Genomic DNA, 72,089 nt, shown 5'->3' with positions numbered 1-72,089 from the left:
TAGCATTTATATACTGGGACAGGCAGTGGTTTTGGGATCTGGGGGTCATATTCGGTGAACTTATGAAGACATTTTAGGTAAATGCTACCATAAGGGAAGTTACAATAGGCTGATTTTGTATACAAACTATACCTTAATTATAACTTATTTATATTGGTGTTAAAGGTGACGATTATGGTAAATAAAAACCAATTTTGTAAACAACTTATTATACTTACATTGTTGAGTATTACAGTTTTTAGTTATATGACGCAGTAACTAGATTTGATTGATTGGTTTTATCAAAATCTTGAACATTTTAAGAAAAAACTGCAATTTTGTTGCGATGTTAACTTGACATCAGGTACAGTAGCTGCGTATTCTAAAATGAAATTAACATAAATTTCATTGCAAGTTCGATGTCAAAGGAATGTCATTTTTCTTTTCTGTGGATTGTTGATTATTGAAATACATGATAGTCGGAGTATGGTTCTTACTAATTCGCTTTCTTCTCTACACCTATATACTACGTATATACATTTGTATGTATACAAACAAGAATGTTTGCATGTATCTGTAGTTACATGAAAGGAAATACCTTTAATATCTGACCAATTTTCAGGGGGCATATTTTTCATTGACTAACCAAGACCTTTAAAATTATATGTTACAAGACTATAAGTGTTATTTGAAAATTATTAGTTACCCCTCACCCCCTGTCCCCTGAGGGTAAACATTTAAAACTATAATTACTAGTGTAACCCTTTGTAGCTAGTAAGGGTACCGCAAACAGATTTCACATAACTAAAATAATAAACAAGTTAAGGGGAGGTGCAACTTACTTTTCAGCATTATACGTTTGGGGCTGCCATTTCTTGTAGAGTGGTCCGATTACAATTCTGTAAGTGTATTTTTTATTGAATAACCAAAACTTTTAATATGATGTGTTAAAAAACTATTAGTGCCATTTGAACATTTCGAGATTCCCCACCTCCTGTCACCTGAGGGTCAAAAATTTGAAAGCTATCATTATTATAACCCTTTGTACCTAGTCAGATTGCCGCAAAGATTTTATATATCTAAAATAACAATAAAGTCAAGAGGGGGTGCAACTTACTTTTCAATCACCCTGTATATTATGACTACAACATTTTTAGTACAATCTGACGAAATTATTAATCTGTTTGAATGTAAGATAAATTATTTTACTCTTTGTACTCCATTTTAAATACGTGTTTCATTCGTTACTTTAAATTTCCTTCCATACAACTTCAATATGACGTCATGTTTTGTGCTAACTGGAACCATTCACTTTCTACGGATGTTTTTGAATGCGTGGAAAATTTCAAACAGTCAAGTGGAAACGCAACTCAAGCTCCGAGTCATTGAAAAGCTTGCAATGGCTTTTGCTCCGTCCATTTCCCCCGACTCACACAATTCCGATGAGTGGTGTACACTACAGGCTTTTAGCCTCCCCGAGAGCCTTTTAACCTCTTGAACGAAATACGCAGAATACTACAGTTCGCTTTTACAAGATCAGATGCTTAAATATCACTTTCATTTGAAAATACAAAATGTTACAGTTTTACGATTCATCTCACCAAGAATTTCCTTAGGAAACTTAAAATTTTAAATCTAACGAAACTAGTTTCTACACATACAATATAGAATTTCATCATGGTGCACATCCTTCCATAGGATTTGGCTGAGCGTCACCAAAAACTATCAGTCTGCAGGATATTTCGAGGATGAATGACTTGAAATTTTTAGCGAAGTCTATTACGGGATACGTGACGTAGCATACTCCTGCCTTGCTTTTACACGTAGACAAGACCGTAGCCAGGAAAAATTTGGGGGGGGGTCCAGACAACTGATATTTTTACGTAGTGGACAGGGAGTAAGGCCCCATTTTGTTCCTTAAAAAGTTCTTGGCCCGTTTCTTTGTTGAAAACGATCTTTCATCAGTATATGTTAGTAATACTGAATTATTCAAATAATAATAATGGTTTACTAAAATAGTAATTTTAAAAGATTAAAGATTTGGGGGGTCCGGACCACCTGTACCCTCTCGCTGACTACGTTCCTGCATGTAGATGGTTCTAATTTTCAGACAGCTGCCAGATCTAATGCAATATTTGAGACAGGTATTTTCCATAGACCCCGACCAGGTTTTCCCCGAACGTGCCCACACAAAGCTAGGGTCCCGCCCCTCCTGTTGCACCACTCTATCTCGTATGTGCCAGCCTAATCACTCTTTAATCGATCGGGCCAAGTTAATTACATAATCGTCCCTCCCTTCCACACCTCCGGCGCTGATTAATCTACTCAACACCGCCTCCTCTAATCCAACAGTGAAAGTTGTACTTCAACGCCCTCGGAATGTTCATGCGGTAGTCCAATTCGCAGTTTTACGATTAGGAAACAGGATTTTTTTCCGGACATTTGCTATCGTTGTCAGGCCCGTTTTACGGAATAGGCACGGTAGGCACGTGCCTAGGGCGTTAGAAAATTGGCATTTTTTGGGGGAGCGCAAAAAATGGAAAAACAAATTGCCGTGGTTATATCTGGATGCACAATCATATTTCTGAATGGACTATTTCTAGGTTGTCTTGAGCTGATAAGTGAATTTGATCTATTTATCGCGAAACACATAGCAACACATGGAAACAAAGGCAAAGGTAGTGTATCATGCCTTTCGTCTGATATTTGCAGTGAATTTATTGAGATTATGAGCAAAGAAGTACTGAAACAAATCTTAAATGAAATCAAGCAAGCTCGCTATCTCTCTATAATCATAGACTCCACACCTGACGTGTCGCACACAGACCAATTGGCTGTAGTACTTCGTTATGTTTCATTGCCCAATGCTTGCGCCTACGAACGCCTGATAAAACTCTTACCAAGTGTATGCCACGAATCTGGAAGTTTGGAATAAGCAACCCTCAGTTTACTTCCGAAACTTGAGCTGGATGTCGATAACTGTCGTGGACAAAGTTACGCAATGCATCAAACTCATGTCGGGCATATACTCAGGCCTTCAAGCAAACGTGATCTTGCTGACTATGTACCATGTGCAGCTCATTCACTAAACCTTGCTGGTGTTTTTGGTACCGAGAAGGCGTGTCCAGATAACACACAATATTTTTTACATTCGTACAAGGGCTGTATGCTTTTTTCTCGGCATCCAGGTGGAACATCCTAAAAAGGCATATTGAAAAGAGTAACGAAGGAAAATCAAAGAAAGATCTGAGAAAGCTAATGGTAAAACCCCCTGAGTGACCCCCTAATGGTCTGCTAGGGCAGACGCCCTTCAAGCTTTGAAAATAAGTCGACATGAATTAAAAGATGCTCTTCATGAGCTAAATAAAGACGATATTCAGACACTAGAAACACAATGCACGGCCACTGGGTTTCTAAAAACAAGCTCGAGACAGTTGATAAAACAAGTAACAAGTTTGACTCTTAAAAATCAAGATTTAGACCTATTAGTTCTACAAAGGAACGTGAAACACTATCCTCGTTTTTGAGTGAAAAGAGAGATTTATTTGATGATGTCGAGTCCAAAGCATTAAAACTTGCAGAAAAAGAAGACGCTGTATTCGACAAACTTAGAAAAAGAAAGTTATTGTCCGATGAAAATAAGGACAGAAGCATGGAAGAAACATCTCGAGAAAGATTTCGCACCGGGGTGTTTATTGCCATTGTTGACAACATAGCTTCACAGCTCAAAAGAAGGGAGGCCTATAAAAATCTCGGCACAATATTTAAGATCTAACAAAATCTAGAAGAGAAAAAGTCTAAAGAGGTGGCTTGTGAAGCTAAAACTGTTAGGAGAAGTATACAAGAACGATATTGATGGACAAGACTTTGCCCAGCAATGTAACCATTTCAAACAATACATGGTTTTGGAGAACCTGTCTAAGATCAAAGATATGTACGCCTATATAAAATCAAACAGATTAGAGAACACTTAATCCAAAGAAAATGTGATTAAACGAATGCTATAAATAATGTAAATACTTAAAATGTAAAGAAGGGAGGGTGGGTGGTTCGTGATGCCGTGAGGTATGTTACAGTATTTCCACCGGAGGCCAGTAGATACCTCACGGCTACCGTTGCCAGTCCGTGACACGGCAGGTCTATAGGTGGTAGATAATGGGAAGGCACTCGAAAAGAATCAGGATAATTTGTAAAGGAGAGTTAAGGGACATTAAGTCTAAAGTCCCACCCAAACCAAAACTGGCATTTCAGACTAAATCTAAATTTACGGGTTATAGGCGTTATGGTAGGGCTGGTGGGGGTTGGCGTAGTCAGCTTGCAGGGGTATAAAAAGGGGCGTAACTCTTCGTTGTGCCTAGGGCGCTGGCACTGTGTAAAACGGGCCTGATCGTTGTGATACCAAATATCAGTAACACTACGTTTCGAGATCTGCAATCTCGTATAGTATCTTATAATTTAAAAGATAATTGTACGTGAAATAAAAAAAATACTGTGTTCGAGCATACTACCAATAAAATTCCAGTTTAGACTTTTAATAAGCTAGTTTATACTCTTGAGCTAAATAAAAATAATGTATATGTAGGCTAAATTATTACATCAAAATATACGTTTTCATAAATTATTATTAAAAATAAATTAATGGTGAATTGTATAGTTTTCTAAGTTGAGATATTGTGTATTTTATAGACCTATGTGTGTGATTAAAATATTATTAAGTAGCTATTCACTTAGTTTTATTTGAAATCTGCTTCTGTAATAGTTTACACTTCAAAAATGTGGGGTTTGACAATACAAACACGATTTCCGAAACTTTAGCGATCTATAGGCTAACCTAAGGTATCAGTTTGCACCCTTTTGTTTAAAATACATTCCTGAGTTTAAAAGTTGATCGAGTTAATTTACTATTCTGTGCAGTATTCCGGTACACAGCGACATCCACGATTTTTAAATTTCGAGGATGGATTCATTCCAAGACTGTCTCCGGTAGAGTACAATACAATACATCATAGCTATCGTTTGTATTGCATGAATCAAGTGCAATACATTACAACTGATTAAAGCTCTACAGTTAAATTGATGAAGATAGAGTCGCCTTCTCCCCATTGTTAAACATTATAACGTGTTCTTCGTTCGGAGACAGACGCCATCGTTTCTCCCAAACATTACAAATATAAATAATCTGTTTTTACATTGCGTTTTGTAGATACGTTTCGGCAAAGTATATTGCCTACTCTGATGCCACTACATCATAATGAGTGATGCGTCTGACAGGTCTACTCAGTAAACTACTCGAGTACTCAACGCACGTCGCCTCAGCACCGTAGAAGGCAGTGCCAGTGGCATACCGGCCACTGAACTGCGAGACGTCATCTTCATTCTTCTATCTTCAGCAATTTACGTATTGTACATTGGATACTCTAATGCTACAGCATCATAGTGAATGATGCGTCTTTTAAGCCTACTTAGTAAACTACTCGAGTAGGCTACTCAACGCACGTCGCCTCAGCACCGTAGAAGGCAGTGCCAGTGGCATACCGGCCACTGAACTGCGAGACGTCATCTTCATTCTTCTATCTTCAGCAATTTACGTATTGTACATTGGATACTCTAATGCTACAGCATCATAGTGAATGATGCGTCTTACAAGCCTACTTAGTAAACTACTCGAGTAGGCTACTCAACGCACGTCGCCTCAGCACCGTAGAAGGCAGTGCTAGTGGCAGACCGGCCACTGAACTGTGAAACGTCATCTTCATTCTTCTACCTTCAGCAATATACGTACTGTTTGTTGGCTACTCTGATACCACCGTACCATAGTGAGTGATATGTCTGACAGGCCTACTCAGTAAAGTACTCGGGTACTCAACGCACGTTGCCTCAGCACCGTAGAAGGCAGTGCCAATGGCAGACCGGCCACTGAACTGTGAGACGTCATCTTCATTCTTCTATCTTCAGCAATATACGTACTGTACATGTTGGCTACTCTAATGCTACAGCATCATAGTGAGTGATGCGTCTGACAGGCCTACTCAGTAAAGTACTCGGGTACTCAACGCACGTTGCCTCAGCACCGTAGAAGGCAGTGCCAATGGCAGACCGGCCACTGAACTGTGAAACGTCATCTTCATTCTTCTATCTTCAGCAATATACGTACTGTTTGTTGGCTACTCTGATACCACCGTACCATAGTGAGTGATATGTCTGACAGGCCTACTCAGTAAAGTACTCGGGTACTCAACGCACGTCGCCTCAGCACCGTAGGAGGCAGTGCTAGTAGCAGACCGGCCACTGAACTGTGAAACGTCATCTTCATTCTTCTATCTTCAGCAATATATGTGCTGTATGTTGGCTACTCTGATACCACCGTACTATAGTGAGTGATGCGTCTGACAGGCCTACTCAGTAAAGTACTCGGGTACTCAACGCACGTTGCCTCAGCACCGTAGAAGGCAGTGCCAATGGCAGACCGGCCACTGAACTGTGAAACGTCATCTTCATTCTTCTATCTTCAGCAATATACGTACTGTATGTTGGCTACTCTGACGCCACTACATCATAGTGAGTGATACGTCTGACAGGTCTACTCAGTAAACTACTCAGGTACTCAACGCACGTTGCCTCAGCACCGTAGAAGGCAGTGCCAGTGGCAGACGGCCACTGAACTTTGAAATGTCATCTTCATTCTTCTATCTTCAGCAATATACGTACTGTATGTTGGCTACTCTGACGCCACTACATCATAGTGAGTGATACGTCTGACAGTTCTACTCAGTAAACTACTCGGGTACTCAACGCACGTTGCCTCAGCTCCGTAGAAGGCAGTGCCAGTGGCAGACGGCCACTGAACTTTGAAATGTCATCTTTATTCTTCTATCTTCAGCAATATACGTACTGTATGTTGGCTACTCTGACGCCACTACATCATAGTGAGTGATACGTCTGACAGTTCTACTCAGTAAACTACTCGGGTACTCAACGCACGTTGCCTCAGCTCCGTAGAAGGCAGTGCCAGTGGCAGACGGCCACTGAACTTTGAAATGTCATCTTTATTCTTCTATCTTCAGCAATATACGTACTGTATGTTGGCTACTCTGACGCCACTACATCATAGTGAGTGATACGTCTGACAGTTCTACTCAGTAAACTACTCGGGTACTCAACGCACGTTGCCTCAGCGCCGTAGAAGGCAGTGCCAGTGGCAGACGGCCACTGAACTTTGAAATGTCATCTTTATTCTTCTATCTTCAGCAATATACGTACTGTATGTTGGCTACTCTGACGCCACTACATCATAGTGAGTGATACGTCTGACAGTTCTACTCAGTAAACTACTCGGGTACTCAACGCACGTTGCCTCAGCGCCGTAGAAGGCAGTGCCAGTGGCAGACGGCCACTGAACTTTGAAATGTCATCTTCATTCTTCTATCTTCAGCAATATACGTACTGTATGTTGGCTACTCTGACGCCACTACATCATAGTGAGTGATACGTCTGACAGTTCTACTCAGTAAACTACTCGGGTACTCAACCCACGTTGCCTCAGCACCGTAGAAGGCAGTGCCAGTGGCAGACGGCCACTGAACTTTGAAATGTCATCTTCATTCTTCTATCTTCAGCAATATACGTACTGTATGTTGGCTACTCTGACGCCACTACATCATAGTGAGTGATACGTCTGACAGTTCTACTCAGTAAACTACTCGGGTACTCAACCCACGTTGCCTCAGCACCGTAGAAGGCAGTGCCAGTGGCAGACCGGCCACTGAACTGTGAAACGTCATCTTCTTTCTTCTATCTTCAGCAATATACGTACTGTTTGTTGGCTACTCTGATACCACCGTACCATAGTGAGTGATATGTCTGACAGGTCTACTCAGTAAAGTACTCGGGTACTCAACGCACGTCGCCTCAGCACCGTAGGAGGCAGTGCTAGTAGCAGACCGGCCACTGAACTGTGAAACGTCATCTTCATTCTTCTATCTTCAGCAATATATGTGCTGTATGTTGGCTACTCTGATACCACCGTACTATAGTGAGTGATGCGTCTGACAGGCCTACTCAGTAAAGTACTCGGGTACTCAACGCACGTTGCCTCAGCACCGTAGAAGGCAGTGCCAATGGCAGACCGGCCACTGAACTGTGAAACGTCATCTTCATTCTTCTATCTTCAGCAATATACGTACTGTATGTTGGCTACTCTGACGCCACTACATCATAGTGAGTGATACGTTTGACAGTTCTACTCAGTAAACTACTCGGGTACTCAACGCACGTTGCCTCAGCACCGTAGAAGGCAGTGCCAGTGGCAGACCGGCCACTGAACTTTGAAATGTCATCTTCATTCTTCTATCTTCAGCAATATACGTACTGTATGTTGGCTACTCTGACGCCACTACATCATAGTGAGTGATACGTCTGACAGTTCTACTCAGTAAATTACTCGGGTACTCAACGCACGTTGCCTCAGCACCGTAGAAGGCAGTGCCAGTGGCAGACGGCCACTGAACTTTGAAATGTCATCTTCATTCTTCTATCTTCAGCAATATACGTACTGTATGTTGGCTACTCTGACGCCACTACATCATAGTGAGTGATACGTCTGACAGTTCTACTCAGTAAACTACTCGGGTACTCAACGCACGTTGCCTCAGCACCGTAGAAGGCAGTGCCAGTGGCAGACCGGCCACTGAACTTTGAAATGTCATCTTCATTCTTCTATCTTCAGCAATATACGTACTGTATGTTGGCTACTCTGACGCCACTGCATAATAGTGAGTGATACGTCTGACAGGCCTACTCAGTAAACTACTCGGGTACTCAACGCACGTCGCCTCAGCACCGTAGAAGTCAGTGCCAGTGGCAGACCGGCCACTGAACTGTGAAACGTCATCTTCATTCTTCTATCTTCAGCAATATACGTACTGTATGTTGGCTACTCTGATACCACTGCATCATAGTGAGTGATATGTCTGACGGGTCTACTCAGTAAACTACTCAGGTACTCAACGCACGCTGTCTCAGCACCGTAGAAGGCAGTGCCAGTGGCAGACCGGCCACTGAACTGTGAGACGTCATCTTCATTCTTCTATCTTCAGCAATCTACGTACTGTATGTTGGCTACTCTGATTCCACTGCATAATAGTGAGTGATATGTCTGACAGGTCTACTCAGTAAACTACTCGGGTACTCAACGCACGTTGCCTCAGCACCGTAGAAGGCAGTGCCAGTGGCAGACCGGCCACTGAACTGTGAAACGTCATCTTCATTCTTCTATCTTCAGCAATATACGTACTGTATGTTGGCTACTCTGATACCACTGCATCATAGTGAGTGATATGTCTGACAGGTCTACTCAGTAAACTACTCAGGTACTCAACGCACGCTGTCTCAGCACCGTAGAAGGCAGTGCCAGTGGCAGACCGGCCATTGAACTGTGAGACGTCATCTTCATCTTCCATCTTCAGAAATCTACTGAGAACCCCGGATAGTCTTACCGGGTATCGGGTAAGATTCATGCTCGATCAAAAGTACAGAAAATTCCGTCGCTAGATCACCGGATAAGATTTCTAGGATATGTTATAAATTGCTCAGTAGCTAATGAACCTAAAATAATGTAATACATTAAAATAGTGATCAAAAAAATAAAACAAACTTCTAACTAGTCCACTTTCTTCTAAACTTCGTAATCGTAAAAAGATCTATGGTAGACTTTAATAAGCGGCCTACACTCGTTATTCGTTATTCGATTGCTATTATCGAATGGTTTGTTTGTATCCGAAGGAATAATTCAATTATTTTTAATTAGTAAATAATTATAAATATTACAATTGATTTAACTTAGGAAATGATTTCAACTTTGTAGTAATTTTATTATAAACAAAACAACAAGAAATAACTAATATTTTGAGACTTTCAGAATGGCGATGAATATGAGGAAATTATGTGATATATTTCTCACAAGTGACGAGATTTGTTTAAGTGGCTTCAACATGTGGATTTGGCTCCTAGTATGGACCTTCATGGGGAAAATTTTGTCCTCCAATTAAAAAAAGCGGTTACTCATTGATTTCAAGTTGGGCAAGTTATACGTATTGCAAGGTTTATTTGATATCTAAGTGCAGGCCATAGTTGGTTTAATTAATTGTTTTATAATGTTATTGTTAAATTTATGTTTTTAAAATTGTAATGTGCGAGATTTTTCTTGTTAAGGTCATTTATTATAACTCCTATTGAGTACCTACAATTTTTACATATCGAAGTTGGATAATATATCGAATTGTTAGATAATAGCAATCGAATAACGAGTGTAGGCCGCTTATTAAAGTCTCCCCAAGATCTACGTTAAAGGCTTATTTTCTAAACATGTTTTACCCATCACAGTTTTAGGGTACTACAGGTACAGGCAATAGCACAAAGCTATTTCTTTCAGGAGTGGGTCGATAACGTTAGGTCACCGAAGTATCGCATTGGGTCGTCTGGGAGATACAATTGGTGCATATTCGCCGTTCATTCAGAGACAATTTACCCCAAAGAGGCTTCTAATGAGGGTCCACTTTGCAGTTGCGGTGTCGGGGATTAGAGTTATTGTGCAAATCTGTTCCAGAGGACCGTTGTGGCCCGGATGTTCCGGTGTTTGGCGCTGCGCCGCGGTGTGGGAGTCCAGTTCCACCGTTCCGTCGTCTTGCATCGACCTCGCCTACTTCGCGCTCAATTGGTCCACTCGTGGGTAAATGTATGGAGATTAATTAATTTGATTCGTTAATGGTGCTGCTAGAAAACAAGTATTTTTAGAATTAGTATGAACAGTTACATAATTATAACGTTGGAAATTGTATGAATAAAAATCAAACGAGTCGATATTAACGTTTCGATATCATGTAAAAACGTTTAAACCTTTTAACAATGTCTCATCACTTTAATTTATTATTTCCGTTCAAAATAAACTGATATTACTTAATTTGACAAAAGTTCCATGACTTAAAAAGTTTTATAAAAGTGCATCGTTTTATGTCGAAAAGTCAACAATCATTTAGGTAGGCTACTATGATAAAAGCCAAAAAATGCCACGATAAATCAATTTCCAAGCTTTACTCTAATTGATTCACATAAACATTATCTGAGCAATAATATCCTGTTTGTAATATCCGCTTCCTTATTTGATAATAATTACATTCACTTGCACTTTTACCGAAATATTGACGGAGAAATTCGACCAGTAGGCTATTGGATAGGAGGCTGTTAACCACAAACTCTTTGTTAATTTACGGTTTCGTCTATAAATTTGGAAGTATATCTGGATTGTTTTTGTTTACAGCATTTGGACAGAATGAGGGAAACATTTACACGAAGATGACGTTAGCCATACATTAGCCTAGTGGGCCAGTAGGCTGCACGCTAGAGCGTAACCTATCACGCGTTTGTCAGAGTAAATATACGCCGAAATTGTAAAGCTTATGGGCTATTAGTAAAGAATTCGTGATTGGTTTTAGTGTTGGGCCATAACATTTGAAATACAACACAAAATATCTGCGGACTTTATTACGGCTACCGTGTATGTTAACTAATTTCTTTGTTTGAAGTTTACTTTTACTTTACTCATTTCTCCCACGCTAATTTTTACACAAAATTCACATTTTATAGGCGTACAAAATGACATTCAGGGTACCTTATTCACCCAAATTTTTCTTGAATGCCTTCTAAAAATGAATTAATTCTTGAAAACTTCAAACTGTTTCTAATAAAAGATTTCAGAAAGTGGTATTAATCTCAATTCCATTACATTTTTGCGTATAGGTGCGTACTAAGTAACGATTTCTTCTTCATCTTCAGGACTTCTCCACACCAGCCTTTGATGTTATAAAACTACTTTTGTCACGGGCTAAATGAAGTGCTATGAAATTTACGTAAACTTTGACATTACTTTAAAAACATTGTCTAAGAAGTGGATTTAAACCCTACGACTTCATAGCTTCAGCAACCAACATTCACATCGCAATTTTAAACTTGTAACAGTGTAGCTATAGTTCTGACACATGAGTTTCTCTAGTAATCTTTACTCCAATTGTTATTGCGAACTCTATTGAGAGTTCTTAGAACCAAAGATGCCGTGGAGTTTCTGTCAGAATCCTCAAATTTCAATGGACAGTTAGCTAGAAATTGTATAGGACATTTTTAGAATGTTGAGATGTGGAAACTCAAAATGACTGTCACTTGTTCAGAGAAATTACTGAATAAGTACTGAGAGGTACTGCTGCAATTCTTGTAACAGTTTTCAATTTATTAATGTACTTTTAGTAATCAAATTCTGAATTATTATTGAATGGGATCCTAAAACTAAAAAAGCTCATCATTAGGTGACCACGTATGATTTTAGAAATCTTTAACATTAAATACTTAAAAAAACCAGCAACTAAACACATACATAGGCTCTAAGTGGTAGGGAAGTGGGCTATAATATAGTACTAAAGCCTTAATACCAAATTTAGAAGGTGCTCTAACTTAAATTACGATGGCATTTGCATTAAAATAAAAGCAAGTAAATAGGCTATTAACATTTATACAATTATTAGACCAACGAACAATAAATACACTATTACTTAATTAGGCCTAATCGAGAGTTGAATAAATGACAACGAATGTGTGGAATAAAATGGGTGTTTGTTATCTCAAAAGTGGTGAATCGGGACCGTAACGCTGTAACTGGCTAATGGCTAATTGACAAGGATTTACAATACTTATTATACCGGCCTTGATCACCAGAGGTCATCACCATTAGGTACGGTACATGGAGTGATGCAACACCAGAGCGAGCTACCTACCATACACATCCTTAGTCACAGTCTCAGTAAGTCCTTTCTTTACCCATTCCACCTCCTTGCAGACCCACTCAGCTCAGTAGACAGTATTAGTGATGCAGAATAGACATGCAACAAAGTGGCCTCTTCGCACTGCAGATCTCAAGGTTAATGATAGACATCCACTGCTTTCAAGGTACTTAGCGTGGATGTTTGATCTCTCGCAGAAACCTGTCTGTTGTTAAGAGCCGACTGCAATGAAACGACCTTAAGGTTTCCCCCACTAGAACAATGCTAAACCTCAGCCTTTAATTTTATGGTATATGTCTCATTTTAAAGATACGATTAATAAGCGTTCAAACGCCTTTTCTCGTTTTTCTAGTTTAGTATTTACTTGTCGAGTATTTAAACGATAAAGTACAAAAATGTTCAAGAATATTTTTTTGAAATAGTAATAAAAAGGTCCAAAAAGCAATAAATTGTTTGGATGCGAATTGTTTATTTATTAAAAATGAAACGTCCACAATTCTACAACCACAAAATAGAACCGTAAAAGTCCTGTATCAGTGCCACCAAAGAAGTCCTTTGAGTAATAACCAATTGCAGAGTAGCTCATGGTTACTACTCCAACAGCTGGTGACTGCTACCAATTTGTCCAAACATGTTAAAAACAAATAATTTGGAAAACCAACTATGGGACGACGCGACGTTCGGGGTGCCTGGTAGCATAACATCATAAGAACCTCAACCCTAGGGGTAGCGCAAGAGGAAGTACTGTGAGGTTCAAAAGTTCATTTTCGCCTATATTTCAGTAGGGGTTGATCCCACCAAAACTTCCCACGTGCACAATAAAAGCTGATAAATTTAATAAATATTTTATTCTTATAAGTTTTTATATCTGTTACCGTCAATGACATATGTAGGTTCAATCTTGAAAAAGTAGATGTAGCCTTTATAGCCTAGTTTGTATTGTATAGAAACTCTACAGGAAGCCCTTCTCCGTTTGATATCCTCAAACGAAAATACGAAAATTTCCCATCGCCCAATTTAGTAAGTCTAGTAATATACGAATGACAAGACACTCATTCATTCTTCGTTTTTCACTGAAAGAAAAAAACAAAACAGAACAAATCCTTACAACAATCAGGACAATGTTTTATACATGATGTTATTTCTATGATGTTTATTTTATGATGATTATTTCTTATGATATTTATTCTTTGTTCTCATTTTAAACTCCGTTCGGTAATGTAATAAAAATTTTTTAGAAGTTAATTGTACAGTTTGGATTGTAATATTGTACATATATTTGGGAAATAAAATCAATTCATTCATTAATTAATTCCTTGAGAAAGAATCTGCCACTACGTGTCATTCTTTACTTATCCTCTTCACAAAGTTATATTTTGAAGAAAGAAAGTTGTAGCACCATGTAGCGTTATAGTCAATATGAATGTATACTACAGAATTTAAGAAATGCGTAACATAACTAAGGAAGCGAATTTCTGTTAAAATATTACCATTTACTGATGGAACGTTCGAGTAATGGTCGTTGGATGGTGGGAAGTGGAAAGCTTTGGTAAGTGGCAGACATTAGGGCACAGGTCAACTGATAACAATAAGGGCAGTTAATTCAATGACTGGTTGGTAGCTATCAAAAAGAGCCGGTATACGCACAACAAATACAACAATATATTTTAAAAAATTGTATAGAAAACAATTAATCATGGAAACAGGTAAAAACCAGGTTTAAATCGTGTAGACATATATGAGACATATATCATATAGAGACATATATGATATGTACACTTGTATGTAGACCAATATGGTCACTTAAGAGACGGTTGTACCGGCGGCCATTTTGTTTTAGTACCATACATAATTGGTATGCACCCAAACGCTTTTGCGTTTTCTTGATGTTTTATTTGTTATTTAGTAAAAATAAGCTCTTTTCCACTTTTACAATAAAACTGTTGGATGCATATTAATTTATTATGTCTTTAAAATGAAACACCTCCCATACGTTTACATTAATAATAAGGACGCAAAACTGTTTGAAACTTAACACATCTCTTAAGGAGTAATAATATAAGATCGTTTCCCTACGGCCTGCTTTTGCTAATTTTATATTAAGCAACACTTTAATGTAAAAAGTCCCTCATGACAAGTGATTTGTACAATCTTTCTACAAACCCTAATCATTAAATTCCGATAGTGTTAAAATAAAATTGTCTAGATTCTGATATTACATTCCGTAGCGAGCACTTGTGGTTGATTTAAGAATACTCTACATTCCTGATTTAAAGCTTAAAGCCGAATCTGCTGTAGAGATTATCTATTTATAGAATTTAATATGTGACCATAAAGGTTTCTCAATATGACGGTGAACGACCGGAAAGATTACTCCGGGAGATAATACCTCCAAGCAATATTACTACGAATGTTCCACTTGATTTTATCATCACACACACTTGTTACTTATTTCGAAATTGTAAACACGTGTTAACTATTTTAAAAAGAAATAAAAACGCGTTTAGAATAAGAAAAATGTTTTAAATTAAAAATCAAAATACTTCTGTTTCATTTTTCGTTATTTCTCTCCCCCTCATCAATTACACCCCTTTCTGATCATGGCTGAAGTTTAAGTATAGGCCTACAATGTACAAGGAATTGAAAGTGCATATGAAATTGATTTTACTAACTGCTGGTTCCTGCCAAAAACACGTGTTCCAGTAAAATTCCTTACAACTTTAACCTAAGTTTAAATTAATTTAAAATGATAAACAAAAACTCACGTTGAAGTAAGTTTAATCTTCTATAACTATTTTTGTCACATTTTCTGTGGAATGAAGACTTGAGGCAATGGAGACGGAAGTTTGGGGGAAAATGTGTTGCCATAAGAGTTTTTTTTTTCTAAAATTACTAATGGTTACGAGATACCAATGACATAAATTCAATCTACCATCACATTCTTGAGATAAAATACACTTTGACAAATTGTGAATGAATGTAGTTAGTTTTCTATCTGAATACCATGTAGAATATTCCATCCAGCTTTGTTATTGTTATTTTAACACGTTTTACTACTTTTAGTATGAATGTATTCATTAAATCCAACCACGATACATCATGTCTCATGAATCAAAAAGGTTTCTTACACCTTATAATATAGCTTTCAGCAGGACGTCGTCCTAGAACTCGAATGCAACGGCTAACCTTAAATTTGGACTAAGTATGAAGTGAAAACTTAAAATAAGAAATTTGATTTTAAAAATTTAAGTTTATAAATTCTACATTGAATTTTGTAGTGAAACTGTTTGATCTAAAATCGTTCTGAAGCACAAGTACGTGATTGTTTTAAGTGTTCCCTTCCATTTTCAAATTAACAAAAACTAGTGTTGACTCGTGCCCATTGTTATTATTTGCATTCAAATAAAACATTAAGGATTCGTATACCCGGATTTGAAACGGTGGCTCTGGAAACATCCTTTCCTAAACTAAGAGTCTCACGAGTCTACACCTGTTATCAACCACCAGCCACAGACTTTATATACGAGGTAGTCTACCTGACTTCTCTCGTTGTTGCGGATATGATTAGTGTAAGTCCTGTATCATACCTTAAGCAACAATGTTGGTACCGAACTGTTTTACTTATGGCGTACACTGGCGGTATACAACCGCTTTCCACGCAAAGGTCATACTTCCCAATAAACAATCGGCGTGATAGTTCAGTCGAGAGTGACTAAGGACTACGGGTAACCGAGGGCACGAGAGCCGCTAGCTGCCGAACACAGTAATCACGTGCTGTGAGAACAGTACATAGTCCACGACTCAATTTGTTCGTCCAATTCGTAAAGCTGGTACTCTCATTGTGAATATGCAGGGTGTAAAAAAGTCCCGCACTGGCTTGGTAACTCCTGAACGATTACAGGTAAAGCAATAAAACTTGGTACATTATTACTGCATTAAGTAACTACCATTTTTGGTCATGTCAAGATTTTACTTCTGACTCCTTGCGGGCTATCCCCCTGACATGACAAACATATAGTAGTTATTTCAAAAAGTATACTTATAGGTGCAGTAACGATGAACCAAGATTTACTTTACCTGCAATCGTTCGGAAGTTGCCAAGCCAGTGCGGGACCTTTTTTATGCCCTGGTGGTTTTAATGGGAGGTTGCCACAACTTAGGGGAGTGATAGTAGACATAAAAACAAGCAAAACGTTCCTGGACATATATGTTATAATATTCCGTTTAGCGTACAGTATATCTGTGTTTTCCATTGACAACTTTAAAACTGTATGATTTATTGAGTTGTGATTCGGCACGAGTATTTATTTATAATATTTAAACTAAATTATTGCTAAACCTTTCACTTTTCCAAACATGGCGGTCATTTTAAAATTGTCATAACATATTTCAAGAACCCCAATCAAAGAACAACAATACGCAGAGAAACTGAAACAATTGTAAAATTAAATTTTCCTACTCTAAAATTGACTGCCATTTTTAATGATCAAATGTTACTTACGTAAAATTCAAATATAACCGTACGTGTATTACTTGAAAGTGTTTACAGCTGTCGATATAGTTTATTATTTTTTAAGTTAATTGTTCAAAATAATTAATCAGTATCGATTGATTATATCGGTGGTTATGATTAAGTAATATCGTTTGCCAATTTCGATATAAAAAACCGGGTCCGCTTATCGTACCCTACCCCAACCATGTAAAAGAAGTTACATACGGTTTATGTCATCAAAAATTGTCATAAATATAATCTAAGTGATATTTTTTGAAAGTTTTACTATTGATTCATGTTGGCAGTTAACTGCTCAAACCAATGTTTACAAAATGTAAACACATGGTTGGTATGTATTTGGCTCTTGTCTTGTTTTTGTAAAGTGATTTATGTGGAATAGTATTTTCATTATGTTTAGAATTCTATTAAAAACAAATTTAGTTATTGTTATTATGAGTTGTTTTAATTGCTTTTTCTTTTTAGGTTGAGATCTGTTAGGTCAGTTGAAATTTCCATTAAAGGAAAATAATAAAAATCTCCTCAGAAGTTGGTCTTTCGATCGTAATGAATGGGGTACCGGTACCAAATATTTTGTCCTTTCAAGAGTTAATTAACCTCAGCAATGTTAGTCTTTACTTAATTAGGGTTTTCGTTAACTAGGGAAACAAGTTTAAAAGGACGCTATTTTGACACTATTGATTAAAACAGATTACAGAAAGTTAGGTTATAGTAAGATAAATATTCATACCAAATTACAACAACACTATAACATAACTTAAACCCTTTTAGTGTGTCTAAAGGAAATCGAATTCAGAGAAATGTTAAACGAAGCTATGTGAACTGTATGTTTCCCGAGGCCCTTTTGCTCATCTTTACGTCCAATGTCATTTCATAGAGTTGTATCAACATCGAACCTTGGTAAATAACTTTGTGTAACTATTATAACCAAAGCTCTTTTGAAACACCTGTATACAAGCCCCAAAAACAATAAGGTAAAATTATATGTTAAGCCATAGATTAAAGATTCCCTACAGGATGTATGGTTCAACGTAAACAGATTTATAAATGACAATAAACCATTGATTCTAGAAAAAATGACATTTTGGCAACAATGGCAACTGCTGAAACATACTCAATGGCTGAAAAGTCGGCTTGCAAGGACACCAGCTGTAAACCCGTCACCGGTTCAAGGAGCAGCCACTCTCTTATTGGTTAACGCATGTCTTACAAACGTATCCTGCAGACAGCCATTGGCCACAAACCACCAAATACACGGATTTCAGAAATACTCAATCAACTGTGGTTACATGCAAGACGGTGGTTTCTACCATGCTCACGTTCTTACACTACAATTTACCATATTTCTACTTGGATTGTTTGTTCTCTAATGGGAAAAGAACTGTAACAGCAGGAGAGCAGCTTACAGAGAGAGTATCGATACCAATGCTAGTCATAGGTGTGCTCAATGCTCGATGAACTGTGGTTTCTACCATGCTCACGTTCTTACACTACAATTTACCATATTTCTACTCGGATTGTTTGTTCTGTAATGGGAAAAGAACTGTAACAGCAGGAGCACAGCGTAGAGACAGTATCGATACTGACGTCACGTCAGTCACAGACGTGCTCAATGCTCCATGAACTGTGGTTTCTACCATGCTCACGTTCTTACACTACAATTTACCATATTTCTACTCGGATTGTTTGTTCTGTAATGGGAAAAGAACTGTAACAGCAGGAGCACAGCGTAGAGACAGTATCGATACTGACGTCACGTCAGTCACAGACGTGCTCAATGCTCCATGAACTGTGGTTTCTACCATGCTCACGTTCTTACACTACAATTTACCATATTTCTACTCGGATTGTTTGTTCTCTAATGGGAAAAGAACTGTAACAGCAGGAGCATAGCGTACAGTATCACAGAGACAGTATCGATACTGACGTCACGTCAGTCACAGACGTGCCCTATGCTCCATAGTCCTCACGTCTAGCTCCGAACGCTCCGATGCGCAGCAACAATCCGACATCTCTACGATCCGAAGCGACCGCCTCTGCCGTTCTGGGAGAGATCATTTCCCAACGTATTATTTACACGTCAGGCGATCTCTGGGACGCGCTCGTATTAAGTAGTGATTGGATTTCAATTTTTTTAGCTACCGAATGCTCTCGAGAGTCCTACCGCCACCGCCGACAATGACGGCCCGAGACCGCAGAATTGGCGAGCGCCCGAGCGTTACGTGCCAGGCCGACACCGGTCTGACTGGCCCCGTCAATAGACACTCACTCGGCCGGACTCTGTGTCAATGTAGTTTGGATTAATAGACAAGTGTTATTGGTCATACAAAGTAGACATAGAAGTGAATTACACAAAAAGGGTGAGGAAAACTAGTGGATTTCAATATTCAAATGAAGGTAAATACATTGCGAGACAGTAACTACGGGCTTAGATAAGCTATGGCAGGAATTTGACAGTCATTATTATAGCTATATTCAAGTATCTGTGACCCCTGACGTTTATAGACACTTGTGACCGAAGAGCATTCCCACAGCTTGCCGCCAAAACACCTTACCGTAGAGTACCTTTATTATCCACCTGCCTGTGTCACTAAGAACCAGTTAACAGAATTCTCTTCTTACAGTGGTTAATAACTGGGATCAGTCGACAGAATTCGCGTCTCAGTGTGGCTAATAACTAGCACCAATCAACAGAAATCGCGTCTGTGTGGTTAATAACTAGGACCAGTCAACAGAATTCGCGTCTCAGAGTGGTTTTTAACTAGCACCAGTCAACAGATATCGAGTCTCAGTGTGGCTAATAACTAGGACCTGTCAACGGAATTCGTGTCGCAATGTGGCTAATAACTAGGGCCTGTCAACGGAATTCGCGTCGCAGTGTGGCTAATATCTAGGACTAGTCAACAAAATTCGCGTCGCAATGTGGCTAATATCTAGGACTAGTCAACAGAATTCGCGTCGCAATGCGGCTAATATCTAGGACTAGTCAACAGAATTCGCGTCACAATGTGGTTAATAACTAGGACCTGTCAACGGAATTCGTGTCGCAATGTGGCTAATAACTAGGGCCTGTCAACGGAATTCGCGTCGCAGTGTGGCTAATATCTAGGACTAGTCAACAAAATTCGCGTCGCAATGTGGCTAATATCTAGGACTAGTCAACAGAATTCGCGTCGCAATGCGGCTAATATCTAGGACTAGTCAACAGAATTCGCGTCACAATGTGGTTAATAACTAGGACCTGTCAACGGAATTCGTGTCGCAATGTGGCTAATAACTAGGGCCTGTCAACGGAATTCGCGTCGCAGTGTGGCTAATAACTAGGGCCTGTCAACGGAATTCGCGTCGCAATGCGGCTAATATCTAGGACTAGTCAACAGAATTCGCGTCACAATGTGGTTAATAACTAGGACCTGTCAACGGAATTCGTGTGTCGCAATGTGGCTAATAACTAGGACCTGTCAACGGAATTCGCGTCGCAATGTGGCTAATATCTAGGACTAGTCAACAGAATTCGCGTCACAATGTGGTTAATAACTAGGACCTGTCAACGGAATTCGCGTCGCAATGTGGCTAATAACTAGTACTAGTCAACAGAATTCGCGTCGCTAATGTGGTTAATATCTAGGACTAGTCAACAAAATTCGCGTCGCAATGTGGCTAATATCTAGGACTAGTCAACAGAATTCGCGTCGCATTGTGGCTAATATCTAGGACTAGTCAACAGAATTCGCGTCGCAATGTGCTAATATCTAGGACTAGTCAACGGAATTCGCTAGTGATGTCCAACAAATTGTAGTTCGCTTGGTCTGTCCCTCGGATCGCGTTGTAAGTAATGTTTAAGTAAGAATTTTTTGTTCTATCCTTTCTGTGCTGCCGTGTGAAATGGTGCCATGAAATACTTAAGATAGTACATACATATATTGTAAAATATGTTATCTTTCAGAAACAATTCAGACATACGTCTTAGCGTGGCAAAAAATGTGACATTTAAAGAAGTGAAATGATGACTTTAATATAGTTGTATAAACGTCAATGTTAACCTTACTGTAACCTAAGTACATAGTATTTGGACTTTTCCCTTTACTTTGGTATAAATATTACTTATGTAATAATTAAACGGGATTAAACTGGTTGATGTATGCATCAGGAACAGTCTATGATCCAGAGAGCAGTCGATGTTTATGCAACTTCACACAGAACATGGTTGACTAAAACTCTTTGCAGCCGTCTAAAAAACAATATCAGATGAGGTAGTTCCGATAAGTCGGATGATACGTAGCCGACGTCGGAATTTGTGTGCTCAAATCAAAATATTAAGTAGGGAGGTAGCATAATAACTGTCTAAAGTGCTCTACAACACCAATAGGCTAACGCACCACACTGTTTAATTATAAGTTTACACTTACGGCTTTTTTACTCTTGCGCCGTAAAATTAGATAACAACAAACAAATATGGTGAGAGCGAAAAGCGCGTACATTTTGGCGGACAACCAAACACAAATCATTTTGAAACGCAAAACGCCCGCGCGATTCCGCCAAAACTCGTCCGCCCGCAACCGCTTACGTAGGACATGCCATTACATGTCCATTATTTTGAAAATCTTTATCTGGTGTTAAATAAGCCCGCCTGCGTGTGAGTTCCTACGTAGGCCGGGGACTTTGCTCATTCCAAGAGTTGATACTATAAATACATAATTCATTACTATATAACTTGGACTTTAACATTATTGTTTGCAGATATATTTAAACATTTAATTTTATTTTGCACGAGGATAGAATATTTTTTCTCTTGGTTAATTTTAAAACTTGAGGGACAAATTGGTTTTTTTCAGAATTAGGAACTGTCCAGAGTATTTTTACGTCCCTAATTATTTCTATGTTTGAAAGCTGACTGGATATCCTGTATTTCCTTATTTGTAACTTACACTTTCATTGTACTCACTTTCCATCATTCTTCATTTTCTGCTTTTGTTGCAATCAGATTTTTGTCACTTGTTTAGGAGCCGACTGTAATGAAATAACCCAAACAATTCAAATCTCGATTAAGACATTTTGTTGTCAAAGGCATTTTACTCCGTTGATGAGTTTACGATGGGCCGCTGGGATGAAAATTAGCATTTTATTATTATTATTTTATTTATCCTTTTCTGATATCCAAAACATGCAAAATACAATGTATTGTTAGGTTCACACATTAGTATGTGGAATTGACTGTGCCTATGATAAGATAGGTTTAGTTTATAGATTTTTTTAAATCAATATGTTGAAATGACGCTTACAATGCAATTTTGTTAATTGTTTTATTGCAATAAAGAATTATTATTATTACCTCTAATTTTTTTCTATATGATCAATGTTACTGTACTTCAAACACTTTTACGTCTTTATTTTAGGTTATAGAGTTATTAGGGGTGTCCCATTTTAAAGATATCACTACACACACACACACACACACACTTGTGTGTGTGTGTTTACTTTTTGCAAAGTGTACAATTTTTATATTGTTAAATAATTAACTGCAAAAAGTTTGATTTATTTTAAGAGTAACAATAGAAATAATTACAAAAAACTAAAAAGAGTTAGGAACTATATTAAAAATATCTTGAAAAGAAGATTCTTCCCATGATTATATGACAAAAATAAGGTACTACTGATAGTGTTTTAAAGTTTACTTTGTTTTAATGGAGCTCTAATCAAGTTGGTTGCAGTATAGCCACTTTAATTTACTAGTAATTTGATGAGGTTATAACCCAGAATGGTTGTGCTTATGTAAGTCAGTGACTGAGACTACAGTACAACCACACATGTCACCTTACAGACAATGGCTTGGCCTACACATTCAGGGTGTAAAAAAGTCACGCACGGGCTTGATGATTCTCGAACAATTACAGGTAAAGCAGTAAAACTTGGTACTTCATTACTGCACCTATAAATCTACTTTTGAAGCATCTACCATTTTCCTGTCATTTTAGGGGGATGGGCCGCAAGGAATCAGAAAAAAAATCTTAAATTAGAGTATAGATGGAGTAATACTTAAAATAATGGTCTCTATTAGTAGAGTACAATGCCTCAAATCTGAGAAGGTTCACTCTTTAAATAATTTAGAGATTGAAACATTTACAATGTTGGTCCTTTTTTAGGTGGTTTAATATTTTTGACTCAAGTTGTGAAAGTTAAACTTAGTAAATGAATACTGAACTTAAAAAATAGTTTTTAAGGTAGTTATTGACTTGTCACATGAGTTATTGTACGTTTAAAATAATTTACATTTTGGGCTACGCTTACATTAAAATATTTTGCCCAGCTCCTCCATTGGAAGGTTTCACTCAGTCTTGTATGAGACTCACCAAACCCTGCAAACCCAACCCCAAACCGTTTTGTATTGCCTATTGATACAAAACATCTCAAGATCTGGCACACTTGTAATGAATCGTGAGTAATATTTAAGAATTATATTCACTCAAGACATTCAACTTGCAAAGGTTTTGTATTACATAACTGCCAAAAACTATTGAGTGAAGAAGAAAGAGTTACATTGAAATTGCTGAGTAAAAAAGCTGGGCTAGCTAGCAGTAACATGTTCTGTTTCTACATACCTGATATGAGCTTCCCTTTGTAAACATGTTATTGTTAAATATAATATGTTACACCAAAATAACAGTGTATTATTTTTTTTTTGAAACAAATGTATAAGCATAGATTATGATGACTAGTCTCTCCCACACAATAGATTCTAAATGTAATGCATCATCGAACATTCTTGGTGAAACTTCAAGAAGTACCCAAGTATTTGTGTTGGCCATTGTGAGAAGGTTTTATATCTACTTTCTCTCTCATCTCGTTAAACTATTCTAAATCATTCTTTTCACTCAACCTAGGCCAGGAAGGTATGTGATCTATAAAAGAATGTTTCATTGGGTTACTTGCAGAGATCATGAAAAAAGCACTCTGCTGAATCCAAAAGTTCATGAACTTCAACAATGATGTCATTAAGCAGCCTTATTTTGGATAGCCACATACCAATACATTTTCATACTTATCATCCAGCTTAGAGAACTACTTTGTTATTGGACAAAAATTCTACCTTTGCAATCCATCCCATCTTACTGCAAAGAGACCAGAAGCTTTAAATCCTTCAACAGGGATGCAATCTGTAATTCTTACCTGATTTGAGTATCATGACTGTTAGAGACATACAAGAACGTAGCCAGGAAAAAATGTTGGCGGGGGGGGGGGGGTTAAAATGACTGATATTTTCCTGAAGTGGACAGAAAGTAAGGCAAGTGCAGGTAACAGCTCATTCCCCATTTCAATGTTGAGAACCATCTTTCAGCAGTACATTTAAGTAGTACTAAATTATTTAAATAATAATAATAACCGTTTGCTAAAAAAGTAATTTAAAAAATTGAAAATGTTGGGGGGGTCGGGACCCCTTAGACCCCCTCACTGGTTATGCCCTTGGAGACGTAAGCTCGTTAAGAAGAGTGGGCTAAAAATTGTCTTTATCGAATGAAATTAATTTCCACTTCATGACGAGAAAACTTGAGAGCCAGCTGAAGTTAAACGACCTTTAGTTTTATCCAACCCAATAAAAAGCATAGATAGCCATAAGAACAATGTTAAACCTCAAACAATTTAAAGCCCTATTTCTGCTTGTATTGGAGAGCCTCATTTTAAAGATTTAATTAATACACATACAAATGTTTTATAGTTCTTCTTGTAAAGTGAACCGTTTTATTATTCTAATGACAATGTACGAAAAAAGTATAAATTTTCTCTGACTAACCAATAAAAATATTAAAAAATCTAAAAGCATTTAAAACGTTTTTGAATTACGTTCAAATATTGTACTCATGGGGTTAAAAGAAGCGGCAGCCAGTACAGCCAGCTTATAATATATAAATTTATGAGAGGATGCATGTACTATTTGGGCGGTTATTGTGAAAAATTGTAAAACTTATATTTCTGCAAACCCTACGGACGTGTCTTAATTGTTTACAGAATTTCCAACTCAGTCCAATAATTTATGGTAACATGGCAGAAACTGTTTTATTCCATCATCAACCCAATCCATGTAAAATGATTCAGCCATTGTTTCAATTCATCACCATTCAAGAGCAATTACGGTTGGATGACGTTTGAGCTCCAGGAAAGGATGTAAAGTTGCAAAGACAGTCACACATAACTAAAACAACAATGACCAAAAACACCACTATTTCATAATACAATTTTTTTTAGACAAATACAAATAACAATGAAACCCACAACTAGTGGTAGTTTAGTCTCCATTGTAAATTGGCTTGCACAGGGTGAGTGCAAGGCCATGGGACTGTTATTACTGATTCTTGTATCTTTACTGAAATCTATCATTGAAGGGCAATCACTTTCTCTGGTGGGCGTGATTAGGATACTTATTACTTATTTAAGACACATCCTTTATCAATTTACAAAATATATGAACATATCATAGATGTAAATACAGTTGAAAGCAAAACACACAGCGTAATATTTTAAATAGTTTATTACACAATAATATTCAGAAAGGCACTTATCATTATGTACACAAATTTGCATAAGGAAAACCAATAATAACCATCAATGAATACCATTGAAAGACATGCCTTGGGCAACAAACCGACAACAATGGGAATATTATTTACTAAATACAATTATGGCACAAAACTAACAAACTCCTCCCTTTGCCAAATTGAATGTAACTAATTTTGAATGTCAAATCATAAATTTTATTTTCATATATTGTAACAATAATTATTATTGTTCATATAGTCATTACTTTCACTAAAACATATAAGTTAAGTGTATAATATAACATTCCAAAGTAACACAAATTAACCAATATGTCTTTGTTACACAGTAAAAATTGAAGAAGTGTCACATACGAGCAAATACATTGTCAATGTAAGTATTTTATATCTCATATCTGTATACCACCAGTGTGATGAGGAGTGAATCAAAAAAGGTACATACGAGCAAGAAACTTTCAAGTTAGGAACAATATTTTTTTGTATAAACATATGTTCAATATAGTACCTATTTACTTATCAAATGATTAAATTCAAATAGTTTACGAATATAATAATAAATATTAATGCTGTATTTTTTAAAACCTTTGTTTGCAATTATTTAATACGTTTTGATTTTGTACTAAAATTAAATCAGTTGAAAAAGACTAACCAATTTTTGTGCAACTGATGTAAATAACTGTTTTACACATTCTGTGGGTTCAAATTTTATGTCTTTTGAGTAGTAGGGGATCTAATATAACGTTATATTAGACGTTATATAAAGGGATAATTACGTTATTGATCCCTTAATCAACAAATACTATGTAATTGATAACTATACTGTATAGAGTATTAATTGATTGGTATACTAAATTAAAATAGTTTATACACAGGTTGTTATTATTTAGAAGCTGATTATGATTACAAAAATACTACTCATAATCAGTCTCATAGATTTATGTGCAGACAAAATCAGTCTCAACTCAAATACACCTGATTTCTTGAAAGCTGTTACCAAATTTTCTCCAGGGCCTTCAATAGTTTCTGCAACAAAATATGTTGTCAATTTTTATACAAAAATTTTAAAAAATAGTAATACATAGATAGAAAATAGATAAACATTGGAAACTCGTTTGAAACAATTTTTGTTATTGCTTGTACATTTTACATTAATTCTTCGTAAAATGTAACAATCACACCAATTCCAATAACATAAATCTGCATAATTCATTCCGTATTGTATGTCCATTATACATTTGTTTTTTGTGTTATACACAACATTCTTTGTTCTAGCCACATAGTGCTAAATCAGATAAAGTAGCAGCAACTTGTTGAAACACATGTTTCATTTTATATGACCACCATAACTTCTGTAATAACTAACTTTACATGGTAGCTAAGAACTGATCACTATATGCTATGTTTTTGGGAGCCAATTGATAAATTGAGAAAGAAACAATTATAAGGTTGAACGAGTATTCCATCGGTAGGCAGAGTCCACCCCATACTGTTGAAGAGTGACAATTGGACTATAAACCTGAGTTCAAAACTACTGTTGGACCGTGAAGAATTTTATTCTACTACGGTTTGTAAATTTACTTAGTAAATAGAGATTATCAACCTTAATCAATAAGGCCATGCACGCAGCTGGAAGAAAAAAAAAAGTTTTTTTTTACTTTTTCACATTACAACAGAGGTGTTTGAAGTAAGGGATGATTTCAAATTTTATTAAATATCATTTACAGCAAAGTAGTCTCAACTACTCAAAACAACCCAAGACTCATCGCAGGGAAAAATGAGAAAGAAGATATAAAAGGATATTTTACAAGAGCTGGGATTCTAAATAAACTTTTGTCGGTCGATTCATAATACAAATTAAGTTTTAGTATATTTGAACCTTATGAGTAGCTGAATATAGGATTATTACATAACAATAAATATGATATTTAAACCAATTGGAATAAAGATGGTGATGGAACTTAACTATAAGCGTGTAATGACTCATTTCATACGCCCATCTCACATTCATTTCAATACTTAGGCCTAATTTAATTTAGAAATTTATTAGTAATAATAATTAAGGAATAATTATTTATAAATTGTCTCAAATTTAACTACAAACAATAATAAATACAAAATCAAAATTAATCAAAATTCACCTTATTACATATAAAATTCAAAAGTTATAAAGTGAACTAAAGTCAGTGATACAGTGTGCAGGGATGATTGTTGAAGAGTGGAGAGAGCAGAGATTTTTGAAAGGTGGAGAGGAGAGAGGGATCTGGAAGAAGTGAAGCAAGATTATTATTTTAAGTAAAGAAACTGGTTACATTTATTCAGCTGTATTTGAAAGGTTACTTTATTAAATTCTTATTATCACTGAAGTACAAAGAAGCAGAAGACAGACATTGGGTGAGAAAATTCCTTTTAAGTTTAACAGTGATTCATTGGAAGAACATAAAACCCAGGAACATTCGATTTGGCTAATTCAAAATTAATATAATTAAAATTTAACAACAATTATTTTCAAAATTACAATATCTTCTATTAAAAAAAAAACCCAATATTTCTATTTCATTAAGCCAGCACGACCACCCTGCCCTAAAATTTAAGAACTGTATTTAAAAATTTACCATTATTGTATCCTCCATCTTGTTTCAAAATTCAAACTTGTATGTCAATTAATTTATCATAATTAAAGTTCACATTTATATCATACTGAGTTATTTGTTATTTCTAATTACAAAATTGGCGTCCAACATAGTGGCTTAATGAAATATTAATAATCTTTGATTTGAGACAATTTTCTAGATCGTAAGAATAGCCTAGACATTATAAGTACTGTACGTAGTTAGTTGTCATTTATTCATATTGTCTGTCAATAGGCTATAGGTTATTTAATAACTCACCGTATAAACATTTAATTAACAAGACATTAGTCCTGTAATATTATTCATATCTTTTATCACAATTAATGTCCCGTGATTTTAATTTAAGATACCCTAAACGGTACCCATTTCCAACAGATAATAAGGAAAATAACCAAATGCTAAACGTAAACAAAGACGCCATTATTCCCGGTATCGAAGACGAAAGCGGACAGAGAGAAGAAGCAGAACAAACTCCCACAATTCCTTGCGCTAACCAAGTCAACATTCTTACAGCGGTCGACAACCAATCACCGATGAATGAAAACAGTGCTACCAACACCTACGCGGTAAATTTCCCTGATTCTCTGCAGAGACGTGAAGATGGAGCTACTGCGCCTTCCACACTAAACGTAGTTGAACATTCTCATTATACTCAATCAGTTGATGCCATTGGCAGTGACAGGTCAAATAAACAAACCGCTGACGAATCCCAATCGACAGCTCTTCATGCTATCATGAACGGTTTAAAACAACTTAATGAAAATTTGATTAACACTAAATCTGAGTTAAACGAAAACCTAAACGCAAAAATAAACGAAATAAGTGATTGTATTTCTAAAACTAAAATCGAACTTAGCCATGAAATCAAATCTTGTAGGGAGACACTCGAGACACAAATTAATGAACTGCGGGATAATCAAACTGAATTCCGCAATGAATTGAACGCTATAAAGGACAATCAAGATCAATTCCGTGAAAAAATAGACCTGAAAATTAAAGAATCCACTGACAGCATTAGAGGAGAATTAAATCATAGTTTTGAAGAACATAAGACATTTGTAAACCAACAGATGAATAACCAACAATCCAAGATATTAGAATCGGTACAAAACAAAAATCAAACTCTAGAAAATAAAATTGCTTTTGAAATAAAAAATGCTATAGACCAAGTACGACATGAAAACGCGGAAACAAATAAAATACAAATCAAAACCATTATAAATGAAATTCAACCACAAATCCAAAACAATCATGATAGAATAAACAATCTAGCCGAGTGTATTAATAAATATGAATGTGAATTAGAAAATATAAAATCTAAATCTAAAATTGAGACGAAACCATGTGGACCATTGCAAGTCATTTGTACCGGAGGAGATTCTGTAGACAGACAAGTACCAAAATTCAACGGACGTTCTACCAGTCCAATGGAATTTTTACAAAAAATTAGAAGGTATTACGAAAAAAATATAGGTCGTGTGCAACTCACACACACATCTAACACTGAACATCTCATTGACATATTAGAAAGTAGTCTCGAAGGTCACGCGTCACGATGGTTCCAATTAATAAACCACGATATTAAAAACTGGGAGGATTTTGCACAAGAATTTACTACGAAATATTGGAGTCGTGATGTGCAACGCGGCATACGTGCAAAAATAGAATCAGAACATTACAAGAATAATGGAACATTGACTCGTGCTGAATACTTCACCGAGCGTGTAATCACACTACAATCGATTACCCCACCAATAACCGAAGAAGAAATCGTCACCATTTTATCGGAACGGTTTGAACAAATTATTCAGGACAGCCGGAGCGTTCAAAACATTAACACCATTAAAGAGTTCAAACGATTACTACAACGAAGAAGACATCCGAGACGGCCCAAAACGGAACAAAATAATTTCATCCCAAAATCACAATTCATCTGGTTATAAGCCAATACACCAGAAACCTCATCAATCCCCAGTCACACCACATAATAACATTGAACAAAGAGCATATCAGCCAAGGAATCAATATCATGGACAAAATCAACATTATAATGATCGAAACCAACATAACAAGAACTATTACCACCCATACAACAGTCGTAATGATAATGAATTCAAGAGTAAGACACAACCATACAAAGACCACTACCAAAATCGACAGAATACCCACTACTACCCAGGAAACGATAGACAGTACCCCACCACAGAACAGACACAAAGTATGCACTATCGTGCGGCAGGGAGAAAATGCTCGAAAGCCACCTTCTAGTACCGGCAACGACCGCAGCGAAGACTTCCCAGCGGCGGGAAACGGCTGCACGCTGTAGAATGAAACCGAGGAAACATCGCACCAGGAATAAAATACGAAACTACAGCACTAGGAAATAACGACCTCGGATATTTAAATCAGAATTATTCTTCAAACTATAACCCTAGTAGTGAATTTCAAGTTAACAACATAATATGTGATAAAGATCTCCTTTTTGATGAAAAAATAGAACATCCACTAATAACTAATCCTATACAAATAAGATGTCCAGAAATTAACATCAAAATTAATAATGTAGAAACTAATGCCTTAATTGATTCCGGATCATCTATTACTTGTTTGTCAGAGTCTTGGTTTATGGATAACCAACAATCATTAAAGCCATTTGAAGAACTGCCTCTAGCCAATACTACCATTAAAACTGCTATTGGAAACATTTCAAAACGAATCAACCGAGTCATATATGTACCTGTCACGGTAGCTGACGAGACTACTCACATACAATTCCTTATAGTACCGCATCTTGTCAAACCAGTGATTTTAGGAATGGATATGCTAGTATTATGGAAAGCAGAGCTAAACTTTAATAATAATACAATAAATATGAAAATAAACAATACAAATGTTATAATGAAGTTTGTAATGGCAATAAATGAAGGGCACTTGTGTGAAATCACCACTCAACAAGGTGTTATGCTTAGGGAAGATTTTAATGACTCACATTTAACAACATTTAATGAGTATGGCACTATAAAACAATGGGAAGATAACAAGATTAATAATGAGAATAATGATTACATTGATGCACAACACAATATATCATCCAAAGATAATATGTCGGTGGAAGATATAATGAAAACTCTAAGCCCTAATAACTACATAAATGAAGAACAAAAACAATGTTTGATCAATCTACTATACCGATATAGGGACGTTTTCTCAGACAAACCCGGATGTTGCACTAAATATGAACACGAATTAAATATAGAAAATCCTAAAAATTTTAAATCATTAACCTATCCAGTACCTCAAGCATACCAAGACGCTGTACAAGTTGAGATTCAACGCATGGAGAACCTTAACATAATCGAGAGAAGCAAAAGTACCTACGTAAATGCTATCATCCCAGTAATTAAAAAGTCTGGAGAAATTCGATTGTGTTTAGATGCCCGCAATAATTAAACCAGATTTCGAATGTAACCGCAGTGTTAGCGAAATTCTGAGTAAATGTAGAAACGCAAAATTCATAAGCAGTGTAGACTTAACGGCTTCATATTGGCAAATCCCACTTACTAAAACTTCGCGTCAATACACCGCATTCCAATTTAGAGGCAAGACCTACCAGTACAAAGTCACACCATTTGGAATTTCTACCTCCCAAGCTGCACTAGTAAGAGCTCTTGATAACGTGTTTGATGATGAGATAGAAGCTTTCACAGCAATTTACGTTGATGACATATGTATCATTTCCCCCGATTTCAATACACATCTACAACACCTAGAATACATATTCAAAAAGCTAGCTGAAGCCAACATGACAATAAACTTTGAAAAATCTCAATTCTGTAAAGATTCTGTACCATTCCTAGGTTTTACTCTAACAAATGAAGGTCTTTGTTTGGATAACAGTAAGATTGATCCAATTCTAAACTTCCCAACTCCCAGAAGTCGTACACAATTAAAAGCATTCCTCGGATGTATCAATTATTACAATAAATTTATTCATAAATTCTCTGAAACAGTCCAGCCACTATTACGACTAACGTCAAAGAAGGTTAAATTTCATTGGACTAGAGATGATGATACAACATTCAACAAAATTAAACAGCTGTTCATATAAAACTAACACTAACACACCCCGATCCATCCAAAGAATTCTACTTACAGACCGATGCGTCTGAATTTGCAATTGGCGGACATCTATATCAAATAAAAGAAAATAACGAAAAAGCCGCAATTATGTTCATATCACGCACATTACAACCAGAACAGCGTTTCACCACAACCGAAAAGGAATTATTGGCTATAATCCACTGTCTACAGAAGTGTCGATACATTTTTATGGGCGTTAAGTTAACAGTAATTACAAATAACCACACCTTAACCTTTTTGAAAACCTGCCGTTTGCTAAACAATAGATTAGCAAGATGGATATTGGCTATACAAGAGTACGACTTTAAAATAATCCATTGCAAAGGGACGGACAATATTACTGCTGACACTCTCAGTCGTATATCCCCACAAGACATGTCAAGCGATGCAAACAACCTCACTGAGTTATCTATTCATTACATCGAGAGAACTCCCGACCAACATCTACAAGATCAACTCCGAAACTTACCTCAGCTTCAACATCAAGACCCTAAACTACAACCACTTATAGAAATCTTACAGTCACCTATGGAAACAAATGAATTTCAACAATTATATACTAATTATCGTTTATATGACAACACTTTACTACAAAAATTTAAGGGCAAATGGCTTATAGTCATCCCAGAATCAGTAATTAAACCACTAATACTAGAATGCCATCTCTACTATCTACACTGCGGTGCAAAAAAATGTTTTCTGTTACTGCGTGAAAATTTTATTTTCAAGAATATGCATCGAACAATCAGGCAACTGTTATCATCATGTGATAAATGTCAGCGCTGCAAAATCAACAACCATCCACTCAACAGTCAAGCCAAAGGAGTTAAATGCAGAGAGAAGAATGACCAGTTAGCAGTTGACATCATAGGTCCCTTACCGACTAGTGTAGGAAATACAAAATTCATGTTAATTGTTATTGACATATTTACCAAATTCGTTAAACTTTACCTACTGCAAAGAGCAACAACCAGAAGTATATTACATAAATTATTTCACCATCACTTTCCTAATTACGGTTTTCCTAAACGAATTCAATCAGATAACGGAACCCAATTTAAAAGTAACGAATGGATCAGGAAATTTGAATCCCACAGCATACAATTAATATACAGTCCAGTGTATCACCCCAGTTTTAATTTGGCAGAACGGCCAATTAGAGAAATAAAGCGTTGTCTCAGAACGTATTGTTCACAGAATCATAAGAGATGGGTGAAATATGTACCTGTTATAAATGAATGTCTTAATGAAATTTACCATGAATCAACTGGATTCACACCAAATGAACTACAGTTTGGAACAAGAAATATCAGATTTTGGGAAAAATATGTATCAAACCCTCTAGCTGAAGAAGTACCAATCGAACACAAACTACTGATTGCAAGGCGTAAACTTGAAGAAAGTAGAAAGAAGAGATCTGATAAGATAAATGAAAAGAGAAAACCAGTTTCTCTCCAAATTAATGACCAAGTATTGGTCCCATCACCTTTCTAAAGCTATAGCTGGTGAAACATCAAAATTATTTGAAGTGTACGAAGGACCATTCATAATTCAAGAAATCCTCGGGAAATCGACCTACCAAATTTCTGATTTATCCAAAGAGCATGTATATGGACCTTATCATATATCCTCTTTGAAGCCATATAAAAACTCTGTCAACTTCACCAGCCCAAATAAATAGTGCAACTATACACCCAGTGACATAGACACTTTTAATCAATACTATATAAACATTTTCCTATCAGGAGGGGATAATAATTTGTTAGTGGAAAGTATTCCGCTATTCGGTACACAATTCATTAAATGTGTATTTCCAAAAATAAAACTATGTCCTTTGACATTGAGTAAATATTTGCCATTGATCTAATGTTTCTCTATTGTTTGTTTATTGTATACTAAGAAACTTGTAACTTTGTTCGTTGGCTTAGCTTAAATACTGAAATAATGAAATAATGAAATTTATTCCTTTAAAATTGACAACATACAGTATAAAATATACAGTATAATGAGAAAAAAAAATTAACAAACAGGAATATTAGTTGACCACAATTACAAGTATGTGTGGCCAACTCTAACCTAAAAATCAACTAAAAACAAAATTCACTTAAAAAACAATAGTCCAGTCAACTCAGAAAAAAACTCGCTATCTGTGGCGCTTGCAAGAAACAATTATTTCACAGAGAAAAAAAATCGAAACTCTGTAAGTTATATACTTTATCACTACCTGCATTAATTACAATAGTTATCATTAAAATTAATAATATATTATAATAATAAGTATTTTTTATAGTAAATTACTAACTCATCTTATAAATGAACAAAGAATGTAAACTGGCACTTTTAGCCTATTATATATTATATTAGCATATACTATTATATTATGTATTATTATTTAGCATACTATGAATATAAATTTGTAAAAAATAAAAAGATAAACAATTACAGAAATAAGAAATAACTGAAATGCTAGCACAAAACTACATGGTAAAAAGTTATTAAAATGCAATAGTAATGTTAATATATTCTGCTGACATTTGACAATTAATAATATCTTTACAATTTAAGTTTTAATAGATCTGTATCATCAATACAAAAAAGCCAAACTTTTAATTTTTTTAGAAATAATTTTAAATTTATACAATTTTTTATCTCAAAAGGCAAACAGTTGAACAATTTGGGCCCAATGTATTGATATGAATGCTTAAATAACGATTTATTTACTTTAGGCACTCTAAAAACTCGTTTAGACACTACTACCTAACCCTAATTTTAATTTTGTTCTCCTTTTTCCCTATTGTTTGTTTGTTAATTAAATTTATTAAATAGTATGTAAGATCATCAATTAATTCACTCATTTAATGTGGTTCATCCTTCTCTTTAAGTATCACACATCTATATGTATCATTTGCTATTCATTCGTCATTATATCGAAATCACGTTCATTTATTTCACATGATTTCTGAGGGGATATTGTAATGACTCATTTCATACGCCCATCTCACATTCATTTCAATACTTAAGCCTAATTTAATTTAGAAATTTATTAGTAATAATAATTAAGGAATAATTATTTATAAATTGTCTCAAATTTAACTACAAACAATAATAAATACAAAATCAAAATTAATCAAAATTCACCTTATTACATATAAAATTCAAAAGTTATAAAGTGAACTAAAGTCAGTGATACAGTGTGCAGGGATGATTGTTGAAGAGTGGAGAGAGCAGAGATTTTTGAAAGGTGGAGAGGAGAGAGGGATCTGGAAGAAGTGAAGCAAGATTATTATTTTAAGTAAAGAAACTGGTTACATTTATTCAGCTGTATTTGAAAGGTTACTTTATTAAATTCTTATTATCACTGAAGTACAAAGAAGCAGAAGACAGACATTGGGTGAGAAAATTCCTTTTAAGTTTAACAGTGATTCATTGGAAGAACATAAAACCCAGGAACATTCGATTTGGCTAATTCAAAATTAATATAATTAAAATTTAACAACAATTATTTTCAAAATTACAATATCTTCTATTAAAAAAAAAACCCAATATTTCTATTTCATTAAGCCAGCACGACCACCCTGCCCTAAAATTTAAGAACTGTATTTAAAAATTTACCATTATTGTATCCTCCATCTTGTTTCAAAATTCAAACTTGTATGTCAATTAATTTATCATAATTAAAGTTCACATTTATATCATACTGAGTTATTTGTTATTTCTAATTACAAGCGAAACAAAATCCTAAGGTACTATTTGAATCTTGAATGGGACAGATGAAAGATAAGAAATGTGGATAGCTTGTGTTGTGCTGGATACAAAAATTATCAAAGCTCACTAAAGGTTGCACCAAGTTTCATGGGGATATTGTTTGGGAATTCCCTTTATCCCCTTTGATCTGTTTGTGATTTTACAGTTAGTTACATGTTACAATTATCACTAACACCAAAGTAACACTTGTTTTTAATGAAACTGTGTTGTTCTTAATCAACTATTTAAATTTGATTTAACTTTTCTATAGCATTTTCTTGTCCGTTACTGCATTTCTCTAGTGATTTGGGGTTGGGAAATAGGGGAGTGATGATAGTGTTGTCATCCTTTGTGTTGAATTATGTCACATATGCTAATGTCTGGTTTCGTATAAAAAATATAATTCAGTAAAATATGAACCCAAACTTATATTTAAAGTCATGAAAACAATTAAGCATTTTCTTAACAAATAAAAGCAGTCAAAAATCCTCTCAATGCTAGAAATTTATATTTAATCCCGGGAACATGCTATTGGTGGATGATATGGTTGAGAGACAAAAATTCTAAGGCTTGGGTTACAGGAGAATGCTTAGGAATACTGCTAGGAATCTCAGACAAATACAGCAGGTGTTAGAACCTTAAAGGTTCACCTAATAAACTTTCATGCTAAAATTTATAATGAATTAAAGGACGGAAAAACATGCAATCTGACCTACTCTCTATTGATGGAGAATATAACAGATCATTTAAATCTTTCTTAGAAATGGCAGTGTCACCAATATCAACGTAACCAAAATATTATATTGAAAATTAACTTACATGTGGAGGAGTGGTAGGAGCAAAACGATCTACAGGTTGTCCGTTTTTGTCCACTACAAACTTTGTGAAGTTCCACTTGATGCCACTGTCGGCAGAACAGAGTTATGAAGCTTATTGTGCATGCTTAAATACAACATTTGACATATCAAAAATAATAAATTATTATTATTATTACTGCCATACCAAAAGCTGAATTTATTGTTTGAAAAAACAAATAACAAATACACAACTTGTTGCTATCTGTAACATTTGCGTAGCTATTTTTTTTTTATTTGTTGCAACATTTACAGTGTTTTTATAGAATGTATTTTGGCATATAACATTATGTGTTACATGTAACATGTTATTGAGATTGGAAACAAAAAAGATCTTGACAACAAAGGCTTTTTTAAAAACCCGAGAAGTGCTTGAAAAATGTTGCATTCCTTATGCCTTCCGTCATTTTATAAGAATTTTCTGCTTAGTAAAGTAACGATGAGGGACCTGAAGCTCTCATGCTAAAATCTACTCAAAGCTTGAAGTTACTAGAAATTGAAAGCTCCATTCTGCAGAAGCTCCAAGAAATCAGAAGCTACTACCGGCATCAGTGTGAAACTAATCCGGGCCCATCGGCCAGGTGTTTTCATAGGCTGGGATCTCTCAGAGACTGAAAGTTTCCATATTCTGGAAGCTTCAAGTGGACGCGAGTCCTCAGAGGTTAGGAGCTTCTAAAAGGCTGGAAGCTACCATAGATTGGATGCTTGAGGGTGGTTGCTCCCAGCGGAATGATTGAGCTGGATGGATATAGTCAGGCTGGTTTGAACACAGACAGATAGCTTGAAAAAATAAATAGCTAACAGAAACTGAGTGATTCCAGATGGAAATTGTGGCTTCTAGAGGTTGGGTTGCAACAGACATGTACTGTTTTTTGATGCTCTGAGATATGAGGTTTTTAATCCTAGAACTGGCAGTTGATTTTTCCTTTAACTGGTTAGCTGATTTATCTCTTGTACAGTACAATTATGCACATTGTTACATGTGTTGTGAACCTTTTAGAGTGTGTTTTATATTTTGTACAATTGATTCAGACAATGAGCAAAGTGAAAAAATCGACTTTCAGTGAATATGATACAAATCGTGATTGCTATAAATAGCATAAGACTCAATATGATTTCTAAATTCTAGAAATTTTATAATTTTCTGATATATCCAAAGTCCTGGGAACCGTGGTATGTGATATTGACGGAGAAATTAAATAACCAATAATAGCAATTTATGTTTGTAACCTATTTTTTTTTTCAAACATACTATGGTCCCGCAGATGGTCGGGTATATGACTGTACTGTGTTACACTTTCTTTCAAAGTAGTGAAATTTTGAACATATATTTTACTCATTAATAGATTTTTAAACTATAAAATTGCATTATTAAAATTAAAACTGTCAACAACCTTTATTTATAAAAGTTTGTACTACAAATACGTCAAAATTATAGATATATTCACATTTAATTAAAACATTATCAGATCGAATGAAAGATAGCAAACAGGTTTATATAACATAAATTCATCACAACCCGTTTTTTGGTAACCAAAAAGTTAGCTATGGCAGTTATAAAAGAGTCCTGGGTAATAAACATTAAACTGGGTTAACACAAAACACAGTCTAGCAAATGAACTTACTCTCCGAATTTGCTGCCCTGTTTGTGCTTCAGGTATTTCCAGAGCGGGTGGGCTTCCTCTCCATTGACTTTCACCTTCTCGAAGAGGTCAAAGTTAGCATTGCGGTTCAAAGCAAAACACACAATGTCTTCAGACGACCCTGTCTCCTACAATCACAGTGACATCAAAAGTTGACATGTTTTCCACTATTTATAATACTGAACAATGCTTTTCCATTTAAAAATAATTTTATATAATACTAATACTTTTAATGTTAAAACCCAGAATACAGATTCTTTAGAACAAGCCAAAATCTGGTTCTCCGTAAATAACCCAATGATTAAGTAAAGTAATACTGAACATACACTATTAATTCTCACTAAAACATACTATAGACATTTTGTATGATCCCTATTTTTATTCCGTCAAGCTGTTGTTTATTTATTTTGACACTAAACTGAGCTGGGATGGGATGCACATGTAAACAATCTTTGCAAAATAATGTCTAGAGTAACCTATCTTTTAAGAAAGTTAAAATCATGCGTCAGCTTGCAAATTTTGTTAATGGTCTACTTTGGTCTGTTTCATTCGCAACTCAACTATAGTGTAAAGCTTTAGTTAGGGCAACTCAACTGTAGCCAAAAAAAGCTTTTATTTGACAAAAAAGACAATAAGAGCCATCACTGGTTTGTGAGTCTCCGACTCTTGTAAAGCGACCATTCCTGATCTCAACTTCATGATATTGAGTTGCTTGTATATATATTGTAATTTACTATATGTTAAACAACATTTGGGTAGGTTTAATAACCACTGTTATATCATAGTTATGAGACCAGACAACTCTTTAATTTAGTGACCCCAAATGTTACGTTGGATAAGAGTCATATCCACGTTTTAAATTTCAACAGTAAAATTTTTTTACGAGTTACCATTAGCAGTAAGCAGTATTAATTACCTTGTAATAAATGCAAAAGTGTTATATGTAGTTGGTTAAGGAAAGAAGGTTTTTATACCACTGAAAAGTATTTTAATTGTGATTTTAACGGTCTAAGAATTTGAATGTTGTTATAATTTTTATTTATTATTGTTGTAATATTATGACTTAGTTGTATTAACTTGACTAAGCTTATTGTAATTGGTTTTAATTAATAGTTAATAAAGAATCTGAATCTGAATTTATTTTTTTGGACATACCTAGCCTTGTCTGAGATGATCAAAGTCTCAAGAACAATGCATTATTCAACATTAAATCGCCCAATCACATTATTAAACATTGCACTAAACAGTACTTTTCTTAACTTAGATGAAAAACATAAAACCAATATTGAAGACTTTTATTGTTTTGTGAGGCCTTTCGACAGCGAGGATATCTTCTTCAGACACACACACATTTTTGTGATGTGTCTGAAGAAGATAGCCTCGCTGTTGAAAGGCCTCACAAAACAATAAAAGTCTTAAATATTGGTTTTATGTTTTTCATCTAAGTTAACAGTGACCAATATAAGCTCCATCTACAGTACTTCTCTTGTATCTTGTGTAAGCTTATTGTAAATTGTACTGGTATTGTTAAATAGACTTAGTTTACTCTTGTTTTAATCTGTTTTGGGTACATCAATATCAACATCCTTACTGTAACTTGACCCTGTGCTGTAAGTATTAAACTTTTGAAAATGTGCAATATGTACAAGAAATGAATAGTTACAATTTTAAAGTCATTTTGATAACGGTCCGCAGTGTTTGTTATTGAAAACTACATCAAGCGAGATCTTTCTTGTTAAAGAAATATCTCGCTTCTCACAGCAACAGTCTTTGGACAAGGTGAAAATGTAATCAACCATAATATATCTGTTTGAACCGATCTAAGGAGACTTCCTCCTGTGAATGAAAGGTTATGTGTCATAAAAGAGGTTTAAACTCTCTTGTAGATGGCAAACAGAAGCATCAAACCAGTGGTGACAACTTAGTATGGGTCTGTCCATTCTATTTGTCATCACCACCTGCATTCTCTCATGGTGTCTACACTATAACATGAGTTCTTTATTGATTATGATCAGAAAAGAAAACAAGCAGGCCTATAAAATAAATTTTATCACACAACTTTAGGTTCTTACATTCCACCATATTTTAAAAGTTGATAAAAAACCGCAGAGTAAGCTGAAAACAGAGTTCACACTCTATGTAGGCCTATTATAAAATTGATAGATAAACTTTGGAAAAACTTCAATGAACAGAAGAAATATTCTGACGCTTATTTAATTAAAACATGAGATAAAACCAGACAAATTTACAAACAACCTACTGGATAAATGTTTTATCTAGACTTTACTGCAGGAGGACCAAAAGTTTTGTGAGTTTAAAAAAAAATTAAATACATGGCTTTATATTATTGTACAGCACAAAAAAGTGTTAATGCCGTAGTGTATATCAGAGACTTAACATTTAATTAAACTAGTAATTTTTGCTTTTCCATGTCTGACACACTCTGAATCATCTGGAAGGATGTGGAACTATCATCATCACTGGAGTCAGGTCTCTTCCCTGAATATGTAAGCATAGTGTAGGGTTTCAACATATGGTAACATGTAGAGTGGGTGCCACAGTTGCAACTGAGGCTCCAGAAAACACTTATTTCTTCCGTTTTTTCCAGGTAAATATGCAAGTAAATTACCACTATCAACCATATCATTTTGGTTGTTTATTGTATCTTCCTGGTTCACCAAAGCTTATTTTATAACAAAACAATCAACTATAAATAACTACATAAAAGCCTAGCAATAGTGGTAAGAATAAACGTCAACACTGAGCAAGGCACAACAACATGGTGAGTCCAAAATGCCTTGCGGCATTTGGAATTGATGAGAGCTTAACACAGGTAATTACGAATATAAACTATATGACATGAATTTTTATTTATGAGGAGAGGAATCCATTGGTGCATTACACATACTAAACAAGTGGCTTTTGTGGAATAGTAAAAGAAAGTTATTGACGGCTGTGCCGTCTTTATCAGTTCATAAGCAATATACTTGATCATCTGTGTCATTGGTCATCAGTTGGAGGGTTAAGTTCTGATGTGATTTTTTTCATCTCATGGGAAGTCCTCATTGTCCTCTCTCTGAATAAGTTCTCAGCACTAGGGTTATGTTCAGATTAAAGACAGATTTAAATATTCTTCCTTACTAACAAATTATCTTTAGAGAGTCATGCACTGCTAAATCACTGAATATAGGAAAATCATATAAAAAAAAAACTCAAATTTCCACTAGTGTGTTTCTACCTTTAAAAAAGTTAAAGGAATGACTGGATTTTTCCCTTTCTGATAGTTTAAAAAAAATGTTCAATTTAATCAACTTTTAGATTACCTGACCTGTCTGGTCTCGTCATGGATTGGTTGAGAGGGAGGCTATTGTACAAAGTCTGAAAATTGTGGCCTGATTTTAAACCATATAAAAACAAAGCAAATTATAATATGCCACTCACATTCATTAAACTTTTATAGATTATAAACTTGACTTGATTATAAATTCAACTGATGCACAAATTTATAACATCTTTATGAACGTAATATTATGTTAGAAACCGTTAAAGGGCTATGTGGAACGTAAATAAGCATGGGTACAGCCCAAAACAACCCAAATTTAAGATCTAAATGTGTAAAGTCAAGTTAAACTGGATAGATAAAGTAAAGCAAACATGTAATATTTGACAAACTTAGATAGAATAAAGTTGATCTTACCTCATGAGCAAATTGATTGCAAGGAAAGCCTAATATTCTCAGACCTTTGGTGTCTTTGTATTTCTCATAAAGCTCTGCCAACTCCTTGTAGTTGGTAGCAGTGAGTCCACACTCGGAGGCAACATTGACAATAATCAGAGGATGTCCCCTATACAAGACATTAACTACAGGCACTGAGAGTGAGATAACATCACACTATCACACTTCTACCATCTGGTTCGATTCCATCAAGAAAAGTAACACTATTTTATATCAATAGAGACAAACAAAGTACGATTCCTCCAAGGCGAGCCTGTTCAGAGGATTTTGACATCATAATATAAGTCGTGTTGAGCAGTAAAATTTAATTAAGTTAAAACACATGCCAATTTTAGTATAAAGTATACTCATGAAATACAAATTTGTAATAGTTTGATTAATTAATGATTGGTTTATGGTATTGATAACATAATCTACTTACAACAAAAACAAAAAAAAAGAAGCGTGGTTCAGAGTCTAATACAAAAAAAATCAAGAGTGCAAGAAATACACTAAAATATTTTCCAATAAGAATACAAACATACAGCAACAAATTAAATACAGTAATTTGTTATACTAATATTTGTGTCAATATTAGTTATACTAATATTGACACAGAACGCTAACAGAATGTAAATATGGTGGTTATTTTAAAATATTAATACAAAATTTCATGAAATCAAATGTAAGAGCACAGAATTTTTAATAGGTATAAAAAATAGCTCATACTTGAAACAATATTTAGTATTTTACTCGTTATGATTGATATATAATTGAGCACCTTTATTTTACTACTCTTATGCAGCCATATTTAAGGAATGTATATAGGCTTTACATTTATTTTGACAATGAAAATAAATTTCTCCTGTTATTAAAATTTTTGTATAAAATAGTTTTTAAGTCTCTATGCAATTTGCTTATATTAATATTTGTGAAATTTTGCAGGAAAATGTTTGCACTAACATAATTTTAAAACTCACAAAATATTTTTTTTAAATTTTCTATCAGTGAGTTAGGCTGTAAAACTATTAATATTTAGGTCAAATTGTAATTATATTGCTGAATATTACTGAAAATAAGGTTTTATGATTATGGATTTGCAAGGAAAATCACAGACCAATGCAGAGATAAACAAAACATTACACATTTCTTGTATATTTTGATCTAACAGATCATCTGGTAAAGTAACTTCTGGACATTCTGTACATCAAGAGTCCCATAAAGCGTTGATTCTGCTTCAGAACTTTGAATAGATGACGGTTTTTCAAGTGATTTAGTAAATGGTTTCAGATTACCTGAGATGTTTTAACAGGTTTCAAAATAATATTTCTTCTCCAAAATTTTGGTTGATTGGGAGTGAATGCTTAAATGGTATGATGCGTTGAATGATACTGAAAATTAACATTTCTTGATGAGAAAATATCAACTAGATAAACGTGAATCAGGTTATAGGCTGAATGAAGAACAAAGACTTTGTCACTATACATAAATGCAGAAATACTGGGATTAAAGGATTGATCAACAGGTATAGGTCACTTCGGAGAACGATTGTTGGTGCAAATGGAGTTCCTTTAGTGTTAAAGGTTTTAATGAGTCTAAATTTGAGGAAGAACCCTCCTTTGTCCACTTGGATTTCTACAGGCTGGAATTGACCTTGACCTTTGCATAATGTTTATAGTCTGTCTTATTTTAAATACAAAACACATAAATGTACTGAATGATTATATGTATACACACAATCTTGCAAAAAAGATCTAAATTTATACTGTCAGAAATTTTGAATTAAAGCCATTTGTGGTGTAGCAATAAGAAATGTCATAATATATTGTGGAACTTTTATTGAACATTTCATGTAAAGCAGTGGTTAATTTCAGTGGGAACGCAAGGGAACGGCGTTCCCTTACCTCCCAAGAGTGCCGGAACGCAAGGGAAACGCTTTTAAAACTACGAGTACAAGTTTTAGTTAAAAAAAATTGTAGGTAGGATCAATATTATGCTATGCTTTGTTTGCGAGTGACTCGTAAGCAGATAGTAAGCGCCCGTACAAGCAGTTGTGAGCTGTGCTGTGATGAGTCTTGCACGGAATCAGGCAGGAGGAAGGTGACGGGCGAGTCATCCTAGTTCGCGCATGCGTGGCTGCGCCTCTCAATAACAAAGCAATACCCACCCCACCCCCTTCCTTTTCCCCCCCTCCATTCCTTCACCGCGCCAACCGCCCCAGTGATCACAAGTGTGTTGACTAGTTGACTTGACCTTGGTGTGTTTCGCGTTTAAGTTACAAGTTGCATCGCATCCCATCACGCTTAAGTTCGTTTTTGAGGTGCAGGTCGTTGATTGTGTTCGTGTTTTATGCTTATTAGTGCTGGTGCAGCTAAATAGTTTCCTAATTGACTATGACTACCAGAAAAATTGTTGATTTCTTTAAACCTAACCCTAAGAAACAAAAAAGGTTATGCGAATAATGAGAACTGCAGTTCGGAAGCATTGACTACAACTTCAATTGTTGATCAAGATAAAAAAGAAGACGCAATCGGGATCAATGAGGATAATTGCGATTACCATTCCCCTTCGACTTCCTCGTCGGTCAAAATAGTATCCAGGTTGGTGGGTTTGGGATCTGATGCAGACGAAGCTAAGGTTAGTAATGAAAATAATGATTTTGTTAATAGGGGTGAACAGCCAGTTTGTTGGTCTGAAGAACAAATTGTTGAATTTAAAGCTAAAAATCCATGGTTAATTGTGAACAGAGAACTAGGTTGCAACGTTTGCCGTAGTGTGAGTACTCTAGGTGCAGAGAAAACGAAGGGCCTAAAGATTAGCGAAGAGTGGGTTTTAGGAACTGTTACCGCTTATGGAAACAATAAAAAAGACCAGCAATCCTCTCTTAGGAAAAAAGATATTTTTAACACCGTGGGTCTCGAGCTCATTCTTTAGCTGAAAAAATACTCATTGAAGCTAAGAAAGATACAATGAAAAAAGCTGTTGCTTCTATGCATAAAGAGCAGCAGATTGTAACTGAGCGCATTTTCCGCACGGCTTATAAGCAAGCTAAACTAAATAGGCCATTTTTTGAGTTTGAAACTGAAATTGATCTTCAAATAATGAATGGCTTAGATATGGGGCGAATCCTACATTCAAATGTTGCTTGCTCCAATATAATTCATCATATTTCTGATGAAATGAAATCAGACTTGATAAATGGCCTAATCAAGTCAGACTCTAAATTTTCCCTGCTTTTGGAATGAAGCCACTTCAGTTTCAAACAAAAATGCTTTGGTGGTTTATATCAGAACTGTTCTAAAGGGAATGCAAAACCCTATGACAGTGTTCTTAACACTTTTTGAGCTAAATAGCACAACATCAGCTGGTATATTACAAGAACTTTTAAATCAGTTACAAGCATTAGGTCTAAGCTTTGAATTCATGAAAGGACCATATGATTGCTCTAACTTGTGATGGTGCTTCAGTGCTACTAGGCAAGAAATCTGGCCTTGCTATACAGCTTACTGAAACGTTCCCCAACTTGTTCATCAGTTACAAGCATTAGGTCTAAGCTTTGAATTCATGAAAGACCATATGATTGATTGCTCTAACTTGTGATGGTGCTTCAGTGCTACTAGGCAAGAAATCTGGCCTTGCTATACAGCTTACTGAAACGTTTCCCCAACTTGTTCATTTGGCATTGTTTGAACCATCGTTTAGAGCTTGCCGTGCACGATTCCATAGAAGAAGTAGCTGGAATCAATCATTTTAAGATATTCATGGATAAAATTAGAAACATGTTTAGTTGTTCACCGAAAAACAGCAGGGAGTTGGCAGAAGTTGCTAAAGGACTAGAGGAGCAAATGTTGAAAATCGGCCCGTGTTTTAGATACTCGTTGGGTAGCCTCCAGCTTAATGGCGGTGAAAAGCAGTTTGGACAGATTTTAAAGCTTTGTACAATCATTTCATTGAAGCATCTGAAGACAAACAAAGGGACTCGAAGCAACGTTCAACTTACAAAGGGCTTTGTAGTACATTATCTTCTACAACTTTTGTACACAACCTGGCATTGATGTTCGATGCTCTAGAAGAGTTATCGGATTTGTCCTTACAGCTTCAAAAATCAAGCCTCAACCTTATCCAAGCCCACAGTGATGTAACACTGTTAATCAAAGTGTTTGAAAACCGAGTTGAAAACATGGGTAGACGTTCAGTGGAAGCTAAAATTGCTATTGACGATTTGATGTTTCAAGATGTTAAACTTTGTGTAAGATCCAAGATACCCAGTATTCCAGAAAAACAGTTCTATCGGAGCCTCGCTAACAACTTGACTTCAAGGTTGCTATCATCATCTTCAAAATGCGGCTGAACACTACACCAAAATCATGAATGACATCAAAGTAATCCACCCCATGTATTGGCACAAAAGACTTATCCATCACCTACGGAGAATGTGAGATCCAGCGAATCTGCGATAGATTTAAGATTAGCAGCTCTCAGGATATAATTAGAGACTTCAGACACTTCAAGCAGGGACTGAAGCCTATGTTAAGTGGAGAGAAACCTACTATTCTAGAGCAACCGCCGTCGTTTAAGAAACTGATTTTCCATCATAAATAGTATTGCAGTGTCTAGTGCTGAATGTGAACGTGGGTTTTCTGCAATGAATCTAATTATGTCTCCTCTTAGATCTTCACTCTACATTAGCACTGTTTTGCGATTTATTGCGGATCAGGCTCCTAGGAACTCCTGTGGCTAGATACAATCCCGAGCGACACGTCAAAACCTGGCTGGCGAAGGGACACCATTCTGCACTTGACACCAAGTCAAAACAACGAGGGCAGAAAACTTACCATGAAGACAGCATTGCATTGTGGGAACTATTTTCCTAAATCTGTTTTTTTAAATATCTTTTAGAATTTCAGAACATTAAGTTTTCATTAAAATAACTAGCCTATGCCTAACTTATAGTTGTGTTCTGAACTCAAGTTTCTGAGTTCTTTTTTGTACTTACAGTTTAGTTTTGTGTATTGTTGTTTTGTTTCTTTTGTAGTTTTCACTTTAAAATATTAACAAACAACTAAAACTAAGTTTACCCAACAGTCTTGGCATTGCCTTACAATATTATACTACAAATCCGTACATATTTGTTATAATAACTAATAAGCAAATAAAATAATCAACCCTTAACTTTTTAAAACTACACTAAATTTTAAAAAATGAAACCGTGTTACTCCACTCTGTGTGTCATTTATTTTTGTGTGTAATTAAACGCTTCCTTTTCCTTTCCAAGAAGTTGGTTTATTTTGAATGTATTAATATTGTTTTGTACCCATAAGGTATGCAATTTTTTTGTAAAATATGCAAACTTGTAAAAAAGCTGTTATATTAACAAACATCCATTTACATATTAATATGTATTATTATTACTACTGTAATGTGTATAAATAAAACTGTGAATAAGGCTCAATTTGTTTTTATTTTACCATTCATTAAAAAAATAATTAATATTGGCGAGCTTCATTGATTCAAACAAAATGGTCAATGAAATCAAACCAAATATTTCTGGGAAATTTAAAGTAGGCAACAAGGTGTTAATGGAGTAGAGTAGAGTAGAGAGTAAACTCAATAATTTAAATTCATGTTTTTTATTTTCTTACATCCTAATCAAGCACCTTAAAGAAAATAAACAGCATTAAAATATCACTTGGTATTTTATAAAAATGAATGTATTATTATGTCTGGGTGGCCTAAAAACAAAGGTTTACAGTTATAATTTTCAAAAGTTTTCCTGGGTGCCCCTCCTTCCTGGGGTGTATTCCATACCCACCGGTCTGAGCTTCCCGCTTTAAGAGTTCCCACACCTAAAATTTTAGAAATTAAGCACTGATGTAAAGCCTCTGGTTTGGCCACAATCTGCCTTAAATTAAAAGCTTAGACCTAATATTTTTTCCCTCCATTTAAGTTTTTTTTTTCAACTCAAAATCCTGACCTGTCATTTGCTTTCTACCTCCAAACAAGAGCTTCACCTCCTTTGATCACAATTATATTAAAATCAGGTCTTATTTTTTTAGATGAACATATAAAACCATGTAATGTTGCAAAGATTGCTTTAATATTAAGACTCAATATACAATAATAATTGATGAATATAATTTTGCTCATGGGAATTTCTTTGGTCCAATGGGTTGAATAATAAAACTTGAATGTAATTGAACGATAGGCTTGTTGAACGACCAGTCTACACGATTCAAGAGTTCTTTGCCCTAACATTGTAAATCAAGAGTTTAATCTATTTTATTGTAATCTTGACATCATTACATTTTTTCCAAATAAAGATTTTCTGATTCTGATGAGGTTTGGACTTGCAAAAGAAACTGTTATAGCAAACTTGAAGAAAATTTGTTTATAGCTCCATATAAAATTATTTTTTTGTTACATGTTTAGAGGGAAATCCAACTCTTTCTTCTGACTAACCTACTAAATGCGTACTAAGAGGCTACATCGCCAATTGTCAACTCGACTATCATAAGTTAAATTATATGATGAAAAACTAATACATGTATGAAATAAGCAAGCACTTAAGGGGCAAGCACATATGAAACTTATAATTAGAACATGAATTTAAGGTATGTCAAATTATCAGTTAAAAAGGGGAAAAACAAATTTACATTCTTACTTGTATTTTTCCAGTGAAACTTCTTCGCCCTTAATAGTTTTCACTGTGAAATCATAGACAGATGAAGCTTTCTTCCAGTCTTCTCCTGCCATTGGTTTGTTTGAATAGTTTAAGATACCCTTGAAAAACAGATATATTTTACTACAATACTATTTAATACTTAAAAGTACCTAATACATTTTAAATAGGCCATTTCATTCTGAGTCCTTAATGCATTTCTTTCACAAGTAAAACCTACAAATAATTAACTTCTGGTTGGCTTATCAAGAAATAGATCAATATGAAAACTGGGAAAGTTGGAGTAAAAATCTGTTAAACAAGCTTAAAAATTCTTTACCCACAGAATAAATAAATATAAAAAAGTCTTTCCATAACTCTAAAACTATCTACAAGATAATATGAATTGAATGTACAAATTGATTAAATACAGTACTCATTAGATTATCATATATTTAATTTTTGTGTATAAAACTAAGAAAATAGACAGATGCTACAAGTTAATGTCTCCATGTGCAACATCTTGTTTTTGTTTCCTTCACAATCTTGTTTTCATCAGAGCCTAAAAGATTATGGTTTACAACAGACTCCAGAGTTTAACTTATCCATATCTCTGTTTGGTCTCTCAACTCCTCTTTGTTCAGTATTTGTACTTTTTACTTAAATATTTAAATACTTATAAACAGTGTTACTAAAACAATGACGTTTTCTATAACCTTAACTTAAGATTAATGTTTTGTCTGTACCTCTGTTAAAATTGGATGAAAAATAGGAGAACAAATTTTGTTTTTAAGGTCGAAATAAACAGGGATTCATTTAATGACAAAGAACAATAACATGCAATTTATTGATATCCATTTTTAACAAATTAGTACAGAAGCAAGCATTTATATACTACAAGGGATTATTCAAACTTCATTACCACTCAAATTAAAGTTCAATTTAAATGAAATAAGGATACTTTGGGATTATACCGACCACACCCAGACATGAATCGTTATTTGACATTTTGCTTCTACTGATTACTAGATTAGCGTAGAACAATATTTCGTCAATATAAAACAGGAATTGTCATACCGCAAACCCCTCCCCATCCTCAGACAGAGGTCAAAGTCGAGCGGTCTAATAGATAACGTGATTGCAGAGTCTCGCCGCCCGTTCAGCTGGTGTGTCGCTTTGTTATACTTCCGTGTTTTACCTAGCTCTACATTTCTCCAAACACAAAAATTCAACAAAAACAAACATTACCAAACTAAAACTAAACTCTATTGAAAAAACACTCAAAACTTGTTTTTATTCTTGATCACACTCCGCCACCCACAATGCGAGTGCCCCCGGCCATCAGCGCGGGCTTCGGCAGCCCCACGCTGATGTCGACGAAGGAAAAACATCCCTCGAGATAGTACCTATCAGTAAAATATCAAATTCTAGAGGGACTGATCAGAAATATAAATTGAATTGTAATGGAAAGGCAATTATGTACCGTGCAAATCATGTGATGCTGCGCGGCCTGCCGTAATGGGGGTTCTCGAGAAAGATAAGATAACAGCGACAACAATACCGATCACAATAACTGGAAATGCTTGTAAGTTTGTAATTTTGTAATTTGTTTTGTTTTTCGTTCTATCATGTTTGTTTCTATAAATTTATATTTTTGTGTTCTTCATACTGGTGTGGTCGGTATAATCCCAAAGTACCGAAATAAGTGTTATGTTATAATGATTTAGAAAAGATATTTGCGACAGGCAATGTTATATAGAAATTAATGGTGTTTTAACAGAAAATATATTACATTAAAATAAAATATTTTTACTTCTCAAAACTTTATGGGCTCTGATTAGTTGGATGATTTTATTTACTTCAACACAAGCCACAGGATGTGTTTCATAAGTTACAAGTTTTCCCACACAAGTTTAAATTCATACAAGCATTCAAATTCTATCACAATTTCAAATGCAAAAATTGTTAGGTATTAGATACCAAACATAAGCCAGTAAGTGACAAGCTAATAAGTAAATCATTCATGGCGCCACAATGAGATATTTTGAAATTTCACTACCTCCTTCAGTCGATGAAACATGACTGAACACTAAATGAGGAGGGCTACCAGAGGATCTGTGAATATGTGATGAGTTTTCGCCCTAAAACATTGTACATATTTGTGTAAGCCGTTAAATTGATCTTTTGAATCTATCATTCAAGACAAAATGTTTCTTGTCTTATTTATTTACACAAAATGGGATATTGTTCTGGGTTATTACGCAAAATTGCAGATTGCTGAATTAGCTCACTTCTTACTAATCGGTATAAAATAAGTTAATGAAAATAGAAAAAGTTAAATTACTCGGGTGTTTTATATTCTTTCTCTCACATGTTTCATCGGATCTGTAAGGACATGATAACAACAAACAGAAACAGATCTCCAGATACTTTGGCGTTGTTCAGAGCCCCTTTGGCCCTCTCTATTACTTGTTATTAAGCGATATAAGTAGGTTTAGATTAGGTTATCATAAATATTTTATTAGCGTAGTAGCAAAGTTAAAGTTACCTGTATGGGCGCTCACGTGATCTGAGCTTGAATTCAGGTATTCTTTTTTCGCCAGAAGCCCACACTGATGGCCAGGGGCATCTGATCAGTACTTTCCCGACCTCACATCAAGTGCCAGATCGTTCAACATGATCTGATGTCAGACAACTGGATGATCTGGGACATGATATGAGGTCTGAAAAGTACTGATCGGCAATGCTCCTGGCCATCAGTGAGGGGTACGGTTCTGCACTTCTGGTGGAAAAAGAAAACACCCCACGAGATAATACCTAAATTCAACTTCAGATTATGTGAGTGCTTATAAATGTTAACTTAAACTTTTTGTATTTATAATATACAAATATAAATGTACCTACTTATATAACCTAATAACTAATAGTAGATAGGGACATAGTGTCCTCTGGATAATAGCAAACTACCCAGACCTGTACTACAGACTAAATCAATAGAATTGAACAGTCAGCACAGAATTCAGGGTTTCGATCCTGTATTTTAAATCCATTCAAATTTACTAAGTACTTATAATATTAAATAATCTCAGATAAGTTCGGCAAAGTGGATCAAAAGATTGCACTTGGAAGTCAGCAGTACATATCATAATATTTTTGTTGTAGTGGCATTTCTCAACTACAATGTTTTGTATCATTTCGTTATTGGGGTAGGGTACGATAAGCGGACCCGGTTTTTTATATTGAAATTGGCCAACGATATTACTTAATCATTACCATCGATATAATCAATCGATACTGATTAATTATTTTGAACTATTAACTTAAATGATCTATATCAACAGCTGTAAACACTCTAAAATAATAAACGTAGGATAATATTTCAATTTTACATAAGTAATTCTAATTAATAAAAATGGCAATCAATTTTAGGAAACTACACGACGTTGCTTTTTCGTGGCTTCAACATAAAATTTGTGGGAAAGAAACAACTGTACCTGTGAGAGGAGTAAATATGGTCGTCTTCAGTTTTCCTAATTTTGGTTATAATAATTTGTTTTGATCACTGTAAATATTAAATTCGGGTACGGTCCAATAAGCGGACCCGGTTTTTTATATCGAAGAATATAATCATCGATACCTAATATTCGCATATCGAATCATAGACTATCAATCGATATAAAAGTAATAACAATCATATGTTTAAATTAAAATGTGAATTTAATGATAACAAATAATAAATGAACATAACCAAAATCAGGGAAACTCATAACTTTAACTAGGATGAAACAGAACGAAAACGTTTTTACTAAAGTTGTGTCCACCATTACCTTCTTTTTTTTGCATCTGAAGACGACCATGTTAGCTCCTCTGACAGTTACATTTGTTACCTTTCCACAAATATCACATAATGGATTCTTAGGTACTAACCCAACATCCTGAAGACATAAAAAACATATTTTATCGTCTTTTAAAGCAATTTCGTGAAGCTTCCTAAGATTGACGGCCATTTCAATACACAATGTTACGTGAAATTTAAAATATTACCTTAATTGAATTATTTGAAAGTGTTTACAGCTGTTCATATAGATTATTTAAGTTGTTAAAAATAATTCATCAGTATCGATTGATTATATCGATGGTTATGATTAAGTAATATCGTTTGCCAATTTCGATATAAAAAACCGGGTCCGCTTATTGGACCCTACCCTTAAATTCATATTTTAATTTAAAACATATGATTGTTATTGAGGACTACAGGTACTTTTATATCGATTGATAGTCTAGGATTTGAGATGCGAATATTAGGTATCGATGACTATATTCTTCGATATAAAAAACCGGGTCCGCTTATCGTACCCTACCCCGTTATTGTTTATGAGTGTTTCCTATTTCCTGTTCTTTAATTGTTTGTTTGATAGTTATGGTTTCTTTGTTATTTATGAGATTGTCATTGTGTATGTTAAACTAATTATTTTAATGTCAAACATGATTGTTATTATGGCTTGATATCTATGATTATATGTTGATATCCATTGATACTCATATTCTATATTGAATATTATCTATCGCTGATTATACTAATCCATCCAAAAAAAACTAAGTCCACTTACCATACTCTGCTCTTTACATGTACACAAAAATGTATGCACCAGTGTTTTTATTTTTTTTTAGTCAAGTAGCTTTATTTAAAGAGTATTTTATTTAATCCTTAATAAAATGCATAAAAAATCATTTGAATATCCTAGTATTTACTTGACACGAAAATGCTATGGTGTAAGCTTTTTGTGCTTGGTCTTTTTAGCATGCAAACCTGCTCATTACTGATAAAAATGTGAATGCCTGTCCATATCCATTCAACAACAGAGAAATAAGTGCAAGGTATTAAACCCTAGCATATATTGTAAATTTAGATATTTATACAATGTAAAATTACGTTGAACTTACTTTTGACGTATTATGAAATATCTGAAGTTCAATTAAGATTTATTTTGTCACACACCTTATTTTTTATTCTTGACACCTAACAGATTTACACTAAGCATTGAGCAATAATTGCAAAGCAGACATTAAAATTAAACTTATCATTGCCTCTTTTTCTCTTACAACTGCCAGCTGTAGTGCGTTGTCCTCAGTCATAGAGAAACAGAGAAGTGGAATTATTTCTTTATTACAACGGTCAAAACCAATACATACAAATCACTCGAAAATTAAAGATTTTACGTTACCCTAATACCTACATAAAAAGCAAGTAAAAGGCTATTTCAATGGATATTTCAAAACAAGCAAGGTATGCATGCAGTAAAAAAAGTTTGCAAGAGAACAAAAACTAGTGATAAATAATATAGTCAATAACGATCTATCAATAATCCTAACATAACAATATAACAACAAAATAATACTATAAATAACAAAAATAACGATAGAATAACAAAAAACTATAAAAGTGATGGGTATTTATTTACAATACCGTGACCATGAAAAATGGACTTTTTTTCATGGGTTGGGCATTTATAGCCAAGTATTATTATCACAGGTGCATATAAACTGGGGGGAAAGTATATCATTGTATTATATTGATGCCTTTCGGCCATTATTGCATTAAGGATGGAAAATAACCGACAAAATTTTGTCGAACAACACTTGGAGGGTTAAGGATCAGGGGCATCACGTGATCTGGGATTCGACTTTTGCAAGCTCGAGTTAATTTTTTTTCTAAAAGAGCAAGCAGTGCGCAGCACTGCGCAGCGGGCAGGCATCGTTGACAGGATTAACGTCATCATTTCAGTAAAATTGCCAGAGGTACTGTCAAAAACAGAGTTTTCAGAGGATTTCAAAAAATCGTAACTCCTTTGATTTTCGTTGCCGACGAATTTTTTCTTCACTATTGTTTTCAGGAAAAATTGTAGTTTTCAGGAAAAAAACATTAACATACCTTTCCATGGTCACGATTTTGTAAATTGATACCAAGTGATGTACTACGGTAAATGAAGGAATGAGAGAGAGAGAGAGAGAGAGAGAGAGAGAGAGAGGAGAGAGAGAGAGAGAGAGAGAGAGAGAGAGAGAAACTTTATTACATAAGCTCTGAGCTTAGAAATGGTGTCACAAGATACATTATTTTAAAAATTCTCAAGTCACATCTTTAAACAGTTTTTGAGTTTGATGTCTTCAGCTTGTTGGCCTTCTATCACAGCGGGCTACAAACTCCTCAATGCTATACACAGGGTCCTCAAGCATCCACTTCTGAAGTCTTCTCTTGAGTGTCTTCGGGTTCCCGCATTTTAAGTCCACTGGAAGGAGGTTAAAAAGTCTGGATCCAGCATATGACGGCTTCTTAGAAAATCTGGAGGTTCGGTGTACAGGGAGATTGAAATTATCACGGTTTCGGGTGTTGTGTTGATGCACATTTGAATTTCTTGGTAAGTTGAGGGTAGTCGAAAAGGCAAAAACCTCGCAGATGTAAATGGCAGCTAATGGAAGGATTTGGAGAGTTCTGAAGACATCCCTGCAACTATCTTCCCTCTGAAGGCCCCCAAGAACTCTAACAGCACGCTTTTGAAGAACAAAAACTGGGTGTTTTCCTTTGAACAATTTCCCCAGAAAATTATCCCGTACCTCAGTTGGGATTCAACAAGTGCATGATATGCTGCCCGTGTTACATCAACTGTTCCAACACTGTTGATTCTTCTCAGGGCAAAGATGGAAGAGCTGAGCCTTTGGCAGAGGTAGTCGATGTGGGCGTCCCAACATAGTTCTTGATCCAGGATTATTCCGAGATGTTTGGTTGACTCAGTAACCTGAATGTCTGGAGGACAGGTGATGTCATTTTTAAATTTGCCAAAGAATACCTGTTGAGTTTTGTTTTCATTGAAAACCAGGTCATTGTTGGCGCAGTATTCCATGGCTTTACTGATAGAGATAAAGTTGCTGATCTCCAGAGGCTCCAGTTCTCTGTTGCTGGTCAAGTGCACCGAGTCATCTGCAAACATGACGGTGTGGCTGTAGGTGTCCATGTATTTGGGGAGGTCTGCTGAAAAAAGTGCAAATAGGACAGGGCCCAACACAGACCCCTGGGGCACTCCTCTAGATACACCCAACAACTCCGATCTCACTACACTAGTGGTTCCCTTAGCAGTATGTTTGATCTCAACTAGCTGCTGCCTGTCAGAGAGGTAGGATCCAAACCAGGCGAGTGCTGATCCAACTATACCAAAAGTTCGAAGTTTTTCTAAGATAAGCTGATGGTCAAGGCAATCAAATGCCTTGCTGAGATCCAGGAAGGCTGCGCAGACCGTGTTCCCCGCTTCTAAGCTGTCAAGGATGTGCTCTACTATATCTGCAACTGCGGTGATGGTGGATCTACCAGGTATAAAGCCGTGTTGTCCCCTTGGCAGAAGGTTGTTCTGGTGTAGATACTTCAGGAGGCGAGCCAAAATCACTTTTTCTAGTACCTTGGAAAAAGTGGGGACCAATGATATTGGTCTATAATTCCCCATCACATCAGTTTTTTCCTTTTTTATGAAGAGGATAAACCTTAGCGATCTTCATGCTGCCAGGGAAGATTGCCTGAGCCAAGGATTTGTTAATAATATCAGCTAATGGTGGACAGAGTTCCCCTTCACAAAACTTCAGGAGCCTGGAGGATATGTCATCCACGCCAGTTGATGGAGTTGGTTTTAAACTTCTTATAATGCATCGAACCTCATCAGTAGTTGTTGGATGAAACGAGACCAATCCATAATCCGTAGCTGGTTGGAGGAGCTGGATAGGTAGGGTAGTTCTCTGTGAAGTGTTGGCTTTAAGCGTTTCTCCAGCTATTGACGTGAAATATTCATTGAAACAGTCCGCAACCATTTTGGGGTCTTCAACGACTTTATTCGAAACATTCAGCTTCCAGGTGATTTCTCTCGGTTCAGCACATGCTCTTCTTTCAGAATTTACAATGCTCCAGATAGCCTTGGTTTTATTGGAAGATTCTGAAATCACCTTTTCACTTGCAGCTCTCCTAGAGGATTTAAGTTTTAAATCGTAGGATTTCTTCCTCCGATTAGCTTCCAGCTTGTCACACTCTCTTCCAGTAAGCAGAAATCTGTTCTGGGCTTGGAGGAAACTGGCCTTTAGTACATCCACATCTGGATCATACTGAAATGACCTTAGTCTTGGGCGTTTGGATCGTGATTTTTTGTAGGGACATGATGCGTCTAGTGCCAATGTGAGAGTTCGGACAAGGTTTGAAAGAGATTCACTGACATCAGCTGTCTGGTAGACATTTACCCAGGATTCCTCAGCTAGAAGTGTCTTTAATTGTGACAGGTTTTGGTCACTTACTTGTCTGCGAGTGAGGATTGGTTCAGTTTTAGTTTTAGCAGGTATGTCGAGGGTGCATAGCTGGCCACTGTGGTCGGATATGTGCTCATGAATAACCTTGATACTGAAGTTTCTTGGATTTAAATTGCTGCAGACGACATCAATGGATGATTCAGAGGTACTGGTGACTCTTGTGGGTGGCAGGTTGGCTCTATGCATGTCGAAGGAGGCAAGAATGTTATTAAGGGCTCGATTTTCCTTTTCTTTAGACGTGTTGAGACTGTCAACATTCAGATCGCCAACCATGCATATAGGGGTGTTGTTGCTCGGGAACATTTCCAAGGCAGTTGAGATTCGAGTCAAGGCTTCTTCCAGAACACTTCCAGGAGGTCTATAGATGCCAAGCAGGTAAAGATGTTTCCCTCCACTAAGAGCTATTTTTATACTGGCCATCTCACAAACGAGTTCCAAGCAATGCCTCTTCATTTCAATCTCCTCAACTTTATTGCCAAAGGATTTGTGTATGTAAATAGCGACCCCTCCTTTTTGGTGATGTTCCCTACAATAGAATGCGACGAGGTTGTAGTTTACCAGATGTGTGGTGATAATCTTAGACTGATCGAGGCCATGCTCGGTTATGACTACTATGTTAGGAAGTAACTGATTCAGACAGTGACTAAGCCGATCGATCTTATTTCCTGACTAAGATGACTAAGATTAGTGAAGTATCGGGTCTTATTAAACAAAACAGGCTAAAAGTCTTCTCTTTAAGGTATCACATCTCATACTGAAGAAATCGAGATGACTAGGCAAGTTGCAGGGCCAGACATTAAAGGAATGATGTGGATTAAATTTGAGCTCAAGCGATTTTTCAAACTTCCCATAAAATCTCAAACGTGACAATCCAAAATAAAATGAAAAAAATTATGGTTGCCTGTAAAGTCGGTTTTACGGGCGAAGATTTTACGTGACAACGTCTTTTTCTCGGTAGAATATTTATTGATATGAATATTATTAAATTTCACAATAGGAACAAGGAACTGAATGAAAATAAGAATTGCACAAATTTTAACTATAGAAATATATTTTGTTTACTAAAACATTGTACATAATTTGAAATTAATTAAAATTTGTTATTGTAAATGGTAAAGTTGAATAAAACATTTAGGCCTACTAAAATTGGAATTTGAAATTCTTGCTAAACACAGTTAAATTCTAACTCCGCGCGTGGTGATTGGTCGGTTTAGTTCGTTTGTTTGGTCGCACTGTTATGACAGGTTAGAGGTTATAATTTGTTATTTTAAATGTTTGACTAGCAATACGCGCTGTTTCTTCTCAATCGACTGAATTACGATTGATTGCAGAGTGATTTAAACTAATAATTTACTTAACACTATCAACATTTGTCAATAGTATGACATAACCTATAAACTCAGTTTCTCAACTTTTGTGTCAATCTAACAATTAATCAATCAATCATAGTTTACGATAATGAAATATCAGTGTACAATTATTTACCTTTATTGTTGTAGTTGTTGTAAATGACGAATCTAAGCACTCCACATTTTCACGAATAAACATAGTTATCTGCTTTATCCCGTGCGGCGGACCCACAGTTATTTGCTTTATCCCGTGCGGCGGACCCACTGGACGGGCATCGCAACGTTACCGGGCGTTACACTTTTTCATGAGTGACTCCGAGCCGCAACCTAATTTAAGACGTTGTCACGTCAAAATAAATTCTAAAACCATTAATAATATCAAAAATTACTAAACTACTATTTTTTACTTATAAAATCATTTGTTCTATTATTAGTTTTGAGTTCCAATATTCACGACCAGAGCCTACACACAGGTCCTAGGCTCATGTAGGCTTATCCCGGTTATATTACTCTTCTTATTTAAATTTTTAATTGAATTAAATAGAATTAAAGCAATGTTTATTATAATAAGAATAATAATTAACTACGTATAAGTACCGTATTGTTACACTCTGATACATGATTTCAGACATTGTATATATTTGCTTACGTTTGTTGCAAAGCGTGTATATGTGTTTCATTATACTATTTTTAAGAAAATAAACCATTTTAATTTCATTTTTCATTTCACCTGATTTGGAAAAAAGTATCAAATTTATTCAGTTGCCAGGCCAAATTGAACAAAACTTTCAAAGTGAACGGGTCTTTTGAAACATTTCGATCCGGATCACTCGTTCACCTGACTGACTCGTTCGAATTGAACGGTCCAAGTAAGTAACTGCAGTATAAACAATATGGCGCGAGCAAGACGAGATTTAAACAGCTGACAAGAAGATGCTCCGCCCACTCACCACTTCCCCCCGCCGGAGGGGGGCCCCTCCTGCGCTGTGCTGCTCAAATATTTGCTTCTGCGCAGGTTTCTTTATTAGCGGTTCACCTATAGTAGTCAGTGTTAATATTGTATACTATAGCTATAATAGTATTCACATATAACACGTCCACTACCAACGGGACTATAGTAGTAATGTGTGGTGTTTCTGCCAATATTAGATACTGTGTTTCTTAGTAGTCAGTGTTAATATTGTATACTATAGCTATAGTAGTATTTACATATAACACGTCCACTACCAACGGGACTATACAGTAGTAGTGTGTGGTGTTTCTGCCAGTATTAGACACTTGTTGCTCAGTAGTCATAATGTTAATATTGTATACTATAGCTATAGTAAAGTTTACATATAACACGTCCGTTGTAGTAGTATTTTCTGGTGTCTGCCAATATTACACACTTGGTAGTCATAAAGTGTTAACTTAATAGTTTTTCAAATAACCACTATAACATTTCCTTACTCAAATTTAATGATAATTTATTTATGGTTGCCACTTGGTGTATAATGGTCTAAATTAAATGGCAGAACATAGTTCTGATTTGTTTCTACATCCCCACATTCTAAACCAGACAAATAATTGTACATATGATCTTCAGCTTTACATGAACAAGAGGGGATATCAGATGTTTTGTGCAATGAACACGTTGATTTTGATGCAGTACTGTCTTTTAGGCATGCACGCCTTTCGAAGGTCCCAGTTGTGTTATATTTGAGGCCATTGTTACCTTTTTTATTCATTAAATTTCCTTCTTGATCCTGATCTCTATTAGTTATACAGTCTAGTTGTTGATTTTTTATTTTAGGATCCTTCGTATTATCACATGATTTGTTTTTACCACTTGGGTATTTGTCAATGCTTGCTCTACCATTTGTTAATACTGATCGCTCAACTGACTGTATGCCACATGGTACTTTACAAAAGCTTGAGTTTCTTGTACTTTTAAGTTTGGTTGTGGACAAAACTTGCTTAGGAGAATTCGTGTTGCTCAGTCTGTTGTAAGGACCAAAGTAATGTGGGCGAGAGAGAAGCGGACTTTTTTTGGATGATATCTTATTAGACATGAAATCCTGATAGGTTGTTGCATTATCAGCTAACTCGAACAACACAGTGTCCTCAAATAATGGGTGAAAACATGGAATTAAACAGTTGTGAAAGTCTTCCATTACTCTGGCTGGTAAATCTTCCTCATCTTTGTGTTGGTTGATATGGTTTTGATAAATTTCATCAGTCATGCCTTTAGAATGTTCAACCCCCACTATTGGGTTTTCAGGAAGTTTTGTGAAATTGACTCTCACTTTATTTTCTTCTCCTGTAATTTTTACAGATTCTGGAGTGTCTAGAGTTACAGTCACTAGTTCACTGGACATCGTTACATCAGAAACAGTCCCATTAACTGTGGTGGGCATTCCATTCTTTGGAATTATCTGGTTAGAAGATTCATCACCACTACTGTTTGTATTTTTACTAATGGACTTTTCATTTTTAATTTTAAAAAATTTTCCGGACAAGCTTTCTGTATTTTTATATGATAGTTCTGTTTGCTTTACTGAATCCTCCGTTTGAGTTGAGACTGATAATTTTAATACTTCATTTGGAACTTTTATATTCACTTCAGACAGAAAATGCTCAACTGTAATACCAACCAAACTCCAATCAGTCTGTATGCTCACTGTTGAAAGTAAGGGTTTTGTGACTGATAAACTGGGAGAAGTAATTTCCTTATTATTGCTTTCTCCACCAAGCATAGTTTCAACAGTATAAGTTGCTTCTAGAATATCATGCTTTTGCTGAGGTATACCTTTGGAGTCTTCAGGTTGAGCTGGGATTTTAATGCTGTCACCTTTTTCATAATGATGAGCAGGATTTAACTTATCAATGGATAACTTAGATTCTAAGTCTCTAAAAAGTGGTTCCTGAACCAAACCATGTCTGGTAGATCTTAAGCTTTGATTCAAATTATTCTGATTCCCTGTGAGGTTTTCGTATTTACTAAAATCTTTTGATTCTTTAAAACACACACTTGAATCATTATTTTTTATAAATGAATATCTATGTTGTTTCTCAAGTTTAATTTCCTTGCTAGAATCTGTATCATTTTCAACTAGCTTGAACTGTCCATTACCATCAACAAGTTTATTTATTTGTTTTGGGATATTAGTAGTGATGGCTTCAATTGTTTCAGCATTCTGACTGTATTTTGAAATGTTTGAATTTATTGGTGATGTACTTTGGTTGGTTTTATGTGTTTCAATAGCGTTTCTTCCAACCACAAATGTTTGACTCAAAATTCTGTTGGGCTTCATATATTTTTTAATTTCTGAGGAGCTTTTTACTAAAGGGAGTTTTATTGAATTTTTTGATTCTTTACTTTTAATTTTATCACCAAATAATTGTTCTTCATATGCTTTCCTTTTCTCTTGATTAAGATATATACCTTGGTTGGATTGAACATTGGTATTATTTTTTGTCATATTAATTGTGTCCACATTTATATCACCATAACAATTTTGATTACCTATATGGATATTGTTTTCAGATTGGATGCTTAATTTCGAAGAAGAAACTGCTGTCTTCAAGTAATTTAAGCAATTTAAAGAGACGACAGAGTTATTTTGTTTTGAATTCTCTTCATTAGAATTGATTTCATTAGTACTGTTTTCACTGTCCCCATTTCCTCTAATACTTTTCAGAACTGGAAACTTTACTTCGTTTACCTTTTGTTCAGGGTAAATTTCTCTGATGTCTTCTTTATCAACAAAAACATTACTTTTCATTTTAACTGCATTTTTCAAATTATCTTCAACCAGTATTGTGATACTAACCTTAGGATCATTTCTTACGTTTGAGCACAATATAGTTGTTCCTGAAATGGATCAAATATAAAAATTAATTCAAGTATAATAAAGCTAAATGGATAAAAATAATTATGGTAGCTGTGTTCAATTGGCTGATCACAACACATCCTTCCCACTCGTGTTGGCTATGTTGACTCAGACATGTAGCACAGGCAATGTAAACATTTTAGTGCTTAATTGTTCTGCCTTTAATCCTCTCCAACTTGATCAGTTCAGTTTATTTTAGTGCCATGTATGAAAATACAAACCATGGCAATCAACCATTAAATATAAAAGTAAAACGTCTGTACATATATAAAGCAATAAGAAGTTTATAGCAGTAATTATAATAATGTGATATTTTAAAATAACTTTACCAAATCTTTCATATTCAAGAAGAACATTTTAATCGAGCCTTAACTTATTCATCATTAACAGTAACGTTATCCATCAACATCTTGAGTTCTTATTTAAATAATTTATTTAAATTATTAATCAGTTTACAGTCAAAATTTACGGATTTACACGACACTGTATTTAATCTTTGGTGTATTTATTTACCAACTTTAAAAAAAATCCCAAAAGGCTGATTACAATAATTATATGTTTAATTTGCTAACAATGTCAAACATTAATAATAATATCATAACAACAATATCAATAAATAATCAATAATCCTAACAAAGCCAGTACACTAGAGATAACAAGTGGATTTAACAAATTATAAAGAGTGGCTAACTAAGACAGGTGTGGCTCTTAAAAGACACCACTAAAGTAACACATGAGCATCATAAGCACTAATTGCAACACATTAAATCTTGGTCTTTTAAAGGTTTATAAAATACATACTGAAAACTGAATGAAGTAAAGCTTTTAGGCTTAATAACTAACAAACATTTATCGTGGGATAAACATGTAGAAAATTTATGTCTGAAAATAAAATCCAGTTAATATGCTCTTAAGAAGATGTCATATTTATGTAATACTGAAACACCCAAAACCATATATTTTGCATATATCCACTCAAATATTTCCTTGTACAGTGCTACGTCACAAAAAAATTAAATAAAATTCTTCTTCATCAAAAAAGAGCAATCATGTAGAATCATTTTAGGACTAAAAGTAAGGATTCTGTCAAAGCTCATTTGACAAATCTAGGCATTTTGACTGTATATGGGCTGCATAATTTTCAGTTGATTATGTTTGTGAAAGAGCATATGCTGGGAGTAATATAAGCAAACAGGAATTCATACAAAACAAGGGGAATGACTTTAGTAGAAAGCAATCTCCACAATTTAGAGCTTGCTAATAAAAAGACGAGTAATATAGGACTTAATTTTTTACGAATGTTACCAAATAACTTAAAACAAATAGAATAAAATAAACAAATATAAACTAGAGCTAAAAATACCTTATTAATATTTCTCCCTATTCAACAGATGAGGTCTTTATAACTTAATTTCAATTTGTAAATAACATATTTATTTACACAAGTCTATTTGATTCTTGAAATCTTTTTTGCCTTGAACTACATGTAAATTACTAAATGTTAACTCGTGTATGACATTGTGTAATACTAAAATTTCATATGTGACACTAAACCTTGTACATTTTACATAAAAATTAATAAATAAATGAAACTTTAGAGACTAAAACAATTTTTAAAATACTGTACAAAGATTCCGAACATCCATAGAAAAAGAGTACTATGCCTGTTGATTTTACATTTAACAAAACGCTAGTGATATAAATCTTCTAATGATTTGGAGAGTTTTTAAATGTGAAATCATTGTCACAAAACACTTTTGGGCAATCAGGGTATCTATTTAATATGTTCCTCCAAGACTATTCCCTACCTCCTGTATAAGTGTACTGACAGACATCTTAATTTTAGTGCTTTAAGAGTAATGTTAAACCTTAATTAATCTTTACGCTCTTACTTTAGGTCATACAATTCTGAGTGATGTTTCTATTAAAATATATGATTAATGTGCATCCAGGTGCTTTTACATTTTGTTGGTATTGTCTTGGATTTATTTGGAATAAAACTAACTATTTTCCACTTCTTTATTGAAGTGCTTAAAATCCATGCACTTGTACAAGAAAAACTCTAGTATTTGAATGTATATCCATTGTATCTTTAAATGATATCTTGCTGAATTCTTCAAACCAGAAATAAGGCTATAAATCGTTAACAATTAACTTAATACTCATGGCTAGCCAAGACCAGGGTTTGAGTTTTGTGTACCGCCAGTATAACTAAACAAAATTGTTAAAATCTGACGAAATTTAAATTCAATGTTTAAATTTAAAATGTAAATTCTGTCCAAACCTAATGTTGTAACCGTATTGTATTGAAATATTTCCCCCGATGTATTTGTTAAACTTAACCACAAGACAGTAAGCTTTCTTCTAGATCATCAAAGTCCTGCAAAAATCAGCCATTAAAGAACAGAGAACATGACCAAACTAAGAGTGCAGTAATCTGTGTAAAACTTATTAATCAGTCCTCGGAACTCACTGGCTGCTTTGATCAAAATATAATTTTACATTGTAGAATGACTCTTTCCTCTCAGTTTATTTTCACATTATCTCATTTCCTTTGAAATGCCTCAAACGAATAAAAAATGTCTTTCATGAATATCCATTCTCTTTTAAAACTTTTCTCCATATTTGGATTGGAAATTCACACACATAAACACAATGTTAAATTGGCTCCTTTGATTTAAACTCAAACAAAATGTATCCAATCTTTATTCTAGTTGTTATTTAGTCACTCAACTGCATTTTAGTTTTTTGATGTAATTAATTGGTTTCTCACAAATAAATCTTAAAGTTTGGTTAAAAAGCTCAATAAAAAAAAACTGAAAAATATTCTATTAGCTAGTTTTCTCATTTAAATCATATCTAATGTGTACATGTCATTTTTAGTTTTAATATTTTATGCCACATTGATTATTTGTATAATAATAGACCAAAGGTTAAAATATCTGTAAAAATTAAAATGTGAGAGTTCCACAAGCATTAATTCAGTGTGCTATTCTTCTAAATTTTGCAAGGTCGTGAATAACACATTGCTATACAGGGTGTACATAAAGTCCTGCACGGGTATAATATTTTCTGAACGATAACAGATAAATAAACAAGATTTGGTACATCAATACTACACCTAAAAATCTACTTTTTGAAGGAACTATCAGTTTTCTGTAATATCATGGGGACAGCAAGGAGTCAGAAAGAAATCTTAAATAGGAGCATAGGTCAATATGGACATCATTTTAAAGGGCTTATCTAGCAGAGTTTAATGCCGCAAACCGCACTCAAAAAGACTCAAAAAGATTGATCCAGTACAAAATGGCGGCTGTTCAAAGGTTTTACTTGGTTACATTTTATAAGTAGCCATAACCCCAGTAAAGCAAAACTGCAACCAAACAAATACTGCAGCTAACTACTACATTATGCTTGTCAGTTGTACAGAAGTGAATTATGACATTAGTTATCCTCAAGGGTTACAAATTTGGTCCTAATATATTGATAACGGGGAAAGCCTGATAACAGTAACAATTAGAAATCACAGCGACCTATGACGATCGGAAACACTTCCTGTTTCCATGAAGTGTTGAACAGTTCTCCCTACAGTTGTTCTAGAAATTGGCTGCCTCTCGTGAAAGTAGTCATTAAATAAATGGCATGCTTCCTCGTGTGATCGTCTGTTATTTCCCCAACCAACCATCATAAGAAGTGTTACACGTTCACGTTCGTCAAGCGACATAGTGTAGTTGAAGAACTACAAGCAATACGACAAATTCTTTTGTACTAAAGCGCACTGATAAAATGGATGGACAGCACTACTAAAACAAGAAAACTAGAATAGCCTACTATGAATAGACTAGCTAATAGGAAAGTCCTAACTGCGACCCAAAGATAAGAGATTTCTAATTGTTACTGTTATCAGGGTTTCCCCGTTATCAATATATTAGGACCAAATTTGTAACCCTTGAGGATAACTAATGTCATAATTCACTTCTGTACAACTGACAAGCATAATGTAGTAGTTAGCTGCAGTATTTGTTTGGTTGCAGTTTTGCTTTACTGGGGTTATGGCTACTAATAAAATGTAACCAAGTAAAACCTTTGAACAGCCGCCATTTTGTACTGGATCAATCTTTTTGAGTGCGGTTTGCGGCATTAAACTCTGCTAGATAAGCCCTTTAAAATGATGTCCATATTAACCTATGCTCCTATTTAAGATTTCCTTCTGACTCCTTGCGGGACGTCCCCATGATATTACAGAAAACTGATAGTTCCTTCAAAAAGAAGATTTTTAGGTGTAGTATTGATGTACCAAATCTTGTTTATTTATCTGTTATCGTTCAGAAAATATTATACCCGTGCAGGACTTTATGTACTATATAGATTGTCAATTTGATGTACCATTTGTCAGGGTATTTGTTAAAGATTAACAATCAACTATACAAATCAGGCAAAACGACACATATATGATTATACTGTTGAAGTTTCATTAGAATGTTTTGTTGATTTCTTTAAGATTTGGGAGGCGTTTCTCTCTCATTCTTATTACACTGAGTATGCTATTGAATATGTCAGTCTCATACTATTTTATACATTAATTGTGCTTGGCCAACTTTGTGTAAAACAAGCAACTGTCTAGTTATGTTATACTGTGAAATTCAGCTTTTTATCAAGATCAGAAATCACTTCCATTGAGGGAGATCGGCGGTTTGTTGCGGCACTGAGACGTATGTACCATGAACGGTTGGTCGGGGCGGGTCCATCCTAGGGGTCTGTGGGTGTGGTGCTGGCATTGTGTGTGAGGAGTGTGAGTGAGATAACACACCATAAATATTATTTATTTATAAATTATTGTTATTAGGTATTATTAATAGTTTTTGGTTCTTATTAAAAATGGAAGTTGTAATATTAATTTGTGTTATGATTGTACTCGTATAACTATATTTATATTTTTTTTAGATGTTTCATATTTATAATTTTTTAGTGTTTAGATTAATGTTTAATTTAATGTCTTTAATAAAGTAGATTAGTGTTAATATTAATTTGGTTAATATTTGTTAATAATTATTGTTCAGACAGGTTAAGTGTAAGAAAGGGCCATGAGAACCTAACTTTGCCTGTTTAAACAATTTTTCATTTCATTTAATGTAATTGTTATTGCAGTAAAAATATAACCAAATATGCTAAGTAATAATGAATTCTATCAGTTATTATATAATCTACATACTTACGGTTTGACAAGTTTTCTGTTGGGTTGATTAGACCAGTTGACATTTCGCTTTGTTTTATATGGACACTGCACAATTTACAAGGTTCCATAGTAATACCTGACATTTTGTTCATAGGCTGTTCAATATAAACATTACTCTCAACATGGGAGAGAACTGCATTAGAACATTGTTCTAAAACAGTTTTGGAAATATTTAGATCTTTGACATCTAATTGAACTGATTTATTTTTACAAATTTGGAACTCAAGATGTTTCTCAAAAACTAATTCATCGCTGCGCTCACTGCCTTTTGTTTCTTCTAAGTCAAAATTGTTTTCTGAAAAGTCTTGATTCCGTTTCACAGTTTCAAGTAATTTTTGGATTTCATTATTATTTTGTTTTGGCGTCTTTCCTAACCCTGAAGTGATTGGCTCAGAAATGTCTTTTTCTTCACTAACTTTTATTTTCTCTTGTGAAGTAATATGACAACTACCAGTTTTCTGTTCAAATGATTCACGAATAATGTTTTTCTTCTGATCTGATCCTTCCAAAATCTTACTAACTTGACTTAAATCTTTTTTAGTGACTTCATTTCTAAGAGGAAAAGAATAGTTTTTTCTTACACCAATGTTACTTATTCCAGTATTTGTTTTATTGATTTCTTCATCCTGTGATTCACTAGCTGAAGTCAAACTTTTATGTTTCCAGTCAAAAGTTGGTTTTGAAAAGTTGGATATTGTTTTTGAACCAACAAAGCTGCTTTCATTATTCAAATTTAGATTATCAGGTTTTACAGGTTCAGTGTGGCCCATCTTCGATGAACCACTCACTTCCGAAAAGGTTTTTAACAATTGTAAAATCATGTCACAACCTACATTAGGATTTGCTTGGAAAAGATTTTTTTTAGACATAATATTTGGAATAGTAAAGTTGTGTAGTCCAATAAATGTTTCAGGGTTGTTAAAAAGATTATCTGTAGCATTTCTTTTTTTTGTTTTATTTTTATCACAAGTATTATTCACAATTTTCACACTAAGATCCTTAGTTTTTTTAGTACTTTTCAAGGAGTTCCCGGATGCATAGTTCAGTTTTCTTTTATTTTTCAACTTTGTAGGACACGTTTTTGATTTCTTTGAACAAGAGTTAATATTTTTTGGATAAACTTTGTGGGTTGCTAAATGTTTTGTTTCTACTCCAATTGACTTTTCTGCAGTGCCTGTTTTATTGTTGTAAGTGGATGTCTTCAAAATCTGTTGTTGTGAAACAACTTCATCGATTTGTTTTGTTTTATTTTCTATATCACTTATTTGCTCTTCCATTGACTTTATTTTAGTCAAAAGCATCGGTATTACATCTGATTCATTTTTTTCATTATCGTGTTTGCAGATATTTTCCGCAGGTTTGTTTTTTTGTGTTCTGTCTTTGTCAGTTTTCCTCTTTCCAACATAAAGGGGAAGAAAAACTTTATTTTGCAAGTTACTCTCGAGAACTGCTGGTGGCACACTCTTCAGCAGAACATTCCTGGGGCCTCTCGCAGTGTTGCCAACCCGACAAGTTGCTCTGTTGCTACTCACACTGTGCACTATCGATCTTTGCGACTTTATCTTATGTATATATTTTAGACTATGGTTTGACTTGATTGAAAACAAACTTGTAGATTTCACTTTTTGCTCAAATGTTTTTGTTCCGGTTTGAAAAGTTTTTTGTTTCATGTGTAAAGCAAAGTTATCCAAAAATTCCTTTTCTTTCGACCCCAAGGAAGAAGTTTTTGGAAGAAAAAATATTTTATGTTGGTTTGGAAACTTTTTTCTGTTTCTGGTAGCCATAAGTTTTTGTAAATCGATGCTCTTCAACATGTTCAGGTCGTTTTCATTGAGCTTCAGTCTGTAGCTAGTGTCAAACACAGTTTTGGGGATATCTCCGGTTTTGTTCTTTCTGGTAAACCAATTCCAGAAAGATGAAATTCCATCCGGTTTGTAAACACTGACATTGACAGAATTATTGTCATGAAGAAGTTTTTCAAAAAGTAACTTAGGCATGTTGGTTTATTAACAATTAAGCTCATTTAAATACACTAAACATCAGATTTTAGTAAGATTAACATTTAAAAATACTATTAATTTGGATTAAAATTATAAATACACACAATTTTAAAATCGAATAGAATAAATAGATTGTGTTATTTTTTTACCATATGATTAAAGTTGACATATGACAACTTTGCTGGACTAAATGTCTTCTAGTGTTCTATTGTAAAATACATTAATTAGTTATTAATGTTTTAAAATTTAATGTTAACATTACGGAATAGATATAAGCCACATGAAAAAAATATAAAGCTCAGCAATTATAGTGTTGTAGTATTACTTTGGTAATTGTTCACTACCAAGATAATTATAATTTCTGAGGATAATAGTAAAAATATATATAAATCTCAGGGGTGGAACAAACAATCCTGCCACCTTAGAGTCTCCATTCAGTCACGAAATAACACAGTTACTCATCCTGCTACTAGGAGCTGAGCATTAGGTACTTATTTTATAAACTAACATTATAATGAGAATTAATTATAATGATTAATTAATTAATTATAATGAGAATGCACTGGTATTCTTATGGCTTTCTAGTAAGGGTACCAATGTTGCACCATGACACGGTAGAATAATCTAGAAAATTGAGCATGTTACAGGAACCTTATTGCTTGATTGATTTATTTATACATCTGTGCAGGGGCAAAATTTTATGTTTTATTATGTGGCGCTTTCTTAAATTTAACCTAACTTAAAATTATACGATGTACTGTAATATCTAAAATTAAACTTGTAACAAAGTAACGCACTTTTTGATATAGTCGTAAACTATTTTAAAAGTCCTACAACAATAAATATAACAAAATAAGTTTTTACAGTCACCTTCATAGCTTTACAATCTCTCTGTATTCAGCAAACCCTACTCGTCGACCCCTTAGTCATTCGCTCCAGCAGATACTTTTTAATAATCTCAGTCCCACAATGTTATATAGCAATATTGGGTTAGCTAAAGAACACAACATTATATAACGATACCAGATTAGCTAAAGTAAACAACGTTATATTACAATACTGGACTAGCTAAAGTACACAATGTTAACAATTCCAGGCCCACATGAAGTGATAATGGTATTTACACTTACCGTACAGTAACAGACACATGTGGCTGAAAGTCTTATATAATGTAATATTATATTACTATTATACACTTTAAATAAATGGTTAAACTTAATTTGTATTCTGATGATTATAGCTAGAAATAACAAATAACTCAGTATGATATAAATGTAAACTTTAATGATGATAAATTAATTGACATACAAGTTTGAATTTTGAAACAAGATGGAGGATACAATAATGGTAAATTTTTAAATACAATTCTTAATTTTTAGGGCAGGGTGGTCGTGCTGGCTTAATGAAATAGAAATATTGGGTTTTTTTTTTTATAAAAGATATTGTAATTTTTGAAAAATAATTGTTGTTAAATTTTAATTATTTTAATTTTGAATTATTAGCCAAATCGAATGTTCCTGGGTTTTATGTTCTTCGAATGAATCACTAGTAAACTTAAAAGGAATTTTCTCACCCAATGTCTGTCTTCTGCTTCTTTGTACTTCAGTGATAATAAGAATTTAATAAAGTAACCTTTCAAATACTGCTGAATAAATGTAACCAGTTTCTTTATAATAATAATCTTGCTTCACTTCTTCCAGATCCCTCTCTCCTCTTCACCTTTTAAAAATCTGCTCTCTTCACTCTTCAACAATCATCCCTGCACACTGTATCACTGACTTTAGTTCACTTTATAACTTTTGAATTTTATATGTAATAAGGTGAATTTTGATTAATTTTGATTTCGTATTTATTATTGTTTGTAGTTAAATTTGAGACAATTTATAAATAATTATTCCTTAATTATTATTACTAATAAAGTTCTAAATTAAATTAGGCCTAAGTATTGAAATGGATGTGAGATGGGTGTATGAAATGAGTCATTACAATAACAATACTAAGTACACAGTGTTATATTACAATACTGGACTAGCTAAAGTACACAATGTT

At 34.7% G+C, this 72,089-nt stretch overlaps 3 protein-coding genes across 5 annotated transcripts; all 3 read right to left on the bottom strand.

The window, feature by feature from the left end:
• Positions 1–25,819: 25,819 nt before the first annotated feature.
• On the bottom strand, positions 25,820–54,347 carry LOC124355214 (probable phospholipid hydroperoxide glutathione peroxidase). 3 transcript variants are annotated; one of them, XM_046806235.1, is made up of 7 exons: positions 54,191–54,339; positions 51,306–51,387; positions 49,250–49,368; positions 42,571–42,718; positions 38,856–39,001; positions 37,196–37,280; positions 25,820–26,885 (listed from the first exon to the last, which is right to left on the bottom strand). In XM_046806235.1, exons 2-7 carry the CDS (start codon positions 51,324–51,326, stop codon positions 26,853–26,855), a joined length of 552 nt encoding a protein of 183 aa, XP_046662191.1. In that variant the 5' UTR covers positions 51,327–51,387; positions 54,191–54,339; the 3' UTR covers positions 25,820–26,852. The 3 variants fall into 3 exon arrangements, with proteins under 3 accessions (XP_046662191.1, XP_046662193.1, XP_046662192.1); XM_046806237.1 differs by lacking the exon at positions 51,306–51,387 and having other exon boundaries at positions 54,191–54,347; XM_046806236.1 differs by lacking the exons at positions 51,306–51,387; positions 54,191–54,339 and adding an exon at positions 53,857–53,879.
• Positions 54,348–56,743: 2,396 nt separating this feature from the next.
• On the bottom strand, positions 56,744–58,003 carry LOC124355939. Its single transcript, XM_046807090.1, has one exon. It carries the CDS (start codon positions 58,001–58,003, stop codon positions 56,744–56,746), a length of 1,260 nt encoding a protein of 419 aa, XP_046663046.1.
• Positions 58,004–63,160: 5,157 nt separating this feature from the next.
• On the bottom strand, positions 63,161–70,159 carry LOC124355213. Its single transcript, XM_046806234.1, has 2 exons — positions 68,021–70,159; positions 63,161–65,184 (listed from the first exon to the last, which is right to left on the bottom strand). Exons 1-2 carry the CDS (start codon positions 70,035–70,037, stop codon positions 65,177–65,179), a joined length of 2,025 nt encoding a protein of 674 aa, XP_046662190.1. The 5' UTR covers positions 70,038–70,159; the 3' UTR covers positions 63,161–65,176.
• Between the last annotated feature and the right edge of the window lie 1,930 nt (positions 70,160–72,089).

Source organism: Homalodisca vitripennis, chromosome 2 (assembly GCF_021130785.1).
Source record: "Homalodisca vitripennis isolate AUS2020 chromosome 2, UT_GWSS_2.1, whole genome shotgun sequence".
Classification (NCBI taxonomy): Eukaryota; Metazoa; Arthropoda; class Insecta; order Hemiptera; family Cicadellidae; genus Homalodisca; species Homalodisca vitripennis.
This window is presented reverse-complemented; position numbering and strand designations above follow the sequence as displayed.

Coding starts and splice junctions, on each gene's coding strand:
- LOC124355939 (XM_046807090.1), bottom strand. CDS start 58,003: ATGGCCAGTATAAAAATAGCTCTTAGTGGAGGGAAACATCTTTACCTG.
- LOC124355213 (XM_046806234.1), bottom strand. CDS start 70,037: ATGCCTAAGTTACTTTTTGAAAAACTTCTTCATGACAATAATTCTGTC.
- LOC124355214 (XM_046806235.1), bottom strand. CDS start 51,326: ATGTTTCATCGACTGAAGGAG. Junction 49,369..51,305: donor TGTTTCATCGACTGAAGGAG/GTAGTGAAATTT, acceptor CTGTTTTTCAAG/GGTATCTTAAACTATTCAAA. Junction 39,002..42,570: donor GCAATCAATTTGCTCATGAG/GTAAGATCAACT, acceptor CTGTGATTGTAG/GAGACAGGGTCGTCTGAAGA.